The following is a 72,089-nucleotide window of genomic DNA, read 5'->3' on the forward strand; positions in this document are numbered from 1 at the left end:
GACACATTCAGATACCTGGGTATCCAGGTTTTTCACTCACTAGCAGATCTGAGGGAAGGTAATTTAGACAAAGCACTTAGATCGATTAGGGCTAGTGTGATGTTTTGGAGTACACTGCGGCTTCCCATAATGGCTAGAGTCTCCTTAACTACTACCCCGCCTGTTGTATTACTTTGCCAACTTACCAGTATTAATGGCTACAAGATGGTTCCGGAACCTGTACTCCCTGATGAGGGACTTAATTTGGGGTGATTGGAGACGTAGAGTGTCGCTCCAAACTCCGAGATGCCCCATTGCAGAGGGAGGCCTGGTGGTGCCAGATTTTGAGCTCTACCAGCTGGCTGCCCAGCTACAATGGTTGGCCCAATGGTTAGAGAGAGTGAACGCAGAGGGGACTTTCCTGATGGAACCCAACCACAGTCCTCAACTTCTGTTGGCAAAACTTTTAGACCATACAACCCTGGTTCCCTACAATTCTACACGGCAGACTACAGCACTACAGTGCTAAAGACGCTGCATAAAAAAAATTCCCGATATCCCGAAATACTCTCCGGTATTGCCCTTAGTGGGACTGCCACACAGAGAACCGCAGTCAAACATTACTGGGGAGCAAATGATACCCTGGGCAGAGGCGGGACTCGAGACTGTGGGGGACTGCTACCAGGAGAAAACTCTACTTTCCTTTGCTAAACTGGTGTAAGAGTGTGGTTTACCACCGGGCCAGTTCCTTTCATATAAGATATTGATGCAGGTTTTTGGGCAGTTGTGGGGCCTGAGCAGAGAAGAACAGGAAATGCATGGGGTGTTGCACTCATTGATCACCCTGGGAACAGCTGGGCATCAAGTAAAATGGTTTTATGCATACCTACGCGAGGCCTCCTTGGCCCCGCTACTGAAGCTGCAGGGGAAATGGGAGAGGATCCTGGACAGGGAACTGACTGACAAGGAATGGAGTAGAGTGCTGGAGTCTCCTAAAAAAGGATTGCGGAATACGCAGCTGAAATATGTTCAATTTAATTATATACATATGACCTACCTGACACCGCATCATGTTTTTGCTACCTACGGGGGGAGCCGAGGAAATGCCCGAGATGTAACCAGGAAGATGCAGACTTCATACACATGACCTTGCACTGAGAAACTCTATGCACTTTTTGGCACAAAGTGTTCTCTAAAATTAATAATACCCTGGGGCGTACACTTGGCTCCACCGCGGAGGTCTGCTTACTGGGCGGCTTCCCACACTCACCCAAGCGCAAGGTGGGAATCAGGTTTATGGACCTGGCGCTTGCGCTTGCCAACAGGTGAATAGCGATAACGTGGAAATCACCCATAGGACCGCAGCTAAACATTTGGAGCCAGGAGGTGACCAGCTGGGCTGGGGCTGAGGAGAGAGCGCTGCGTAGAGAAGCGTTGAGGGGGCTACGACAACACCCAATAGCAGAGCAATGTAAGGATACATTACATGCCTGGAATTCCCGAGCCCCCCCACTAGCACGATCGAAGATGGTGAGTCTTCCACAGGTTAGAACAGGAAGACAGTGGGATTCCATCTGACTGAGTTTGACTGAATTTGTTAGATCTGCTGAGTGGAGGCGGCTCCCTCTGCCTCCCCCGCCATGTACTAGAGGAATGTTGATACCAGATAGACTGGAGTGAACTGCATAGGGATCATGCTGGCTATGATGCGGGCTACTAGACAAATGACCCATCGCTACAAGCTTCTCCAACGCACATTTGCTATTCGTCCTGCACTAGTTAAGCCAAGTAGTTTAGTTGGTTTATTATTATTTTCCTTATTTGAATTTCTATTATATATGATTCTTAGATGGCAACACCACTTCCTGTCCGAACGTAGTTACCCCGACATAATAGGGAAACGCATTACATTGCTGGAGGGACTGATATAAGAAATGATACCTGAATTCTAGAACATCGCAATTGGTGGAATGGGCAAACTGACCGACCAGCAACATGTATGTCACATCCTCATCACAAACGCTATCCAATGATTAATGATGTTATTTAATATCCCCAACTCCTGTAATACTTACTTTAACAGAGATGCAATGACAAATGTTAGATAAGTATTATGTAATGCAGAATGTATAAATAAATGCCAATAAAGATATGTTTACAAAAAAAATGCTTGATATTCAAATGAGTAAGAAAGTCTTTAAATTCCTGATCATTGAATGGTGGGCCATTGTCAAATTTTAGAATGGACGGAACACCCCAGGTTGAAAATATGCCTTCTAATCTTTCAAGTATTAGATCATGAGTGATTGACGAAAGGTCTTCCACCAGAGGAAATTGATCTATAATTACCATGAGGTAATGGTCATTATCAAAAGGTCCAAAGAAGTCAACTACAATTTTCTCCCAGATGTGTCTTGAAATATCAAACATGTTCAAAGGATGCTGTGTTGTTTTGGGTGATAAACAGTTACACAAATAACAAGCCAGGAGCTCATCAAGATGAGGGAACCAAACATAGTCTCGGAGGACTCACTTTGTGGAAACATTTCTACGATGTCCTTCATGTGCCACTTGAATTAATTTTTGGCATAGACTCTCAGTAATGACAATTCTCGACCCTCGCAAGATAATGCCTTCTTGTGTAATGGACAGTTCATCACCCAAATTCATGATTTTTTTATTTTCACTGTTGTTATCAAGAGGTCAAGCATATGCCTCACAGTTGGCACCCTGCTTGCAACCACTATATGAGGAGGATCTAGAAACCTCCTGCGTCACAGTGTTTCTTCAAGAGGCAGTCCTTGTCTCCTTCCCAAAGACCCCGAGGTCCTAGGTTTGTACAGGCCATTAGCATTGCTAAATACAGACTATAAAATACTGTCAAAAATCCTGGAGAATTGCCTGGCACCGTTGGTTCCAAGGTTAGTACACCCAGATCAAAACGGGTTTGTTTCGGCCCGTGCAACCTCGCTTAACCTGCAGTGATTTTTTCATATTCTGAACTGAACCCACTTACATGTCCTCATGCAGGCTGCTTGTTTGTCGATTTGGAAAGGGCCTTTGACTCTTTGGAATGGCCCTTACTGTTCGCAGTGCTACCTGATTATGGATTCAGACACAGATTCCTGAGGTTTGTCCACTTACTGTACACGCAGCCATCGGCCAGAGTCAAGACAGGCTCCCTTATCTCCGATCCCATCCATCTAAGAAGAGGCATGCGCCAAGGATGCCAACTCTCCCCATTACTCTTTTTCTCTGGTAGTGGAACCTCTGTAAGCTCAACTGTGAGAGTGGGGTAATGAATGGAGCATACCTCCCAGTGGTGGGGACCACTTTGTCTCCCTTTATGCGGATGACTTACTTATCTACCTGAGGGATGTTACTTTTATTCCCGTTGGGATCCCCTATCCACTCAGAAAATTTGCTGATCTTTCTGGCCTGAAAGTCAGTTGGGCTAAATCCTGCCTCTTCCCATTATCACCGACCACACCTAACCCGGACATCAACCTATTTGGAATCCCCCTTACCTGGCAGCCAAATACGTTTAGATACCTGAGAATCCAAATCTATCATTCACCTACAGATTTGATTGACGGAAACATGACATGTGCCGTCACTTCGCTGTGTGCTCAGATGATCTTCTGGAAGACATCACCCCTGTCAGTGGTGGGCAGATTGGCTCTGCTCAAGATGGTTGTGCTCCATCACCTCCTGTACTATTTTGTTAATCTGCCCCTATTTATCCGTGCCTCTTTTTCCCATTCATTTGAAGGTGTGATCAGGAACTTCATATGGCACACCTCCAGATGGAGGGTTGCACTTACCAAGCTTTATCAACCAACGGACCATGAGGGACTAGCAGTGCCCAAATTGGAGCAATATTATTTGGCGTTCCAACTTCAGTGGGTTGGCTTGCCACTTTGCACTTAACTGACAGTGCCACATTATTGCTGGTCTGGAATCTAACCAGTATCTGCCAACTATTCCACCCTTGTGCCCGGCCACTGCCGCCAAAGCCCACACTTTTGCTGGTTGTACATCACTGCTTTAGGCGCAGCCTCTATCTCACGAGACAGACCGTCCCTTATGAGCCGGCTCTAGCACTGTTGGGAATGCCACGTGGGCAACACTTTACCACCATGGTAGAACTATTTGCCTGGACCGCTGCTGGAATTAAATTGGTGGGCGATCTCTACAGACACGGCGCGCTCCTATCTTATGAGTTGCTTCTGGAAAAAGATGGCTTTCCCCTTGGACAATTTCTCCTACACGTATCCCTAGCAGGGGCACTGACACATAGATCTTGTAGATAAAATGCAATTCAACTATGTCATTGAGCAACAGGACGAATGTCATCATTATTGTGGAGCTGTGCTTTCATTGTCTTAAGCTTTCCTAATCCATGAAACATTGAGGGAAACTGATTCACTTTGTTGTGATGAGCACTGATTTAATTAATTGAAATGAGTCCCATGTCAGCAGCAGAAATGAAGCTGAGTAAACATGCACTCAACAAAGTGCCCTGAAGGACATGGATTGTGGCTTGTACCTTTGTCTTTTTATGTTTCATAGTCGCCATAAATGAACCTTGACTTTGCAATGGTGTCGAGGCTGTCCATGTGTAGACTTTGGTTTATGATGGTGTGGGACAGGACACCGGAGACAGTTTATGGTACTTTTTGGCTGGCATGATATTTATTGACACACCGCTGTCTATGATAAACGGTATATAGCAGCCATTGATCTTCAATTTTATTTTGGGAATAAGTCCAAATGAATGTCTTGATTTCACATGTCGATTCTTTTCCGACTTGGATTCTTTCTTGCAAGAAATCAGACCTACATCCACACATCTTTCAATTGTCTCATCTTCTTCACTGTCTCTTGACAGTGATGTCCAAGAATCTTTCAACGATGAATTAGATGACACTCAGCTTCTTTCAGTTTCTACTTGCCTCAACTGATGTTGCTGTTTACTTCGGTAGAGGTGACTGGAATGCTTCTGGAACTTTTTGACAGCCATTTTGTTTTCATGGCGTGATGCACTGGCAGCTTTTTTGTCTTCACAATGTGACATGTTCACTTTTTCTATTGCTATGCAAACTATTACAAAATGGTTTCCTTTAACGCAGCCTTTACATATTTGCCCAATGGCAGGACATTTAACTTCATGTGGAAATGAAAATTCACATCGAAAATGCAACTTCTTCTTCAGAGACATCACTTTGCGGCCTTCGACCTTGTGTTTTTTCTTGCTTTTCATACTCAACACTGATTCACTCTGGGCTCCTCCGGCCTCCACGTCAGTGGCTTGTCAGCAAGTTCTTCAGCTCTGGTAGCCAGGAGCACACGCTTCAGACTGAGCGTTTCTTTCAGCATTCAGTGTTTGAAGGAATCGGACAGGCAACCATCTATGACTCTGAGATGAATGGCTTCGTTGTCATTTAAGTTGTTGAACTTACACTGTTTGATGAGCATTTCAAGTCTTTCAACAAATCCATCCATCATTTCACCATCCATCTGGCTCTCCTGATTGAAGATGTACCTTTCATAGTCAACTTTCAGTGTCTGATTGCACTTGAGGTTCACTGCCATCTTGACATCCTGGTAAGATACTCTGTCCACCTGTGGTATTTTCTTTATCACTTCTTGTACTCCTGCTCCTGCTATGTTCTTAAGATACTTGATGATATTTGTCATTGGTTATTTCTAGCACATTAATAAAATCATCAAAGGTTTGGATCCATATAGTCCATAGTCCATTGAGCACTAAGGCTCTTCTTTTTGGCTCTATCAAATGAAGACGGTGATTTTAAGAAACTGGCAGCATCATACTTTGTGCTGTTTTCTGCAGCGGCTGACAAGATTATATGCTGTTCAGGCAGCACTTGACCTACAGCCTTTCTGGCCTGGTGTCACCGCTGCAAGCATTAGCCCGCTGACTAGTGCTAAGTCTGTTGTTTCCAACCAGAGGTGGTGAGGCACCATCTTCTTCTTTGACGGAGAGTAGGGGTTTTGTCTTTTGCTCTTATTCTTCACCACTTTCGACCTTCTGCATTTTACCTGGTTTTCTCGACCTTTAGCCTTCCTCTGAGTTTATGTGCTTCTCCTCACAGCGTTTTCTTGCATCTGGCTATCGCCACTTGTTGCGCTTTATGTACCTGGTGGCCACTGCCTTTAGTGTTACCGTACTGTATGAATGATGTTGTGGTGTTGCACTTCTTATCTCTGTCTGATTAGCAATTAGCGATGATAAATTAAATTTTCCGTGAGGCCTTCACTTTCTTTGTAGGTCTTGTACTGGCTGGAGTTGGTATTTGACTTCACATATGCCAATCGTTGATTCTTCACTTTGACTAAGGCGTGCATAGCACGCACAAGCAATTTGCTGGATCTCTGCAAACTCTCTGGAAGAGAACTCTTGACTCTTCGGTTGGGGGGGTTTACATATCCCATATCTTACCGCCAGTAGTAGCGTCCTGCCCAGCCCTGTAACATGTAACTGAATTACGCCACTCACGGAGTTCGGTATTACACGTTTTTATTCTCTAGAATGTAACCGTTAACTGACATGCACTACATCATTGATTTTATCAACCACACCCAAACACTTACGTCACTAGCCAACGGAGTCCGTTCTGCAACATAAGGGTCCCGCATTCTATAATACACAAGACACTACACTGAAGTAGCACTCTGCTCAGCGTAAATCACTTTAATGCCTCTTTAGAGGTTGTAAGCGATATATATACCTATCTATAAATTGAGTTATACATATATTCTAATAAAATAAGCTTAACTAATGTTACCATATACCTCTAATACTGCACCATCAAAAACGTTTGGAAGTTAATAATAGCTTGCAGCATCCAAAATACGTTACAGCAATAATGTAATCTGTTTATATATGGAACTGTAAAATATTTGATCAAGAAGACAAACTATGATAAACAGGAAACAAACTTCTATGAGCATGTCCTTCTCGTCCCCTCTTCTGACACGGATCACTTTACATTGAGAGGTATTTAGCACAGCCTTCTTCTATTTCCATGACTCAGAGTTATGTTGTCAAGCCACTTCGCCTCGAGTCCTGGTGTGACGCACTGCAAGAAAGACGTATTAGTCACACCTTCTGCAGAGCATTATTCGGCCCAAAAAGGTGGAAACAGATCTTGATTGGGAAATCTCACTAATTCTCTCTCAGAATTGGAATGTATTGAAGAAAAAGCACTGAGAGACAACTCCGTGTTTTTTCTCTTAAAACTAAACGTTATGTTGCAGAAACCTATAAAAGTACATATTAAATTACTTGAAAGTTGTTTAGTTCGAAAAATCCTATAAACAATTTACGAGTTTTTTATAAAATGTTAAGGACTTGTTAAAAAAAACTGTAGGTTATTGTACGTTTCTCGTACTTATCGAAGGGCTCCTTTCCATTTCAATATGGCAGCTGTGGTCACACTAGACTTGCTTTTCATTTCCATGACCATCTTTTTTTCTAGCGTGCCCTTTACGGAGCAGGAGGTATTTTGTCCCTCAGTGGCACTCGTCCTTCACGTCTGCTGCTGAGCGAACTTCCTTTTTGGTCTCATTGAGGAAGGGCACGGATCCTTGAGGTGAGTGAGTATTCCACCGAAGCGGAGATCCACCTGCCCCGTAAGATTTGTGTGATTGGGTGGGCAAGAGAAGGTGTGTTGCGGGGCCACTGTGGTGCTTGTGTGTTTCAGACGCATAATGACCTTAGTGTTGTTATTCTGTTGAGCGGCCCGATTCCACAGACCAGCCTTATTCCGCCACCTCGAACTAGTGTGTGCGGGAGAGGACGCCGGTTCAACCATGCGATTATGCTTTCTCTTTCAGTATCTCGGTATTTAGAATTGGAAATATCAATCAGTGGTCCTTTTAAATACGTTGTGAAATCCAGTGCTAAAATATGCTAAGCACATTTAATCTGTATAACAACCCGAATCCCGGTTGCTTCTTGGTAAGATACATTTATTATACTGAAATTTCAGCTGCTGTGTGCTGTATCTGTATGAGAGCGATAGTCAATTTTCCAGCTCAGCAAGTGTACCATGACACTCGCGTAATAGGGGTTGATGTGTATTTTTTTCTTCTTTAATGTTTCCAACTAAACCAGTTTCAGTTAGTGGCACCGTAGATGTGTGCTTCAGCAATATGGTAATCTTAAAGTGAAGAGCACCAGAGGCTACCATTTTTCAGCACTACAGTAATCAGGGCTTTAAGTGGGATGAAAAAACTATGGGGGGGGGGGGGCTCATAGGGACGTGGCCAATGTAATTAAGGGCGTGACTTAAAAACACGCAAGATAAAAATCTTTGCTTAGGATAGTGTGCTGCCCGACTTGTATTTTGCTGTTTGTCATTGCATCCATATATACGATGCATCATAACTACAAGAAGTCAGGACTATAGGTTTTGTCAATGGTTGTTAGTTGCATAGGATAAATAAGCAGCAACTACGGCTTGTATATAATATTGAAAAAGCTAACACTTAAAGCCCTGGTGACACCACGACAATGTTGCTGCTCCTGAGTTTCGGAAAGAGAAGGGAAATCCTGAGAGTAAATGACTCTCTTTAAAGGCTTTCCTTTCCCCTACAATGCTTACCTGGCATGAAGTAATGCTGTAACTTCACTAGTGAGCAGTATGAGCACACGCACATCGATGTTCCTGCTGTCACTGCAGTCCAGAAAAAAAGAGACCGCTTGTGCCAGGGCACAAAACGGAGCCCGATAGAGACCCTTTTTGAGGCCCCCCCTTTAAACAAAACTGCCGGCGCTCAGTACCTGTCTGACCCGGCCCACTTAAAGCCCTGACAGTAATATATACAGCACTTCAAGAAGCTACTTTCAAAGTTAGAAAATTCCTAGTGAAACCATAAACTATTAGTACAGGAACTTCTTATCTTTATATTGCTGCCAGCAGTCTTTATAACAGTGGAAATTGACCTCGCCCTTTTACCTGTGAACCAGCTCAAAACGTAGTCTGTGAGTGAGAGGAGACCCATATTCCAGGAAAGAGCGGCAACTGAGCTAACGTTTACTAATGAACACTGTCTGCCCTGCCATTCTCAGAGTGGATTGGGAGCAAAGTGGGCTCTACCCCCGCCATTTTACTTTCTGTAACCTTTTTACTTCTGCTTCAGTGTGCAGACCTAGATCATCATCTGCCTGGACTTGAGCTCACACGATCTGTGTTCACTAATCATATTCCCTATGATAGCACAGACTGGGCCTTAGTTATTGATTTGTAACTCATCACACGTTTACCATCATATACAAGGTTAAGCCAGTTACCGCTCTGAATTCTTCTTTCTTCCTGTGATTGATATTTGAATGATGTAATGGGAGTCAAGGAACAGACTCGATAGTTCAAATTTAAATCGCATCCGTTTTAGGTTGTCAGTGATGAAATTTGGGACAAGTTTTCAAAATCTTTATTCTCGTTAAGAGATTAGTACGTTCTTTTCTCTTTTGTTGTTTTCATTTTGATTAGTCCATGAATCCAAATAAGTTTAGACATCTTATCAAACAGAATGGTTAGAATAAAGCATCAAATATATTGCATTAGCGCGTTCCATTAAGGAAATGATTCCCTATTCTAAAAATTAGAATTGAGTTTTAGATCTATAGAATTCATGAACAGCTCTAAATTAATAAAGAAAAGAGGGAGAATAGTGGAGCGTAAAGCTTCAAAATCAAAGCATTTGAACGTCCCATAAAGAGTAGTTTGTGAAACTCAGACGAGTCTCAATAAATTCAAGTAAATCCGCATACAGTTGCAGTAACAATCTGTCAAATGGCAAAGTAAAATAAAGGGGTAACAGTAGCCACAACCGTCAAGAGTCTAGCAAGTAAAATGGAAAAACCTATATCCCACAAACGTTCCCTCTACCTAGGAACAAGCACTAATCTAAAACATTTTATCAGGCTTCTTCAGCCATGGACCAATAGGATGGCTTTTTTCTTCAGTAAGCAGGTTCAGCTCCTTTGTTCCCAGGAAAATACAACATTAGACTTGGTTACCATTAGCATTTGTGTCCTCTTCGACCTTTCAAATCTCAATTTGTTTCACTGCAAGACCATTGAATCACTCGCCAAAAGGTAAAATCACCGTTGGGTAATTCCTTTTAATATGAACAAGAATAATTTAATAATGCACAAGTTATTCTATTCAAACATTACTTGAAACACAAGAAAATTGGAAGTCCATGACATTCAAGAATAAAAATGTTGCTTATAAAGTAATGCCATTTGTTAAACGGAACATTCTGCAGTTATGATAAACATTTTCTAAGCATGTTCATTTAAGATCGAGCTTCTAATTTACTTTGTGGACATTTCAGCATTATTAGGTTTGGTTCTACTTAAAGAAAACTTGCTTCATAGCTTCTCTATGCATATGCGGATAACTATTACCTGTTGCAAATCAGCACACTTCAAATGTGTATCACTTTAGAAATACGTTTTACCTTTATCATTGTACGTTAAACTCCTAAATGAGTTTATTTTCATGTTAATTTGCTTTATCACCTGCATGTCCAAGCCAGACTTTGATATTATCCCCACTCCACTGACACAATTCTTTCCATGCAACATAGTGTGGTAAACATTCCCTGAAAGGTCTGTGAAATGTTCTATAGTGTACTCTCTATAAATGCAACTTTTGTGGCAGTATAAGTGGTATCAGGATGCCACATAGCCACTTAGATGTTAAGTAATCTGTTTACAAAAATAGATTGTTTTTAAGGACTATGAAATGCTCATGATGGAGTCAGTCCACAATTGTCCTATACCTGTAGCATATCTTGTGATTGAACGTGTTAATATCACATCTTTTAGTTAAGTAAACCCAATGCTTTTAGCACTACTGTTCCTCTAATTTTCAAGAACACTAGTAGTATCGTCTTCAGATGATAGGAGCAACACAGAACTGATAAAGAATTTTTATTTTTGCTATCACATGTAGTGTTAGGAAATGTTGTAACTTAGTAGCAATTGCTTCTTAAGAACTCGCCTAGAGTGCATTAGAAACCATGATTTCTTTCCACCCATGTTGAAATAGCAAACCATACTTGCACCTCCTGTGGAAAATGAATTTTCTACCACACTTGTCCCTCCTTCTTGAAGTTAGATTTTCAAAACTGTTACTTCCATTGATGACCCCTGTCCATTTTTGGGATACATTTGTTTGACTTCAGCCTTCACTTTACATAACTAATTTCATCCTAGACTCTTCACAGTAAAGCAAACTAACTAGTCTTCTGATAGTGGAACAGATGAGTTTCTGTTAAATATTTCAGGAATGGTTCTAATCACTTAAATTAATGTATCCCAAGTAATGTACCTTTCATCATTGGAACTTGTGGAGTATTTTATTGTTTAAGATATACTGTGGTATGATTTCATAAGTTCCTTGTTCTGTCAGCATTAATTTAAAACGATGTGTTAATTTTAATTAATCCTTCCTGTTCAAGCTAGTTCTGTTTTGGTTTTCATGAACAGCTGGGCATGTTTTTCATCTTTTTAATGTTTTTGTGTTTTACTTAGATCTAAAATACCTCACCATGTCTGCCGGCCTTCTAGCCAAACCACAGATGAGGGGCCTTCTGGCCAAACGTCTCCGAATCCACATCATTGGCGCATTTGCGGTTTCTCTTGGTGTAGTTGCGCTGTACAAGGTACTACTTATTATTTAATTTATTTGAAAAATTAGTTGTCTTGTTAATTTTATGTAGTTTATCAATTTTGTTGTCTGAGATTTTCCAGAATTTTTAATTCCGCAGTTACTTATATATTTTCAAAACTTACAGCATGATAAACTGTCATTTTGGAACTGCAGTGCAATTTGACCACAAAGCTGTATTTGGTTTTCAGAAAATGTAACTCTCCATAAAGAAGTATCAAGAAAAAGGGCGAGGATAGAAACAAGGCACATTAGATAAATGGCATTTAATGAAATTGAGAATGTATACTTTGTGACTAGTAAACAAGCTATGCAACAATTTATATTAACTTTTATGGGACCTACACAAATCGAACATTACCCTGCACTAAGTATAACAGCGCTTTGCATCATTGTGTCACAGTGCTAAAATCCATCACTGTTTTATTGATAATGATAAAATGTATGCTTTTTAATGCCAAAAAATGACCAGTTGCCTGTTTTAAAACTAGTTGTGAAGAAATAAACAGCTGCACCGAAAGGTTTCGGAAGAAAATGTACTTAAATTCATGCTGAAGACCAAGCCATCCAGTTCCAATGCTGACAGACATGAATTCTGAAAGTAGTGTGTTTATTCTAATCTTCTACTGAGACATTCATTAAATGCCTCCCATGTCATGTTTGGTATGCTGCCACAGTAAGTGAATAAAGCACGTCCTGAAAACACCTTTAGGTGACCAATGAAAGCTGCCCAATTACTGACTAGAGGAAAAGCTTCCTTTGTGCTTGCTGCATAAAAGGTAGGTGGTTTATCAGGAAATAGAAGAAGGCCCCGGTGACTGGTTTGAATCTTTCAACCCATCAAGATTTCCTACAGAGTTTGCCTGTGGGTGGATAGTCTGTTTGGCGAAGTGGTGATTTAAAGGCATTAGAATTGGACAGCACAAAGCTTCGCAACAATGCAAGAACTATCCTGGAGCACTCCTAGGGACCCACAAACATTGAGTATTACATTTACCCCTCAAGCTACCCCTCTTGTAAAGGTTCTGATAAGTGTCCCACCGCTATGGAAAGAATTGAAAGAGGACCATGATAACTCTGGAACAAAGTAGTGGACTAGGTAAACTAGTTTTTAGGTGGCCCAAGGCTCTTACATGAACAAATCAATCCTGTCCGAAGAGTTACCTGGGTAGGCACCACCCCAAAAAGGGATGACTGTTATCCGCTTCATATGCAAGCTGGTGGCAAAACACATCCTAATGGCGCTAAATCAACCAGGCCACACTCAAACAGAAGTAGAATTCCTTCCCATGGGCCCGGAAGTCTGCCACCACCTTTCCAAACCCTCTTTGTCCTCCTTGTACAGTGCCCATAGCAAATCGATTTGATCCCTTCTCAGAACTGGATCAAACGGATTGACTACCTACTGTGGCATTTTACTCCAGTCTTCCCCTCTTTTCACATGTAGAACAAAAGGACGAAGGGCCTAGTGCTGCTCCAATTAAAGCGGGATGCAACTTTATATCCTAGAACACGGCTGGGGTACTTCCAAAGATCAACAACACGGACTGGATTGACTTTGTATACCATACAGATGTTGTCTGTTTTTAGGAAACGTGGATGATGGAGTACCTCAACCTAAATGGATATCGCACCTTTTTGGAGCCAGCCCGTGCCTACCCTGCCGGAAGGGCTACTTTCATAGCTGTTCAAATCTCCTCAACGAAATGTCTAAGATTTGGTCTTCGCCTTTCTGCCTGGTTATCTTATTAACCTGTGTGAAGGAATACGACGTTATGCTGGTTAACATTTAATATAATAATTCTCTGCACATGGCAGCCGAGGTCCTTGACCCTTTTGGTGTTTTTGTGATTTTCCTTCCCCTCGAAAGTTAAACGTAAGACCGTGTTCCTCTTGGCAAACAATCTCAATATTACACTTTGTGGGTACAGCGGGGAATGGGTGTGGTTTCATGGATCCAAACAAAAAAACCTTACCCATTTTATACAGTCAACATATGGGGAAGCTCTGAATAGCCTTATCTTGAAACTTGACCTAGTCCTAGCTAATGATTGATGGGGAGAAAAGCAAACTCCAGACTTTTACCGGCAGTATTAAGGGGAGTTTATTTTATGAGCGCTGAACTTGCACTCTTCATTCTTGATTTTTAGCTTGTTACTAAATGTATGAGTGATCATAAACCCCTTCTTCTAGCTTTCAACCACCAGCTAATGAATCCCAAAACAGATGAGTGCAGCAAATGTGTTCACCCAAACAAAAAGAGAATCAAATCAAATGGGGGGGAAAAGGTAAACAGAACATTTTATCAAGCAGACGATCTCCCAGTATTCAGCCTTAGTTGGCCATCTGTCTTTCAGTCAATACACATGCCCGGTGCATACTAGAAGATTGAGAGAGATTATGTAAAGCACTTTCAGATAATCTAACCTCAAATATATCCCAGAGTGAAAAGCCCCTCCGTACGTGGTTCAACTTTGAAAGCTCCTCAGCTCACAGGTACCTAAGGAAAAGAACAAATGATGGATGGAATTCAAACATTCATGCCCAGTCACAGATCTGGGTTTAATCCATTTTGCTCGCAATGCCGCACCAGTTTGGACCCAGCCATATGCATATCCGTCTTAACACTGCTCCCCATGGGAACAGTCTAGCCCAAACTGCCAGGCCAGGTCCTTCCGGGAGCGGAAACCAGCATCCTGGGACTGGTTTCAGGATATCACCCCTTATGACCCAGGGTAGCTTGAATCCAGTGGCACAGTGAGCAAGGGACACACGTCTGGGCATACCCTTCCCACTTAGAACAACAAAAGCAAAAAAACAAACCAATGATGGAGGGAATGCTGAACAAGTAGAAAATAAAAATCCCTTGACTGGACCAACAATGATATTGAATTGCCTTATATCAACATACATACATTTATTTTAAACATACAGAAGTTCAATTATACACTTCCACGTTAGGATCAGACAAAACTAAATTTATTACATTAAAAAGCATACATTGTACAAGATTAAAAACAGATCACATTACAGTCCCTCATATGAACCACTTAATAAAAAATAAACAAAAAGATAAAAGGGAGATATATTGTCGCACAAATTATAACACCTGTTATGAACCAGCATAACAGAGGAAACAACATAAAAGACAATACACTTTGTCATATATTACACATCTAATCAGACCGTAAACTTCATAACATAGCTTGTGGTACATCCAACACACTTGTATCTTCAAGTCTATGTCGATCCTCTAGATTGTGCTCTCAACTGCGTCGGCGCGTTTCAATGGACTATCTATATATTACCATCTTTATCCAGACAACTGATAGTGGTTTTCTCAAACATGATATCTGATTTCTCTATCCTGTTTAAAATAAATATATATAATCAAAAAATCTCAAACTGGAATGACATAATTACCAAATCCATTGCAATGGAGTATCTCAGCTAATTGTTGTGGCAGACATAATAACACATCAACAATCATTGTGATAAATTTCCCAATCATGTATCGTATTTTGATTTTTATGCTTCAATGAAACAATTTCTTTCTATGTATACTCTGATCCAACACTTTTTATGGAAATCCATACATTGTCTCTACAGGTATCATAGTTCCTCCCTATTAAATCATTGTACTTAATTACTTCATCTACTTGATTTTATCACACTATATACTATTGAGGTTCATGGTTACCATTCTACATCTCCACCCGCTATTGTCTACAGTAATCTGAGCATTCATAATCTTTCAACTCTTTGTTCTTATCCTCTTTTCCGTTGACCTGGAGTCTATGCGCTACCCGCATCCCACTCAATCCTACGGACATTGATGTTAACTGTTGGTTTATCATATTGCCTGTTACTGTAACCGCGCCTATGCACATCTTATTGTTGCTATACTTGTTCTCACCTTCAATGTGTGATATACACTATCTTGGTTTCACATAGCTTCCGTTGTTTCCGGCAAGCTTTTCTATGAGGTCTACGTTTTAGAAGGTATTTTAAATCTCTGCACGCCTCTCCAGTCTACAACCAATAAACACGATGTTACCGCCTGACACACAAATCAATATCATCTCTGTTGTTCCCATTCAAATTGAATACTCAAGGGTGCCTACCTTATTGTTGTATTCGGGCGACCCCCGTTTAATGTGGTTTGATCTATTTTTGAGCTACGGAGGATTAGGAGGTCCGTAATAATCTTGAGGATCGACATAGACTTGTAGATACAAGTGTGTTGGATGTACCACAAGCTATGTTATGAAGTTTACGGCCTGTATAGATGTGTAATATATGACAAAGTGTATTGTCTTTTATGTTGTTTTCTCTGTTATGCTGGTTCATAACGGGTGTTCTAATTTGTGCGACAATATATCTCCCTTTTTATCTTTTTGTTTATTTTTTTTTGTTTTTTATTAAGTGGTTCATATGTGGGACTGTAATGTGATATGTTTTTAATCTTGTACAATGTACGCTTTTTAATGTAATAAATTTCGTTTTGTCTGATCCTAACGTGGAAGTGTATAATTGAACTTCTGTATGTTTAAAATGTATGTATGTTGATATAAGGCAATTCAATATCATTGTTGGTCCAGTCAAGGGATTTTTATTTTCTACTTGTGAAGAGTACCCTAACTCCCTTGAGCAACTCAAGGGGTCTCTGTCGGTTTTACACATGGGAATGCTGAACAAACAAAAACATTCACCCCCAGTCACAGAACTGGGTTTAATCCATCGTTTTTTTGCTCATGCCACCCCAGTTTGGACCTAGCCATATGCAAATCAGTCTTGACACCGCTCTCTAAAGGCTATTTAAAAAAAAAAAAAAAAATCCTTGTTCTGCAGCAAAAGACAAAACCGCAAGAAACCAGTATAATAGCGTAGTAGAGGGAAAGAGAAAACCAGACTCTAGCATGGGAAGACCTTCAAAAGCAGCCACAGTAAGAGATTAACTTTTCTGGGATATAATTAATCGCCCGCTTTTTACAGATAATGACATGTCAAAACCTGAAGTTGTGATACCTGTAGATTTATAGGTTGACCATTTCACACTTCTTTTACTACCATTTCCCTTCAGATCCAAATCCGTCTGGCATTAGTATACAGGATTCTTCAGTAAATATAGAAGTACGTGACTTCGTAAATGCAATTAAAGGTCCTTTAGGGAAAGCGCCAGGTCCTTATGCGGTACCAGCAGACATTTTAAAATCCAATTCAAAACTATGAGGACCTGTTTTAACAAATGTATTCAAGAGCACAGTTCCTAATTCCTGGAAGACCGCTATAATTATACTCGTAGTCAAAAGTGGGGACTGGCAATCGCCATCTTGTTAAAGACCCATATCATTGATTGATTCCAGCAAGAAGATTCTCTGAAGGGTGCTTTTGGCATGCCTGGAATCTTGGGCTACTGAACACAAACTCCTGTCAAATGTTCAGTTTGGTTTTAGACCTGGGGTGGGCACAGACCAGTGCCTAAACTTTTATTTAATATCAGGGAAGTATGTACAAGCAAAAAAGGCTTACCTTCACTTACTGTTTATAGAGCTATCGAGCAACTTCGATTTAGTAAACCGCGCTAAATTCTGGACACTGATGGAAACCATGTGGATAGGAGGTGAACCCATGTCGGTAGAAGGTGAACTATTACTAATCAAACGTCTATACCATGATTTGATGGTGAATGTTTGCTATGGTCTGCAGGGAGAAATTAGCCCCCAAATATAATCATAACAGTGGATGAGACAGGGTTGCATCCTTGCTCCCTTCCTATTCATGCTATACATTGATGGAATTTCTAAACATCTGTCTGAGGTAGGGAAGGACCTGCCCCAATTGGGTGGTCAATTAATTTCCATACTTTATGTGGATGATGCTGTGCTAATTGTCTGCATGGCAAATGGGCTCCAAATCCTATTGGATGCATTTTCCTCTTACATGGGAGACTTGGATCTTAGGATCAACCACACCAAATCCTTCATTATGACCAGCAGGCCTCGTAGCATTAAATCAAAAACTTTTACTATGAGGAACTGCGTTTTGGAGAATGAAAATAATTGTAACTATTTATGGATTCTTTTTAGCTAATCTATGAACTGGAAGTAACTTCTAATCGCCAGAGCACGTTATTTTAAGAGAATTGTTGAGGCAATTTTTAGATTATCTCTCTCAGGTTATGCCAGAAACCAATCCAAGAGATGATCCATTTATACAAAACCAAATGTATTACTTCAGGATCATGTGGAGCGGGTTTATCTGGGTATGCACATTCGAAAATCATCCAGCGGGCTGAAAATGGAAATGGGTTTTTTATGGATACTATTAATAGAGGCCCCCCCCCCCCCCCCCCCCCCGCCGCGGAAATGCTACTTTGATTTGCCACAAAGTACTAGGCCCTACCTGTTTGGAAGACGCCCTGGGTCTTGCACCACTGTTATTGTGGAGCAAGTCCTGGATAAACCCAGAAGCAGTGCTAGTACGGTCCTGTATCTCTCACTGTCTTTGCTTTAATGTGGTGGCATGAGCCCATTGGTTCAAATTTATGGCTCCAGAAAGCAGTCTATGGTAGCAATTTCAAGATATGTAATTATTTCTATGGCAGATAATGTGGAACCATACCTTGTTTGGATCACAAACCCTGTCTTTTACTGCCATCTCTCCCTTTCTAGATTTTTAAAATTTTATTATTCATTCTAAGGTAGTCTTCCCCGTTCAATGCGTCAATTCTCACAATTCGCCATCTTGCCGGTGTGACCAAACCATGAAACAAAGCACTAGTCACTTAATTTTGTTCTGCTCATTATATGCTTATCCCAGACATGAGTTCTGAAGGCCTGTATTACAGTAAACCAATCTGAGAACTTACAAGGAGGGTTTGACTTCTTTTTTTACAGAATCTTTCCATTATAGATACCTGCTTTGCTGTACTGAGTTTAGTAAGAGCAGTAGCCATCAGAAAGGAATGAGATGATCTCTCTTTGATAAAGGAATTGGATTCTGTGTTGCTCCTGCTGTTTCTATACTACTTCAAATGCCTTTTAGCTTTTTAATTTTCAAAGTGCCATTGAGATTGAAGCATGTCCCTCCGTGTAATGCGCCCTTCCGAGATTGTGAGGAAATGCATTTTTGTATTGAGTATCTATAGCTTACTCTATGCTTTTATGAACAATGAAATGAAAAAACATTTATAGAGCGCATGGCTACCCGGAAGCATCCCAGCGCTAGGACTGACAGGGGGGAGGCAGAAAAAACTAAGGAAACAGAAAGGTCTTCTGTTGTTTATGAAAAATAAGATGATATGGAACCGTGCGAAGATGTAGTGGCAGGGAGTTCCAAAGTTTGGTGGCGTTCTAGGAGACAATGTTGATTTTAATAACTGTTTTAATTTGTATGAAAAGTACTTGTACTGTATAATTCATCTCTGACTTTTATGGCTTGGGCCGAATAAAGATATCGATTGGTTGACAGCAAGAAGCTTTCTGACCAATTTTGTTCTTTGTCATGTTTTTTTTGGCAGCCCTGCAGTTAACGGCCTCACTTGAACAGGTTTAGAGTAAATTTTTAGCTGAAAAATTGACAAGCAGCAATGCTCTCTAACATCTAGTGTCTCGCACCTGTTTTGCCGTGGAGTAGCACTGTAAACGGCTTAGTTGCATATATATATATATATATATATATATATATATATATATATATTATTCAGTTTCTAGACTTTAACTGGATGAAGTGCTGAAACAGAACTGATGGGATTCCGACCTTTAACCAGTAATCTAAAATTAAGACATCCACCAAAAGACTCTTCAAGACACTCCGCATTTCTACTAGACAAATACTGTGGAAAGCAGAATACATTTATCTTCATATACTGGCCATTCCACCAAATATGAGGAGGGTTAATGCCCCATGATATATTTGATTATCTACATGCAGAAGGCAAACCACGCAAGGCTATTTAATCGTTACTTTCTGACAATAGCAACTTCGGGCTTTGGCATGCCCATTAACCTATGGAAATAAGGTTTAAAAAGACATGTACATTAATAGCCGCTGAGTTAAAGAGAGTGCTTCCCCCTTCTTCCCAGGTCTTCAATCTTTTTGAGCTCCGAGATGAATGACACACAGTGTCCATTGACTTGCACTTGGGTGCTTGCAGATTAGCGCTACTTAGAAACTAAAACCACAGCAATGGGTGCGGTTGATTGACAATGTCCTGAGAAGGTACTTTCAGTGTATGCCTTCCACAAGGCAAAGAAACAATATTCGGTTGAAAATTAAAACTTTAAACTATCTGGTTGTACGTTGGCTTTCTTGTATTTACCGTAATACGCCTACATGTATAGAAGTTTTTCTATTTCTTTAGAAACATTTGTATTGCAAAATGAAGTTCACCAACCGTTATTGATTTGTGAAGTGTTATATTTTCGTTTTTAGTTTGGGGTTGCAGAGCCCAGGAAAAAAGCGTATGCGGACTACTACAAGAATTTTGATGCAATGAAGGAATTCGAGCTCATGAGGGAAGCTGGCGTGTTTCAAAGTGCACGACCAAAGGGAGAATAGATTAACAGGTAACACACTATGTATATGTATGTGAGTGGTGATTGTATGTCCTTTAGGGCCGCATGTATTGCCTGACTTCAATAATAAAATTAGTTTTATAGCCAACTCAAAACTCATGTCCATAATAGAGCAACCCTTTGCATAGCGTATGAGTTAGCACAGCCCTAATTGAGAACCATTTCACATTTCAATCTATAGTGAATTGTAGCACTTGTATAGTATGTGATACCCCTGACAAAACTCTTAATTGTTAATAGGTGGCCAATTAAAATGCTCCTTTTTGTAGTGGTTGTTAGAATGTAGGTGTATAGAGTGGCCCACATGGGAAGAGTTTGTCTTTGCAAGTGAGGTCCAGATTGAAAAACAAGCTTTAAACTGCACAGCTACGATGGAGGATTCTTGCTCCCCAAAGTGGAATAAGCATTGTGCTAGCAAATAGGTCTCTCCTTAAGGACCGTTTTAGTATTTACCCATACAGCACATTATCCTGGGTGCTACATCTACTGTTCTTTAATGTGCAAGCTTTGGCACTAATAGATGCATTATAGCACTGCATTGATGAGTGCTTATTTTAAGTGTTATTTATGTACAACTAGTCTGAGCTCCTTTATCTGGAAAGTGTTTTCATATGCAATAATGAAGAAAAATGTTTCAGTGAAATAATGTGCTTGTGCTTGATAACACAATTTAAGCGAGGTTTTCTGATTGCACTTTGTACAAAATATATATCACAAAGGAGGGAGAGGAGTTTGACGGTCCAGTATTCACTCTCCCCAACGAACCAAAATCAAATCACAGTATAGTATTCTGAAAAGATTCAGCTCCAAAGATATTATCCCTAACTGAATGCAGGTGCCCTAAATGAAGAAGCAAGTCCCCTTCGGGTGAGTGAGGGCAACTATTCTCAAAGGCACATGCTCCTCGGGGTACCTGCGTTCAGTTGTGATTTGGTTACACTTTGTACAAATCAGCCCAAAAATGGGTATCGATGTGTCTTTACTGCATTAGTGTAGACGACTAAAACTGCCGGGGGCTCTGAAAGGCTCCATTATAATCAAAGTAGACCGCTTCAGAAAACAGCAGTTCAAAAACACCAAACCGCCAGTGTTTTCTGTGAATTGTCGGATCTCCAGAGTTAACTTGATCGTACAAATAGAAAGGCACCTTGCTCTGAGCTCAGTGCCTGAAGCGCAGGAGCCCATCGCTCAAAGTGGCACCTCGTCAGTGGTAGTAAGCGCGATATAAATGCAATTACAATGCTGGGGTTCGGATTCACATTTTCTTTTCTCTTTGCTCAACAGAAAAAGCTTAAACACTGGTGTTTGAGGCATTAAAAAATGTTTCTTTTTCTCAAACAAGCGATTTTACCTTTGCACTAATTCTTTTATTGCATTTGATCTGAATCGCTACTTTATTTTTTTTTTCCAAATAAAGAGCTAAATCCACAAACCAAGAAATATAACTAGCCACTGATTTTGAGAAGACAATATTTTTCTCATTTTTATGGTACTAACCCCAGGCATGTTTTGGTTTGTGCGACGTGAAGTTGTTGCACGGAAATGCTGTTCAACTGTTCTGAAATACCTCTGCAGTTTCTTTTTGGTTTGGGGCAGGCTGCACCCTGGCCATAAATGAGATTGTTCACCTCTGCCTTTGTTTCTGGTTACAGTCAGATGGATCAGCTGATTGATTCACACTCCCTGCACCCCCATCGTTAGAGAGGAAGGCTGCCTGCAGTTTTATGACAGGCTGCCCTTCTGGCCAAAACTGGGTGTAAAGGCCATAAAAGCAGGCAGGAGTCTGATTTGATCTCCTCCTGTAATGTCAGGAAGCACTTGTCTTTGAACACATTTTTGGAATTTACAATATTTGAGCAATCACAATGGCTGTGAATTTCCAAAGGGCACCTCAATAAGACAAGAAAAATATATTACTGTAGGAGGCTGGCTTAGTATATGGTACACACTTATTTAAGTGAAGCACCTTGCACTAATCCAGACAACCCTTATGGTGATTTTAGTGGTCTTAGACAACCATAGAAAGCTCTCTTAGTGGTAGCTGTGGAGAGCAGCCTTCGGGCTTAGTCCAGAAGGAGTGTGAAGCAGCTTCTTTTACCAGATCTAATAATGAAGTGTAGGTTGAATGAAAACGAGCCACACTGCGTAGTTATAAAATTGTTTATTTATTGCACAACACTCACTAACACATTGGTATATCTCCTACCCGGAGATATCAACACAGATGCACAATAATAGTTAAATTGTAAGAGGTAAGCAAGCACAATACACAGTGGTCTGCGGAGGAGCCAAAACCATATACTAAAAGTGGGATGTGAACTACGAACGATGTTGGGACTTTGACCAGGAGACTCAGAAGTGCTAGGGACACAAGGAACCATCCAAGCAAAGTACCCTGGAACCCCACGGAGGCTGTGTGCAGAGTGGAAACGCAGCCATGTACATAATAGAAGTCAAAGAGATCCTAAAACAAAAACCCAGTGGAAGACAGAACGTTCAAGAGTCACCCCACCCCTGGATACCCCATGAATTAGGATACCTATACCAGGGAAGCTGGGTGCATAGGTGCAGAGTGACGTCAGAAACCGCTGTAGACCACAATTGGGGACTTCAGTAAAGATGCTGCTGGCAAAGACTGCAAGAGTCTGGTGGAATCCAAGGTTGGATTCCTTAAGATGAACCTGCAAGCAGAGGGCACAGTCTATGCAGCTCGGAGGTGAACAGGATAGAAAGCATGGAAGAGCAATGCCCACCGATGATGGAATATGCAGGAGTGATGACGGTGACCTTGTTTCTGCAGCTGTGAGGAGCTGTGCACTAGCTGTCCCACGTCAGAAGTCAAGAACCAGGAGGTCTGTGTCCGGCTGGATCACCAACAAGCCCTGGCAGCAGCAACAGACGTGATAAACAAAAGAGCAACGTTGGGACCAGCAAGGTCCAAGGGACTCACCAAGTGCAGGTGAGTGAGAGCAGTCCCTGAGCAAACCGGGAAGCCCACTGAAACAAGAGCAGACCCTTGAGGACCCACAGGCCAAAGGCACAGGAGTCGCAAGAGGAACTTGTGCAGCTCACCAAAGATAAGGCCCACGGTTCAGAGGATGCGGTGAGGACGAAGATCTTGGCAGGAAGAGATGCTGGAGCTTCTAGTAGACCGAAGATCTCCTGGAGTGCAGAGCCAACAAGCCTTGGCAACAGCAAGCCAACGCTGTGCACAGGGGTTTGGTTCCAACGAGGGATATCTGCCTCAAACTTGCTGAGAGGACAGATCTCAAGGGAGTTGCAGAACCACCACATGTGCTGCTGAGCCTTTCGAAGTCCATGGGATGCCAGGAGCTGCAGACCGGTCAGCTTCTTTACGGTGCCTGCAGGTGCGTGACTCCTTTAATCCAAGGGAGATTACTTCCGGTGTCCTTGATGCCCACAGGTCTGTTGACGATCCTGGAAGAAGCACAGACGACGAAGAAGACTTGCAGAACAGCAAGAGCAGGAGTCTTCCTTGATGCAGTCTCTGTTCCAGGTGAAGTCAAAGTGTCCATACAGTCAGTGATGTGGTTTCAGGCTTGAGTCTTATCCCACAACGAATCCGAGGACCCACCCACCGGTAATTCCCTCTTTACCCTAAGAGGGTTTAGGACGACTCTTTGGGGGGAGGGAGATTGGGGGGAGGTCTCTACCAGAGGAGGGGCTGGACAGAGGGGAGGATACACCTGCATCCTTTGTCCAGTTCTGTGACCGAGAGGGAACCAACGGCTCCCTGAACTGGTTCCAACTGGAGTATGCAAGGAGGGCACCAAATGTGCCCTTCAAAGCAGTCTGATGGCGCTGGCAAGCGCCCCCAGCCCAATACAATAAGTCCTGTCTGGGTGTGGTCACACTTCTCTGTGAGAGGAAACCTTTTCTACCTTCCCCTGCTCGAGCTCCGCAGCAGGAGGGCAGAATCGAACCTGTGGTCAGTGTATCAAAATGGCTGACCGCACTTAAAAAGCTTGGAGAATCATCTCCCGGGTTTGTAGAGGGGCCTGCTTATACTGGGGCACTCTCACACTTATAACCCAACACCCTGCCTTCAGGATTGAAAGGCCTGCCGTAGAGGTGACATATAGGTTTTAAGTTTAGTGACCTCTGATTTATAAGGAAACCTTTCTTTCGTAAGTGGTGCTAGCACCAGCTTACACAGGCTGCAATGACAGTCCTCTAGTCACAGTTTGAGTGGTCTCTCATGGGTAGCATAATGCATGCTGCAGCCCATGGGAGACCCCTGGTGTACCTATGTCCTGGATACCTTAATACCATATACTAGGGACTTGAAGGGGTACACCAGTAGCCAATTGTGGAGGTGCAGAAGTCCAGTCGCAACTCTGTGCGCACATTGAAAATTTCCATCTCCTGGACCAACATCAGTCTGGCTTTCGTAGTGGGCACAGCACTGAATCGGCTCTCACGTGATGGATGACATTTTAAAAATGCTTGACCAAAATTAATCTTGCCTCCTTATCCTCTTTGACCTTTCCCCTTCATTTGACACTGTCAATCACGACCATCTCCTAGCCATTCTAGAGCACAGGATGGGAATTTCTGGTCGGGTGCTGCAATGGTTCTCGTCCTTCCTACAGCACAGATCCCAAAGAGTGAAGGCGAACCACTCTCTCTCCCAGCCATCACCAATACCTATGGGGGTTCCCCAAGGGTCCACCCTATCTCCCATACTCTTCAACCTGTTCCTGGAACCATTAGCTAATGATCTAAATTCCATGGACATTCTCTTCCATATGTATGCAGATGACACCCAACTCTATCTGAAAATTTCCTCCCCGGATAACATCACTTCACTCCCCTCCACCCTATTGACTACTCAAAACTGGTTAACTGAGAACCACCTCCTGCTAAACACCTCCAAAAAACGAATTCCTCCTCATTTCTCCCCCGAAACACACACCTAAATTTGACCTCTGGATGAACCACCTCACCGCCTTCAACTGGTCCCCCCCCCCCCCCCCCCCCTCATTATTAACTCCGCTAAATCTCTCGGAATCACCCTGGACAAGCACTTGAACATGAAGCCTCATATCAGCAATGTGTGCAAGGGAGCTAACTACCTGATGAGGATACTCCGGAATCTCAAACCTTTCCTACCACGAGCTGACTTCATGCAAGTGGTCTAAGCGATTGTTTTGCCGAGGCTTGACTATGGCAGTGCTATGCTCTGTGGCCTCCCCAAATATACCTTGGCCCCACTAAGGGCATCATTGAATGCGGCGGCAGGATTAGTTACGGGTACACCTCTCCCCAGTCTATAAAATCCCTAAACTGGCTGCCCTATGAAGCCAGAATACAGCTAAAGATTGCCTGCCTATCTCACAAAGCCCTCCACTTGAAAACCCCCAACTATCTAGCGCAAAAGCTGGAACTATCCGGAGGGGGTAGACAGTCCAGAAGTGCTAACTCTCTCCTCCTGAAACCTCTGATCTTTCGCAAAAAGAGAACATGCCAACGAGCTTTCTCCGGCTCTGCACCGAAAATCTGGAAAACACTTCCACTGGAAATTTGTAGAATCTCCTCCAAGGTTGGTTTCAAATTCGGAAGTAAAAAGATTCCTCATGAACAAGTTCTTACCTTAATAGGGTGCGCGATCGTCTGCTCTAATGCATTGGACTTACTCCTTTAAGACCAGAGCTGGATGCTAATCATGTGTTATTTTTTTTTCTTCTCTTGTTGAATCATTTGCTCCCCTCCTATGTTGCTATGTGTCAGTTACTAGCCCATTCTTTGCTGACCCCTAGGATTTGTAACTGGCCTTGTCATGTGAGCCCTATTTGATTCACTGTCTGTTTTATATTCCAATTTGACTCATGTACCAAACTGTTACCCTCCTTTCCCTCAAATTGTAAAGCGCTCTGATATCCCTCGGGATCAAGTTCGTGCTATATAAAACTTTATAAATAAATACTTACCATGAGAAATTTAGGGAGAAAGCACAGGAATAGGCCACGTTACAACGCAGTGTTTCGAATGCATGCCATCACAACGTGGTCATTACAATGACCGCTGCGTTGTTACATGGCAGACCATTACAACGCAAGTCATTGCAACGACTTGCTGTGGGAGGGGTGAATAGTACAATTTACTATTCCAACTCCAGTCTGTGCAACAGTAGGGAAGGTGTTGGATTTAAGATCCAACACCTTCTGCCCCCTACAGCAAGTCGTTGTAACTGCTTGCGTTGTAATTGCATGCAATGTAACAATGCGGTCGTTGTAATGACCGCGTTGTAATGGCATGCAATGTGTAAACCTCGTTGAAAACTGTTTACCAAAGCAGTGATTGGGGTCCTGGTTAGCAAGAACTAAGTCGGACTAGTCAAAAAAACATACTGACCTCAGCAAAAAGTGTGGGTAACCATGAAAGCAGATCATACTTTCCTACAATTTTTAATTTTGATATTCCAGCACCTAACCCCATATTGAGGATCAGTCTGTCCATTGCCCAGCCATAAATCCTCAGTGGCACGTTGAAGCGTTCCATGAAAGGACCAATTTGAAAGAAAATGTAATTGCAAAAGGCGTATTTGTACTTACAATTCCTTCAATGTCCAAAGGTTTTTGAGAGTACGACAGTGAATAGTTATGAAACATTACTGGAACATTGAGAAATAATCGGTTATGCATCTCGGAAAGCCAGCCTTGCCTATTCACACAGTGCTACCCTTTTCCTTAAAAGATGTAGACGGATGCTCCTTGCTCTGACACATTTAAGACCGAGCAACATGATCCTTTTCTGTTGACAAGTGAGGTGCTTTGCATCGGTTCTTAGAGTGGAAAGCTGTGCTGCTTAAGATTTTGCTGTTGCTGCAGCACTAAGTGCTGTTCTGCTAGTTACGAAAAACAAAATAAAAATGTAACGGCACTGGAACGGAGAGCATTTCCATCCCGAACAACTGGGCACGTCATCACTAATCTAGCCTCCTGTTCAAAAAGCTCTTATACTGATGCCAAATATTTAGCAAATGTGATGAATGGCTGTTGGCGAATTTAAATAAGCGTTATAAATTATTGTGAAGGGCGCATGTGAACGTTTTAAAAACGTATTTACTCAAAAGGTAGAAGCGCGCTGCATATGCTTAAAATGCATCGTGCTACTACCGTTTTTCAAAGCGCACACATGCTCCCTTAACAATAAATAACAACGTTTGTTTACCTTTACCTACAGGACTCACTTCCTAACGGTAATTAAAAATACAATTATAGAAAACAAGAATCACAATGCCTTTAAGGGACCATTAAACCAAAAGCAAAGGAATACTCAGTTACTTTAATTTGCTGAAAGCGCGCTGCATTAGATTAAAATGTTTCCTGCTTCTCTCTTTCAAACCAATAACCAAACACGCTTTCCAGAGCGCAAACACGATCCCTTAATGCTAGATAAAGATTTTTAACATTTGCCAACATGTGCTCGGTTAAAATGTCAACAAAAAAAGCATAACACCTAAAACGAAAGAGGCTCCCGAAGCGCGGTGTGCGTGAAGCAGGTGCCACGCTAATCAAACCCCCCTCCCCCCCCCCCCCCCCCAAAACACTTGAGAGAGGTGCTCAGATCAAACGAAGCCCGATGGCCATGAGCCGAGTGCCGCGCGGAGTGTAACAGATAAAGTTCCCGAGTCAGGGCGTAAGATGGAACATGTGGAGGAATACAGGTACTAGGTTGCTGCTCCAGGGGAGTGGACAACCTATGAAAAGGTTGGCTAAAAGTACAGATTAACTACTTGGAAGCACGGCATTTTAAACGACACAGAAATAAGCAAATTAAATGCAATGGGCGGCCTTTAAGCATAGGAAATAAATACATGTCTCGAACACGGCGCATACACGCTGCCTAGGCTCGACCTAAAAATTAACCTCCCCTGATTTGCGTTTTCACATTTGAGCTTCTTGGAGTCTTTAAAGTGACGGTGTCAAAATTTTAAACTAGTTTTCTCGTAGCCCAATAGCTTTTAGTGTGCACTTTTGATTCTAATCAAAATGAAATGCTGCCTTTTAGATGAAGATAGTCCTTATATAAAAATTAATTTGGAGCATTGTACATTTGTTTATTTGTAAATGTTTCTGGATGACTTACCTGGAGATATCCTAATGTTGATAAATATCAAAGAACATGATGACATGTTTCTAAATATTCTACAAAAGAGGATCCAGGAGCTAGTCAGATCCAGCACACATGCTCCATGGAACAGTAGTCTTCGAGGTAAGAGGGGTGTGCAGTTCCTCAAGGTAATAAACAAGAATGGGATTACAGTTCCAGCAACGTGCTCCAATTGGAGCAAGTCCCCTCATGCTCAATCTTTGGGCTAGCTCCTCGTCGGGCCGGCTCTGCAATGCCCGACAGTCACCCACTAGGAGGCTCTTTGCCGGAGATGTTCTTCCTAGCTGTTTGAAGTGAGGGTGTGCTCTGGTTCAATTCTTCAAACCCCCTGAAAAATAGATAAGGCACAATGTAGATATTACTAATATCACTTAGTTGTATAGCTGATTAGCATTTAAGTGCACACTTTGTAACACATAATTTAAAGGGTGTTTTTTTCACAGTTTACCAGCATGTCTACAAAAGCATTGCATGCAGTATAACTATCATCTATCTCTGTTTGGTCCCACTAGGCATGACTGGAGACAGGAGGCTTGCATGGGTGTGTGAAATTCACACTTGCACTTCATACTTATTCATTTAACTGTGACAGAAAAGCCACACCCTTTAATCAAGTCCCTACCCTACTATTTAACAATCCTGCCTAAAATGTAATTCACAGCACACAATGGGGTTAAGGTGCTGCATTACCAGATGAGTGAAGACCTTGCTTAAATATTCTTATTTTAGAGGGCATATAAACACATTCATATAATGCGGCACTTCCCTTGTGTTAACTTCAATACATAGTGGGTAGTCCTTTCGGTAGAAACAATTTGTGAGATATTCACTATTAATGGAAAAATAATGAGGTACACTTTGTGTAAAAGAAAATTAATAGAAACTGCTATACCCAAACTATTACATTCAACGTAGCCTTCTCCTAGACTTGTTATACACAGCCAATTCTGGCAATCAAATTGATTAGGACTCTGCCCAGAGTAGATTTAGGAGGAACAGATTTTTCGAATAACCAAGGACTATGTAAATTCCATAATTATTCTTGTATGTACATTTATCTTATGTGAGTAGCCTTAAAAACCTGGCTTGGGCATTATTGGACATACTTTGATGGACCCTGACATAAAGCAGTTCTTTCACCCTAACTTGAATATACAATGAGACCTTCATTCAGTAGCTGGCTACCCCTCCATCAACACCAGCGTCCTAAATGTGCACAAGAAACAAAGAATATGTAGATTAGGGTATTCTCATTTGGCTACTAGTGGATCATCAAACCTACCAATGACCGCCACAAAAGCGATTTTATCATCCAATTTTTCTCTAGTCTACAATAAATGGGAGTGGAATATTAGAATCCTTTGGGTCCCGATTAGAAGCCCCCTCCTATATTGACATAATGAAATAAAAAATGGTTGCATGATGGTGAACCTAATTTAACATAATGAGCAAGAAGTGATTGTGCTCGAAGCAAATATTACACATAGCTGATTCACTGCTTGTTTGCAGTTACAAATAACCTGTACAACAAATGCCTGCTGTAACCGCAATACTGAACAGAGTTTCCTTCCAATTGTGCTGCCAGGTGGTAAGAATAGAAGTGAGATTTCTGGAGCTACTCGGCTGCATTTTGAGAGACTTGAGTAGAAGGTCAAACTCTGCTGTCAACAAGGGACACATTGCATGGATTTAAATCTACATGTAATATATAATTTTTTTTTTTTACACCAAGCAAAAATTTGAAGTCTGGTGTATCCCTGACTAGAGAGAATGTCCCATGTGCTTGCAGACCTACAATGCCACAAATTTGATTGCACTTAGTAAGGCAAAATATTTGGGTAGACTTTAGAAAAAGCTATTTAATGTGGCGCTAGTAATTTCAGTGTTTGGCAAGCGACTCTCTCAATAGCCTCATCTTGGATACACTTGCTACCCTCTGCATTTGTTCAGATGTTAAGATTTTCTGCATAAATCTATGAAATACAAACCACATTAAATCTGGAAAAATCGAAAACGTTCCCAAGTCAATAAAATTAGTAGAGTAACATTAAATGTGTCTGAACGAGCAATATAGAACGAAGAACCAGGTATAGCTGGTTTATATGATCCAAGAGGAAACGGGTAACGGAAATAAAAAAATAAAGTTCCATACCATCAACACATTACAAAGTTTAGTATTGTAGCCTGCAGTTTAGTGATGTTGACAAAGTATTTTGTAAAACTGAGAGATGGGGGTATCTGTTTAGTAACTTGGGTAGTTAAGTGTATTTTCTATGGGTAGCTCGCACCCCCTATTTTCCTACTTTATTGGGTAATACCTGGTGAAAATCAATTGAAAGTTCTTATGTCGGTGTTGGGGTAGAGGAAGCAAAAGTGCAATGTATTTAATATAGCACATACCTATTTAATACATGGCTATCTTAGTGTTACACAATAGTAAAATACAATTTTCATTAATTAAATGTTTTAAATCCTATTTCCTAACTGATACACACATCCCGTGGGGAAACGTAAGAAAAAGATCATCCTAGCAAATGCCTAATTCAGCAACACCCAATAATCAGTAAATGTAAGGGCTTACAAAGAAGAAAATATAAACCAGGCCAGGCTAATTCAGAAAATCACCCCACGAACCGTTGCCAGTTACAAGAGCATCAGGGAAGAGGTAAACTATATCCAAATTTAGAAGAGCATTTCAGACTTGTGAGGCTGACTGAGGATATACATAACACAAAGCCAAGAGTGACATAATTTTAAGAAACAAATTAGTTCATAATGTGAAATCAAACTAAAAAATGACTCTAAACACTCCCTGCCATGAATTAAACTAAACACACGTTTATGAAGGAGAATAAATCAACTAACTGTTTTCAGGTAGTGGTGCTCAGCGCTCCAGTAATCACAATGTGATATGAGGCTGCCATGAAATTGCGAATTGCGTGCTCATCACTCCTTATACCAAGGAACACAAGGTCTATAAAAGAGTAAAATTGCCCAGAAGACAACTGAGCAGAGGACCTTTGAGAAGTAGGAAGGTGGTGGGAGCACGCTGACTTCACGTCTCCGCGTCATTACCTCTAAGCATCTTGGTCAGTGTAGTTCTTTCTTCTTAGCACAGGACAAAGTTCAAAATTTCACTTGGCTCAATTCCATAATTTACTTAGCGTATCCCTAGACACGTGTTTCTGGATTTCTCCGTCATCAGTAGGGAAAGAGTTCATAGGTTGCTTGACGTGCTGCCGCTTAATTTTCTCAGGCATAATTCCACTCTGGGCATGCAGGCGCTCCCGAGCTCGTCAGCTCAAGGCGGCTCGAGGGAGCCTTTTAACTTGTGGGAAGGTGGTGGGAGCACGCTGACTTCACGTCTCCGCGTCATTACCTCTAAGCATCTTGGTCAGTGTAGTTCTTTCTTCTTAGCACAGGACAAAGTTCAAAATTTCACTTGGCTCAATTCCATAATTTACTTAGCGTATCCCTAGACACGTGTTTCTGGATTTCTCCGTCATCAGTAGGGAAAGAGTTCATAGGTTGCTTGACGTGCTGCCGCTTAATTTTCTCAGCCATAATTCCACTCTGGGCATGCAGACGCTCCCGAGCTCGTCCGCTCAAGGCGGCTCGAGGGAGCCTTTTAACTTGTGGGAAGGTGGTGGGAGCACGCTGACTTCACGTCTCCGCGTCATTACCTCTAAGCATCTTGGTCAGTGTAGTTCTTTCTTCTTAGCACAGGACAAAGTTCAAAATTTCACTTGGCTCAATTCCATAATTTACTTAGCGTATCCCTAGACACGTGTTTCTGGATTTCTCCGTCATCAGTAGGGAAAGAGTTCATAGGTTGCTTGACGTGCTGCCGCTTAATTTTCTCAGGCATAATTCCACTCTGGGCATGCAGGCGCTCCCGAGCTCGTCAGCTCAAGGCGGCTCGAGGGAGCCTTTTAACTTGTGGGAAGGTGGTAAGGCCTTGAGGTAATGACGCGGAGATGTGAAGCAGCGTGCTCCCACCACCCTCTCGACCTTTGAGAAGTAGGCTACTTAAACCACTCTCACCCAGGTAGTTCTGAGAATACATTAGAGGTGTTGAGTGTATTAGAATCTAGTTTGAGGCTGAACGAAAAATAGCTGCTCTGAAGGCCTTAAGTGATTTCAACACATGGCGCACAGTGACTTGTTCCAAAAAGCGAATCTGGGGATCACCAGGACCATCAGTGGGAACTCTAAAGATTGTGAGGCCAGAAGTGGCCTGGAAAAACCCAGATAAAGGTTGATAAACCTTCAGTGACCATTAACAGAACAAAGTCATTCAGATGTTGATGCACTTTGGGGTGCTGTTGAGCTTTGGAAAGGAATGATCAGAGGGTTGGCACCTCATATGCGTAGTAATCACATCTGGGTATACCGTTACCACTTACGCCAACAAAAGCAAAACAGATGATGGATGGAATGCTGAACAAAGCCCTAAGTGGGACAGGTATGCCCAGACACTGGTCCCGTGCTTGCCATGCCACTGGAGTCAAGCCGTCATGGCTGGTGAGGGGTGGTGCTCCAAAAACAGGTACAAGGATGCTTATTTCTGGTCTGCAGAGGTCCTGGCCTGGCAGTTCGGGCTGGACTGTTCCCATGGGGAGCAGGGTCAAGACTGATTTCAATATGGCCGGGTTCAAACTTTAATGGTGTGGTGAGCAAAAAAGCTATGTTTTAAGGCCTAGATCTCTGTACTGGGGGGGGGGGGGGGGGGGTGAATGTTTGTTCAGCGTTCCGTCCATTAATTGTTCTTTTTGCATAAGGGTGATGGTGGCAACACCTGGGATTTTTTTTTTCTTTCCAGGTGATTAGAACATCCCTTTTGGATTTTCCTAATGGGCACTTCAACCTTAGGGTTTTTTCTTTCATGTTACTGTTGTCCGTTGAGGGGTACCACATATACAGTGGCCAGGGAGGAAGCTGCTGTCCTTGACAATCATTAGCTGTGCAAATAGTTCTAGAACAAATTCTTGCTTTGCCCCCTGCACTTATTAGCAACTGATATATACGAAATGATGTTAAAGATCATTAGTTTTAACGATGAAGGTGTAAGTGTACTGGTCAAATGGTTGCCAGAGCTAAATATGCCTAAGGAGACTTGGTGAGACATATGCCTGACATGGGAAATACATCTTTAAAAATATTGCAATTGGCTTGTATCAAAGTGGTTCCAGAGACAGTCTATGCTTCTGTAGTGACTAAGGGGGAGTAGCAATTCTTCTTACACAAAGCTTCAGGGATGAGAGAATACAGGTCGTGATGAACAGCCAATCACTAACTCAAGTAATAGCAATACAGTGTAAAAGTTTGCAACCTGTATGCCCCACAGCTCTGGTCAGGGTAACCTCCTGAAGGAAACAATCATGGATAGTGAATATAGTAGAGGGAGGAACATGGAGACCTCTAGTCTTTGGGTGTTAACCATAACTAAGTGATCCTCCGAGGGTTGAACAAGCTGAGTCTGTCAGTGAACCAACTTGGCGAGCAATGGAGCTTTAGGGCAGGAGCCAAGAGATACGTTTCGGAATCTTTTACTATGAGACCGGCTTTTAGTGGATGTTGAGTACTAACCTGGTGAGATGCAGTGTTCTCCAGGAATGGTCATCTGTTTTGAATTGCAGAGAAGTTGGGACTGATGGACATTTACAAAGATTGAGCAGGTTTGGCTTTCGAATTTTCTCTTGCCGTTTTCTGTTACCATCCTGGTGACATCGTGGCTTCCAGTTTGATGCGGCCTGCCTGCCTGCCTGTATGATTGCTTATTTATACAGATTCAAAACCAAATAGGTCATTACGTTGGTCCCAAGTGCAACCAGACCATTGGGTGTTAACCTGTGCATTTTCTTTGTCAACATACCTGAAAGACCGGTTGCTCAAACCAAAGGTTAACTCAGACTGTCTGGTCAAATAATGGCAGTAGGAACATCTAATGTACCAAATTGTGCAATGAGGGCCATCAAGCGCACCTGTCTGCCTCTTTGGCTCCCCAAACCCAAGTAAGTGAAGAGGATTTTGGGGGCCACTGCATGCCCTTAATTGCAGCTGCAGTGCTCTTTGTGGTGGTTAAAAGCATAAATATACTTACTGGCGCCACAAACAGCCTGTTGTTGTCCCCTTGGCATTTTTTCATGCCTGACTTTATCATGTCCTAGAAGCACCTGCTGCTCTACAACCTTTGTAAGGGATGGAAATGTAACACGAGAAATTACTTTGCTGTTATAGCGTTCAGTTTCTAAGGGTAGGAATTGGTTCTCAGCAGCTAGCTTTATGTTTACAATTTAAAAACCAGCTGGAGAAAGGCTTCTGTTAATCATTGTTTCCTGTAAAGAGGGCGACATTGGGAGTATTTCTACCACCAGGAATAGGTTTTCTGGTTCAAAAATAGGATTGCGAGTGCAGGTTAAAGACTTGTCATCTGCCTCGTTCGGGCTTAGTCTCATTACTCTTACAAGTGGCCTACCAAAATGAGGGATTACAAAGCACACAAGACGATTACTCTCAGCCTTGCTTATAAGTAGGATGGACTATGGGAACGCTCTTTTTGTTGGCATGGCGGACTATCTTTTCTCCCGACTACAACTGGTCCAGAATGCGGCTGCCAAATTGGTATGCAAGTACAGCTCAGCATCGTAGTGTATGAGGACACTCCTTTGGCTCCCAGTCAGACAAAGGGCCAAATTTAAGCTGCTGAGTCTTACATCATCTTGAACCCAGAATTCTCCAAGACCGAGTTGAATTCTATGCACCCACTCGAAATCTGAGGTCACGCCATCCGGCGCAGGCAGTAACCAAACGTATTAGGAAATCCAGAGTGGGGGGGTCGTTCCTTCCATCTTGCGGCAACACTTAGGATCAAACTCCTCTTGATCTTCAACGTGCGGACAACTACACGGCGTTTTAGGAAGAACCTAAAAAGTGTATTTTTCCCAAAGACTCTTTACCTAGAAACCCCTTCATTTTGGATGTGCTCCCCTTAGCGCCGGGATATCCTTACAGGTGAATGTCGCGCATTAGAAATAAATAAAATACTGGACTGTACAGGGAGAGTCACTTATTATAAATGAGATGTTTATCCCGATTGTTTGCAACATGTAATGTTTAACAATCGGAATATTTAGATTGTAGTAAATGGTGACATTTTGATCTGCATTGATATGCATTTGCACTCGAAGACACTTTGCTAAAAGTACCATTGTATTTGTTGCAGCACAAGTTATTGTTCTCAAACTACATTTGAAATATGATACAGGTGAAGAGGCAAATTATTTTCGTTTCGTACAGTGCTATATAAACATGTTACAAGCTTTAAATGATTGCAAGTAAAATGTTTAAGAGAATATTTCTCAACGCTTGCTTTTTCTTTTTTAGGTTGCTTGTCTGAAGAGGACTGGAATCTGAATTGTAAACTATTTCTGTGCTAACCATAATATATGTCAAGTTAAATAAATTCTTGTTTCAAGATAAGTGTTGTCTTTTTTTATTGAAATTATAGTTTTCGCGTTATAGACCATATTGAGCTCCAGTTCGAATGAAAACGTACTCTTGCCTTGGCGCATTAGTTAACCAGTGTTTTGGAACTTAATTTGGTTGGTGATCAACTCGTTTTAAAAAGGCTGTGGGTTTGAGACGGGAGGCCTCCCCTTTGGCATGTGAAGAGTGTGTCCCTGACCCCTAGGTTGGGTAGCAATTGACAGTACTGTATTTTATTTATTTTTAAAACTTGTATAGTGCAGACATATCCCCATCACTACCAGAGCACTTGATAGAGATCAGGGTGTATATAATATCCCTACTTCCACGGATAGAGTAATCTCAGTTACACGCACATACATTCTTCATACACTAGGGCCCATTTCACTAACATACACTCAAATACTCTACCAGCAATTACCTGTGGAAGGGAAAACTCCTAAACACCCTGCATCTATATCGGGGTCGATAAGATCTGGTTATTGAGACTGCCCTTAAACATAATCTAAACAATCTGTACAATAATTATCAAAATAGGATACTCAATAATTGACAAGAAATAAGAACCAACACCATATTCAAATTATATTGCTTTATCTAAAATTAGTCAAAGAAAATCAATCAGAATAAATCATTTTTTCTCATAGTTACCTATTCTAGCTAAATGTCAAAATGGGTCAGGACAAGTCTCTCGGTAAAGTCTCTCAAGACGAAGTCCTCTCAGCAACGATCCTCACCAACGCAGATTCGGAACGCGGCAAAAGGCAAATGGCAAGTGGCAAAGCCCTCTCTAGGCTAACAATTCTTATAGCAAATCGAACAAAGAAAAACATAATTTGTAATAACTTCTTCCGTCAAACCTCTGAGCAAAGCGAGAAGGAAAGGATGTAGCATCGCTACATTTAAAAATCTCCGCTCAGGAAAAATCACAAAATAAACATAACGGAACAGGAACCAAAAAAATACATTTGTATCGTGTAATTCCATGTCTCCTCGGCAATGAGATCATAGTTCAGAGTCTTTCTTTAAAGCTCCTTTGTTTCCCAAAGCTGCCAAGGACGCTTCATTTCACTTGGAGATCGCCCAAAACTGCTGCTGTCCTCACGGAAAATTTTCAATCAAGCAAAGCAAGGACTGTGGTCAGCTGACTTCAGGACCATATTCAGCAAGGCTCTCTCTCGTCACGAATTCTACTCGAGGCCGGGTTTTGCAAATCGGCCATCTTTGACTAGGCCACAATAGGCCACAATAGACCATCTTAATTAAAATGGACAAAAACAACGTTACCACAGCATAGTGATTGAACAGTGTTAACCCCACTAATACCCTTATGTGTATGCAATTATCTAGCTCTTGCAACATAGAAAAGCATTAATTCGAAAAGCGTTTCGTGCTTAAAAATAAACAGCACTCAGCAACGTTTAAACATGAAAACATGCACATTATTGTTAAATAGCACATTTATGCATCCCCACGTGTAATTCTCTCTTGTTAAAACAAACGAGTTGATTAGTAAGTATAAACACTTACACAAGAAAAATAATTAATAATTAGTAAATTAATATAACAAATAGACATGCCAGAGCTTCAAAACCCAATTATTTTCAAACTGAAAACTCTGCTCTAGCAATCCCCCCTTTGGTGATTTTATCACCAAATAAACCCAAAAAAAAAAAATTAGTGAAAATTTAGTCCCATTTTAGGAGAAATCGGAAATGTCTTTCTCATTACACAACACTACACACCAGTCACTCTTTCATCATCCCTCTTTGTTTCCAAATAAACACTCTCCCTCAATTCTTCTAATTCAATTTCTTGTGGTTCTCTTTTCAACCTTTTGTTTTTCTTCTCTTTATTCAGTTTCTTCTTCCCTCCCCTGTTTTTACAACACACACACACTAATCTCAGTATCAGTAAAGCAATAATTATGCAAGTTAAAGGAAACCATATTCTACCTATAATAGTACTACCTATTTTTGCAATAAAATCTTTAACAGCTATCACTTTATTAGCTATTTTAGTCCATAAACTCTCAGCTTCAAGTGGTACTAATTCTTCATGCAAATCAGTAATATTTTTGATATAGACCTTCAGGTCTTTGCTTTCATCTGGAATGTAAGTGCAACAATGTTGAACTTTCAGCATTCCGCAAACTCCACCCTCCTTGGCCAATAAAATATCAAGGGCAAGTCGATTTTGCATTGACATGGCACGTACGGCACTTAATTCCGTATTCACTAATAGAAACCCCCCAGCGGTATTTGTCGATAAGCGATCCACCACTGTTGACAGTTTCCGAATTCCATAAGCATTTAAAGAAATTCCCACTGCTGGAATTAAAACCCCAAAAATATCACCCACAATTTCAGACCAGGTTTCTCTCTTGAAACGCATTAGTAAATTAATATGTTCTACATCTGTTATTTTATCTATATGAAATCTTTGGAAAAACCAAACCCACATAACACGTGCCATACCATGGTCCGGCAACTTGTAATAAGCCTTGTTCCCACAAACATAATACACTCCTGGGAAAACTGTATCTTCTCCACCTCTGAAACCCCAACCTGTTGCAATGAAGTATGTATCATGGCACTCACTAGTCCCAACAAAATATGTATCCTATTGGGATTTCCTTCTTGTAATGCATAGTTTACCCTTTTGTGGTACATCTAGAGCTAAAGTTGGACTAGCCCCATTTCTCAATTCTTTTCCCATCTCAATATCCCAAATTGTTTCACTCACTTCATATTTCCCTGCTTTCTCATGCATGTTCAATCTCCTTTCCTCTACCATATCCAGGAAAGCTTTCTCCTCTTCTTTCAGACTGCAAGTTAAATTATTCTTAAAAATGTAATCTAATGTTAATCCTTTTTCTTCAATAAAAATTTCACCAAAAGTGTTCGCTTCTTTAGCTGGATTCAGCTCTTTGTTCATTGGCAAATGCCCCAAAATACTATCTCTGTTAGACATCTTATAATCTACTTTCCCTAACAAATAAAAAACACTACTTAATATACTACATGAAATACCATATGTAGCTGGCAAATGATAAGTAACACCCTCTGAAACGGATGCAGGTAATTGCATACAAACGTAGCAATCCCTTACTTCCATTGTTTTCACATATTCATACAATAACTTCGAAAAAACAGTACTAGAAAAATTATTAATTGACCTATCTTTGTGTATGTAAGTATTACTAATTCTATTCAAAACTACTTTTTGCGAATTCTTCTCTATATCTGTCATATTTTCTGTATGCATCTCAAATGTAACTTTAAAAGTAACTAATAAAACTAAAACTCCCCATAGTAGCATTAATAATCCAGTACAGCAGCAGCACATTCTACACCATCTTTTAAAGAAGGCACATCTATTTTGATTATCCTCTATGTTAGCCATTTTATTACTTTGACCTTGTCTTTTGACTTCGCCTCTACTACTCCACTACTGTTATGCTTTGGATTACTTCAGACAACTGAATTTCAGACTTTCTCTTTTCACTTTTCCTCCAAGTGATTTTTCAGTTCACTCAATTTGGATATTCATCAGTTTTCACTCCTTCTTCTTCAGCAACATCAAATTGTATCAGATCATCAACAACATCTGACTCTTCTCCAATGTCAGTCAGAATAACTTTTAAGATTCCTTCTTTTTCCTCAACCACTTTTCTCAAGATCCCCTCCGGATTATCTCGAGTCACTGTTTCTTCTTCAGACAGTGCCACATAAGACCATTCCGGTGATCTGTACTTTTGGTTGGGTCTTCTTATTCTTTTTATTTCCTCAGGTTCTCCTGATTCCTCTTGCTCCTTTCTTTTTACTTCATTTTGACTCGATACTTCATTCACTTGTTCAGCATTTGCTGAATTTTTTCTTATTACTCTATCTCAATCTCTTTACTCTGTTGTTAGGCCAACGATCTCCTTTTATCACCTTCTTCGGCCTAATTTCTTTATTGTTTCTTTCTCCAATCCAAGTTCTCTTTCTCAGAACTCGACCCTCTGTTTGTTCATTCTCATTCTCATCCAATTCTGTTTTAAGTGCCTTCTTTCGTTTTCTAGCAGTTTTCTTTTCCTCCACAGTTTCTTTCACCACTATTTGAGACTTCCCTACTCCTGTCCCTCCTCGGGTCTCCACGCAATCTTCTTGCTGTCTACTTGTCCCTTCACCTAGCTTATTAGAAGAGTTCCCTACACCTCCTCGGGGGTCTTCCGCAATCTGTCCCTCTCTATCTTCTTCTGACCCTGCTTCTTCAAGTATAATCTCAAGTGGTTCTTCAGTCTCCTCCTCTTCTGATTCAGGAGTAATCTCTGTGGAATTGCTCTTTTCTTTTCTTTTTTCTTCACTGCTTTTTGAAATTTCAGGCTCTTACAGAATCTGATCTCTTTTCTGAGACTCCCAATGATTCTCTCGGAGTTTTTTCTGCTTCTTTTCTCACTGGTTCTGGGTCCTCATCATCACTGGAATCTGATTCTTCAAAATACTCTTTACCAGTTCCTTCTTTTGGGTTTGGAACTCTCAGAGTATGACTCGCATGCACCCAGTTTTTCACACCAGCACACTTCACTGCAGTTGTCGTTGTTAGAATAACTTGTCTCGGTCTTCCCCACCTTGGAACTAAGCAATTTCTTCTTCTGTGCACCTTAATCCTCACCCAGTCTCCTGGACTCAGATCATGAGCTTGCTTCTTCTCAAGTGTGGTAGCTTCTTCTCCAACCTGGTGAAACACAGAATGAACTGCGTCAGCCAGGCCTTTACAGTAATCCAAAATCATGTCATCAGTTATTGTCATCAACTTATTGACAGGTACAAATGCATGGCGCATTGCACGTCCCATGATTATCTCGTGCGGACTTAAACCAGTAGTTCTATCTGGAGTAGATCTAATAGTCATTAACACTAGAGGCAAGACGTCCGGCCATTTCATGCCAGTGGCTAAGCACATTTTTCCAATCCTATTCTTGATTGTGCCGTTTATCTGCTCAACCACACCAGAAGCCTCTGGTCTGTATGCACAATGTAGCTTCTGCTGTATGCTTAATGCTTCACAAATCAAACTCATGAGTTCATTATAGAAGTGTCCACCTCTATCAGACTCAATCGTCACTGGAAACCCGTACCTAGGAATCAACTCCCTTAACAGTAATTTTGCCACTGTCACTCCATCCTTTCTCCTACTCGGATAAGCCTCAACCCATCTTGAAAACAAACAGACTACAACTAGTACATATCTCAGTCTGTTCACTTGGGGCATTTCAATGAAATCAATCTGCATTCTTGTAAAAGGACCTCCTTCTCTGCCTATTGTTCCCAGACTCACCACTGTCTTTTTCCCAGTCCTAAATTGCTGACAAATCAAACACATTTGACAGATGCTCTCCGCAATTGTCCTGAATTTTGCATTGTACCAGGTCTGTTTGAACGACCTTATCGCATCCCTCCCCAAATGTCCCTGGCCATGATACATCCTTGCCATTGACGACAAAATGGAGTTAGGCATTACTGGTCTGCCATCCCTGTAGACCCAAACATGGTCTTTTTCTCTTGGGGCACATCCTGCCTTAATCCAATCTTTTTTCTCTTCCTCTCCTGCCTCATCCTGCAACTGCTTCACTTCATCCCATGTCTCTAAGGCATTAGTAAACATCACAGAGCAAAAAGACATTTCCCCCTCTCTTTCCCTATTAATTGACTGATTCGATTTTGCACAGTATTGAGCAATGTCATTTGCATACCGGTTTCCAACCGTGATAAAATCCTCCCCTTGTCCATGGGCAGCACACTTTACAACTGCTAACTCCTTAGGCAGCTGTATCGCCTCAAGTAATTTCCCAATTGCTTCGGCATTCTTTATTGGAGTTCCACTCGATGTCAAGAAACCTCTTTGTAGCCAAAGCTGGCCAAAATCATGCACCACTCCAAATCCATACTGACTATCAGTCATCACAGTCGTCCTCAAATCTTTCCCAATTTCACAAGCTCTTGTCAATGCCACCAATTCAGCAACCTGTGCAGATTTCACTCCTTTCAATGGTGATGCTTCCATAACCTCTGAAACTTTGCACACCGCATATGCTGCACATAGCACACCATCATTTCTCAGACATGAACCATCCACAAACAACACATGATCACTTTCATGTAAGGGAAGATCCCTTATGTCTGGTCTCGGTTTTGTACAGTACTCAAGCACATCCAAACAATCATGATCATCTTCTGTTTTCACACCCACATTTTCAATATCCGGCAAAAGTGTCGCTGGATTCACATTTACACATCTCTCAAGAGTCACATTTGATGCTCCTAGAATCACTTTTTCATATTTAGTCAACCGACTATGTGACATATACTGAGTTCTGCTTCTTGTCAAAAGAATTGCCACATTGTGAGGTACGAATACCCTTACAGGATATCCCATTATGATTCCCTCACTTTGTTCCAGACTCCTGCATGTTGCAGCCACAGATTTTAGACAACCTGGTAAACCCACAGCTACAGGGTCAAGTGTCGATGAGAAGTACGCAATAGGCCTTCTCAGTAATCCATGCTTCTGAATTAACACTGAAAGTGCACATCCATTTCTCTCACTGCAGTACAATTCAAACTCCTTTTCGTAATCAGGCATACCCAAAGCTGGAGCTTCACACATTTTATTTTTAAGCTCTTCAAATGCTGCCATCTGTTCCCCATCTAGTTCCAATGGGTCTGTCATCTCACTTTTTGTCAGTTTAATCAGTGGCTTTGCTATCAGCGAAAAATTAATTATCCACTGACGACAATAACCCACCATCCCCAGAAACATCCTCACTTCTCTCTGGGTCTTTGGAGCTTTAATTTCCCTGATGATTCTGATTCTGTCATCAGTCACTTTTCTCAGACCTTTTTCAATATTATGTCCAAGATAATGCACCTCTTTCTTGCAAAATTGCAATTTGGCTGGAGATACCTTTAACCCTCCATCTGCCAGATGATTCAGTAAAGCTATGGTATCTACTTCACAAGCTTCTCGTGTTTTTGATGCCACAAGTAGGTCATCAATATATTGCACTAGTACTGAACTTTCAGGCATGATCAAACTCTCCAACGATTTTTTCAACAACTGATTGAATATCGAAGGACTCTCTGTATACCCCTGTGGGATTCGACACCATGCTAAAATACGCTGGCCAAACCTAAATGCAAAAATCGGCTGGCTATCATGATGCAATGGAATTGAAAAGAACGCATGACACAAATCAATCACTGTATACCACTCAGCATCATGTGGAATCTGATACAGGATCACTGATGGATTTGGCACAATAGGACAACATGCCACCACAATTTGATTAACTTTTCTCAGATCCTGTACGATCCTAAATTTCCCATTAGGCTTCTTTAGCCCCATTATTGGTGAATTACATGGACTACTCAGTAGTTCTCTCAGGACTCCCTGCTGAATCATTTTCTCAATTATAGGAGTTATTCCCTCAATTATTTCTGGTGTCATTTTGTACTGAGGAATGTTAGGATATGTAATTCCCTCTTTCACTGCAATTTTCACTGGATCTACATTATTCATCAATCCCACATCCTCTCCAGTAAAATCCCAAACTGTCCTTTTCACTGTGTCCCTCAGCTCTCGAGGCAAATCCTCTGGATCAAACACAGCAAATGCACCAATTAACTCACTTTCCCTGTTTTCTAGAGTCACTCGGTACAAAACATCCTCATCTGGTGTTTCAAAAGCTATTCCATCCAGTGTACAGAAAATTGTGCAATTCATCTTGCATAACAGATCCCTACCTAACAGGTTCACTGGACTCGTGTCACAGACAATAAATCTGTGCATGTCTGAAAATTTCCCTATCTGTACTCTTACTGGTTCCGTAAGACGTGTTCTGATTTGTGTATTGGCTACACCAACTACTTGGATTGCTTCATCCGAGAGAGGAAGATTTCTAATATCTGTTGACCTGACAGTTGATCTTGTCGCACCTGTGTCTACTAAAAAAGTAACACCTTCTTCATTTATTTTCCCATCCACAAATGGTCCTGCCTGGTCTATTTCTAGAGTTGCACCAAGTATGCACTCTTCCTCCTCTCTTCGGCACCGTCAATAATCACCCTCAGATTCACTCCCTTCATTCTTTAACAAGTACTGTTGTACCTGATTAGAACGCCTTGGTTTGTTTACCTGCTCATCATTGTAGAATCCCGAATCCTGATTATACTTTTGTGCTCCTCTATTCTGCGGCAAGGGCGGTTTTGGCTCTTGACTCTGCTGTCTCACAACTTTCTGCTGTTGCTGCTGTTGATTATTCCCTTCGTTCTGCACCTGTTGATTTAAGGTTTTACCCTCATTATTCACTAATGGTGGATTCGTACAATCATTCCTCCAATGTCCCAATTGGCCACAGTTGTGACAAGGAAACTTTTTTTTCGCTTCCTCAAGATTTCCCTTTCCTTTTCCTGCATATCTAGGTCTATTCCCTGCATTATTTCCTGGATTATTCGCCTGTTCCATCAACTGTGCTTCCTGTCTTTCTGCAACTTTCACTTGTGCCCACATTGCTTTCTCTTTCAGCTTTCTTTGTTTTGCTTCAATTTCATCACTGAAGTATTTAGCATGTCTCAGAATCTCATCTATTTTTTTACTCTGCCAATCCACTGTATGCTCACGAATTCTCTCCCCAATTTCAGGTCTAAGACCATATACAAATCTGTATACAAAATGACTCAAATCTTTGTCACCCAGGTGTTCATCTCCACTGAATTGTTTAAACGCCAGTATCAGCCTCTCGTAAAAAGCATGAACTGATTCTTTTGCTTCCTGTTGTGTTCTATCTATTTTTACCCAATCTGTCTCTTTTGCAGGTACTTTACTCTTCAGGTATACCATCACCTGATCATACTTTCTCATTACCTCTGGATCTGGTGCTCCTGTTCTTGGATCTCTTGGATATTCCTCAGTAGGCCAACTCACAACTATTTTACACTCAGTCCACAAATCTGCTGGAACAATTATATCAAACAGACTATTCAGGTCAATCCACAGCACTTTTGACAATTTCACAAACCTATCTACCTGCCTATACCACTCGACGGGCTTTTCTCTCAATCGAGGGAAATCATTCGTAAATGATAAAATATCCTGTCTGGTCCATGGAACATGTACATATCCTCCTCCAGGTATTTCTCTCATAGGATAATTATCCACTGATTTCTCTTTTTCTCTCACTGGAAAAGCTGAATAAGTTGTTCTATCTTCAGATTCCTCTCTTTTCTTATACCACCTATCCTTCCATTTTTCTACATCTCCCCATCTTCGCAATAATGCAACCATTTCTTTAATCTGTCCTGTTCTACCAGTTGCATTCAAATTTTCAATGTCCTTTTCTGAAAAATCCATCCTGTAGGTTTTTTGCAAAGCTTTAACCTTATCAATGTTAACTCCCTGCTCATTCGCTATTGCTCTTAACCTATCATGTGTATTTCTCGCTCTCCAGGTAATATTCTTGCACATGAACATTAGTTCACCATCATGATGACTTTTAAGAATTTCTGTTGGAACTGTCCCTGTAACAAGCTCTTCTAATTCTACACGTAACCTAGCCTCATCAATTGCTTGTGAATCTTTATCCTTTTTCTGAAGAACTTTCATCCAATCATTCAAATCTTCAGCTGTTATTGCAGTAGTTTTTCTCACTGGAACCACTCTTTTGCGGTTCTAAAATTGGCATCCCTGAACTAGCTTCACTAGCATCTAGTATTTCACTACATGTGTCATGTCTGGACTGTCTCAGATCATTACTTTCTGTCCTTTTCCCTGAATCTCCTGAAGGACCAACTGAACTTGTCAAATTATTCCCAACATATGGAATCACCAAACCATTTTCACCTATTCTCTGCTTGTCAAACACAGGCATAACCGGACCTATTGTTACAGGCACCGTAACAGCTTCTAGATTTTTCGTTAACTCCCTAATCTTTTCAGTCAGCTCTGTTGTAGTTCTAGCTAACTCTCTTGCATTTTCGTCACCACTTCGATTTACTTTCTCCCTGAAAGAATTACCATTTCTTGATTCAGGTGTCACATTTTCTGTCTCAATGATACAAACTGTATCTCTTATTGGAGAAACAACTGGTGTACTCTCTTCTGGTTCTGGTCTATATGGAGGTGGTCTTTTGTAAATCATGTCATTCAAGACTTCATCCTCATTCATTAACTCCATATCTTCTCATTTCTGACTCAGGAACCCTCTCTGCTCCTTCTTCAACTGTTCTCATTGGATATAATCCCTCTGACATACTAGCATCTCGCCACCTTTTCATTCGATCGTGATGAGTCTCACGATCATGTCTCCTCCCAAACATGTACCTGTACTGTCCTCCAGATCTGTTTTTCTCGCTCATGTACTTCCTCTTCCCATTCCACTAAAGCCTCGAACTGTGTAGGTCTTGGTCTCGGGTCAAGACATAACATCTTTTCCCGTAAATTTCTCAACACGGCCAAATTAAATGAACCATGTTCTGGAAATGCTAGAACACCATCCTCTTTAGTATACCTAACCCAATTCTCCAACCATATACAGGTATGATACCCATATCTTGCAGCCATGTAGGATGCAGGTGTTTTCGGTGGAGGTAACAATTCACCCTCTCTCGTCTTAACATCTTTATCCTTGTTAAACCACTTTTTAATTTTTCCAAAGAATGTTTTCTTCTTTTTCTCTTCTTGGTAATACATTTTAGTTTTTACCAAAGCTCTCTACTCCTTTCCGTATTATAAATATACAATACAGATTTTCAACCAATAATAGCGCGACTCACACTAACGCACCAATCCTGGAGAGTCTACGTCACTAGAATAGCTCTTCCAATCCTTGCGCGGCTCACACCAACGCACCAATCCCAGCGCGAACACTATTCTGATCTATTATCCAATCAGACCGCGGTCTTCCTGACGTCAGCAGTCGCTGCAGTCGCTTGTCTCCTGTCTCCTGTCACTCGTCTACCCCTCCTTTACAAAAATCTTTTCAGTAGACTTCGTGTCAAAATTTCTACAAAATCTATTAGTTACGACATATAAACATCTCCATTGTCTGCTTCGCTAACCAGAGAATAGTAAAAGAAATCTATTTCATAAGAACCTCTCGTTGACACAGTAGCACTTCCCTCTACTCTGCCCTTCTATCATACATTCATTAACTGTTTCCTCTAGGACTTATCCAAAGAGTCTTACAATCAACTAAATGTATATGCATTCACGCACATTCATGCAAGAAAATATAGTACATTCACACAGAATCCTGCTTCCCGAGAACAGCGAACAATCTGCTCCACTACAGAATTATAACACACATTAACCAAACAGTTTACCCTGTCCAGTTCCTCAAACAAGCTCAGAGAATACCTATTACTCCTCTCGCGATAAGCTTTAACGGCAAACCTTACGGATCCCTGGGACTTAAGACCAGAGTTTCACAGATAACCTTCACTACCATACACACTCCTTATATACCAGAAATATATTCTAATAGTAACATACAATAATGTCACTGATTCCGAACCCAGACAATGTGAATTTTCCTGCATACATACAGGACCAACAATCCCGTCTTTCCCGAGAGCAGCATATACTTCCCTCTGTGCTTCTACGGAACTGCTACCAGCTTCCAAATTCCAGAAGCACTACATATAACTCAACATGACAATTCCAACATATAGTATTAGTACATATATCAACATCAATAATCAATATGTAATCTAATCAGATCAAGACAATCATCAATAACCATCCTCTGCTACCAGGAAATTGATAGAGATCAGGGTGTATATAATATCCCTACTTCCACGGATAGAGTAATCTCAGTTACACGCACATACATTCTTCATACACTAGGGCCCATTTCACTAACATACACTCAAATACTCTACCAGCAATTACCTGTGGAAGGGAAAACTCCTAAACACCCTGCATCTATATCGGGGTCGATAAGATCTGGTTATTGAGACTGCCCTTAAACATAATCTAAACAATCTGTACAATAATTATCAAAATAGGATACTCAATAATTGACAAGAAATAAGAACCAACACCATATTCAAATTATATTGCTTTATCTAAAATTAGTCAAAGAAAATCAATCAGAATAAATCATTTTTTCTCATAGTTACCTATTCTAGCTAAATGTCAAAACGGGTCAGGACAAGTCTCTCGGTAAAGTCTCTCAAGACGAAGTCCTCTCAGCAACGATCCTCACCAACGCAGATTCGGAACGCGGCAAATGGCAAGTGGCAAAGCCCTCTCTAGGCTAACAATTCTTATAGCAAATCGAACAAAGAAAAACATAATTTGTAATAACTTCTTCCGTCAAACCTCTGAGCAAAGCGAGAAGGAAAGGATGTAGCATCGCTACATTTAAAAATCTCCGCTCAGGAAAAATCACAAAATAAACATAACGGAACAGGAACCAAAAAAATACATTTGTATCGTGTAATTCCATGTCTCCTCGGCAATGAGATCATAGTTCAGAGTCTTTCTTTAAAGCTCCTTTGTTTCCCAAAGCTGCCAAGGACGCTTCATTTCACTTGGAGATCGCCCAAAACTGCTGCTGTCCTCACGGAAAATTTTCAATCAAGCAAAGCAAGGACTGTGGTCAGCTGACTTCAGGACCATATTCAGCAAGGCTCTCTCTCGTCACGAATTCTACTCGAGGCCGGGTTTTGCAAATCGGCCATCTTTGACTAGGCCACAATAGACCATCTTAATTAAAAGAGACAAAAACAACGTTACCACAGCATAGTGATTGAACAGTGTTAACCCCACTAATACCCTTATGTGTATGCAATTATCTAGCTCTTGCAACATAGAAAAGCATTAATTCGAAAAGCGTTTCGTGCTTAAAAATAAACAGCACTCAGCAACGTTTAAACATGAAAACATGCACATTATTGTTAAATAGCACATTTATGCATCCCCACGTGTAATTCTCTCTTGTTAAAACAAACGAGTTGATTAGTAAGTATAAACACTTACACAAGAAAAATAATTAATAATTAATAATTAGTAAATTAATATAACAAATAGACATGCCAGAGCTTCAAAACCCAATTATTTTCAAACTGAAAACTCTGCTCTAGCACACTTAAGAACAATTGGGTTAAAAAAAACAACTGATCGATTGAATAGTAATCTTCTAAATGGGGCAGAGTTGAGTTGGAAACATTGATGCTGCCTTTATAAGGGGCTTCTAGATCTAAAGGTATGTTACGGGGTCTCTTCACTTGTGGCAAATGACCCTAATTTGAGCCAGGAGATTGATCTAGGGGCACACATGGGTACTAGACCTTGGAAAATTGATTACAATGAGCAGTTCTATACCCAGGCAATATCACTAAGTTCTGAAACAAGTGGGCAAGATATGGCAAAGAATGGCTTAAAAGATCATAAAGAGAGCTACCTTTGCTTATGATATGTCTTTACAGTGGAAGGAAACTGCCAGAATTAGAAATGTATAATATTTATGACTGGTGTACAAGATGCGGGCTGTTTTTTTGGAGGGCATTTTGATAACTCCCAGAGAAGTCGCAGACTAAGCTTCCAGCTCTAAGAGGTGGCACCTCCCTTGGAATTCTGTCAGGAAATGTTAACAGTCTAGGTAAGGAACTGAAAAGGGACAGATGCACAATACTCCCCGGACGTTGGACTGCTGTAAGAGGCACACCTAGCTTATAATAACTGTGGGTTTCTGAGCAGAAGTCTTAACAAGACCCTGGTCCATGAAGGCTATTCAACATTGTCTAGAGGGATGGGGATCCTAGTTATCAGGTCCCTGCTGTTCCTAGTGATCAAAATATAGGTGGACCCCAGTCCCACCCACCACTGTGGTTGGCGGCAGCGGAGGGTACATAGAACGGGGAATAATTGATCATAGCATCTTGGTACCTGCCTCCGGCCCTCCAGGGGGAGGGGGCCATGTGGAAGATGGGGGACTGGCTGGTTCCGGATGTCATGGTGGTGGGAGTGAATCTCAACCCCTCCCTCTAGGGGGATCTGGACCGGATACTTCACTCGGGAAGGGCACCCAGAGACATCACACACCTGTCTAGGATCATGATAACCCTGGCAATGCTGGACCACCCACCAGAGCATTAAGCAGTACTCCCACTCTTCTAACACTGCCCGATCTTGGACAGGACTAGACTACCACTTAGTACCAGTACCGCATCAGTGCAGATTCTGAACCTCTACCTATATCCTGGGGGGAGGGGAGTGTATTTCGGGCCACTTCCCGTTGTATACTGAACTTTGGCACCCAGGCATGCTGACTGGCACCTGGAGAGCTGACAGACTGGGTCACCCGGAGATACGTACAAGACGCAACGGCTGATAACTTTCAGTTAAATGGGATCAGGTGCCACAGAGATGGTAACCGGGGAAGCCTATAAGACTGTGCTAAGGAACTCTTGTTATCTTCCATGGTACGGAGAAGAGACCCGATAGGCTGGCGAAAGTACTAGAATTAGAAGAGGAGATAGAGGAGAGCTGCAACATAGGTGAGGACACCTTATCCAGTCCTGGCAGATTCCCTGTCCCAACTTAGAGCTACAGACAGATGCTGCAAGTGGAAGCCAGAACGCTCTACAGGGTAAAACTGAGTAGGATTCACAAGCAGGGGTACATGGTAGGAAAATTACTAGCTTGGTTGGCCAAAAGGTGGAGGGTCACAGATGGAGCTCTAAGATCCATACACCTTACGGCACATTGAAGGACCTGATGACGGTATAGCACACCTTTGTACAATTTTCCTGGACCTATACGCACTGCTCCTCTCCCCGAAGGCCAAGGAGGACCTGCCTATATTTGTGACAGACATACCGGTCCCACATCGAAGGAGGTCTGATAGACAATCCCTAGAGAATATTATAGAAGGGCAGATCGAGGCCTGTCTCAACTGAAAAGTAGGAAATCACTGGGACCAAACTATTTTTCCCTCTGAATTCTATAAATGTGTTAAAAGTAACTGAGACCTCTGACAGGAAAACCTGGTCCTCATTCATAAACCAGGCAAGGCGCTGGATCATTTGGGTTCCTATCAGCCAATATCCCTTTTAAACCTGGAAACCCAAATACTGGCTAAAGTTCTTGCAAACCACCTAATGCAGATCATCAGTTATACAGTGGCCCCTGACCAGTCCAGCTTTATTCCCTATAGGTCCACAAGGTACAATCTGACGCCAATTTGGCTGCCTGACCCGCAGATAGAGTGAGGGAACCTACAGTGATCACTGTGCTCGACGCCAAGAAAGCTTCGATTAGAATGGCCATACCTCATGAACCTCCTGGAGAAGGGGGGTTTTGGACCCTCCTACCTGGAATTATATTTTCTCACACCCTGGCAGCCACTGATTGAGCGGTCAGGTCTACTGATATGACAGGGTTTACTTACCTGGGTATCTACGTGACCACCGACCAGAATTCATTCCCCGAGAGAAACCTGGGCTGAATCCTGACATGTTTCCATCGGGACGTAAACATTGGCATTGCCTCCCCGTCTCACTGTTGGGCAGAGCAGCACCATTTAAAATGATCTACCTCCCTAAATTCCTCTGTCTTAAAAAAAGAGCCATTTGAGGTCCCTAGCCACTTCTTCTGGTTGATAGATGCAGAGATGAGAAACCTGCTCTAGAGTGGGGGCATCCCACATATAGCACACTCCACCTTGACCTGGAAAAGGGTGCTATGCAGGATGGGTTGGGCAGGCAAGTTGACCCTGGAGACACCATTGTGGGAGTTTGATGCCCTTGAGGCATTGTGGGGTGGCAGAACACTGACAGTGGAACATACTGGGCATTTCAAAGCTCTAGATTCCCTAAAGATGAGCGGGATGGCTGACTTGAGGAATTAGAGGCAATATGACCTATATAGGGGCCAATTCCTATGCAATATGCAGGTAAGGGCGATCCTTCTCTGCCACATCAACAACGCCCAGGAATTAGAGGAGGCAAACACATTGGAATACAGGGTACTGAGCATGCCCTCTGCACTCATGGTACAATGCAACCCTCCCTGCAGACGTTGAGAGGGAAATGGACCTGGGCAGAATAGAAGACGACTAATGAGGAACTGCATGTCAGTACCCCAGGAAAGTAGCTATTCGAGCTGGCTTCTGGCTGTTCCAGCTGAAGCTTCTATACAGGGCCTAATGCATGCAAACACTATTGTATGCAATGAGAGCAACTGATACAGATAATTTCCAAATGGGGTGTGGACAACTGGGCACCCTCTTGCACACTATCTGGGAATGTCCGAGACTGCACAGATTCTGGTCAGGCATACAGAGACGACTCCCCAAAGTGGTGGGCGACACCCTAACTCCCCAATTGATATCCTTGGACAGAGGTGACCCTCGACAGGATATACACCGGCCCTCTGCAACACAGCCCTAGTGGTAGCAAGGCGAGACATTATGCAACCCTGTGGGAGGGAAGACCATCTGATAGTACAGTAATGGAACTCCAATATGGAGTAGTTTAGCAACCCATCTACCGGACGAGGAGATGCCCTCAAAAGCAAGTAAAAAGATGGGTCCAATTGTAGCAATGTACGAAAGAGTGAAGTGGGATGTTTGAGACCTCAATGTATGTCTTCACTTTGCAGACCAAAGCCCATGGTTGAATGACAGTCTCTAGATGCTGGATGTGAAACCAGCCTCAGTGCACCGATGGGAGGGACACGATTTCTCTGATACTATGTAAACGGACATCTGATACCCAAGACTGGTATTCTGTACTCCCAACAGCCGGGGTGGGGGGAGTGTTGTATATGTTTGTCATGCTTGTTCTAAAAAGATTGTATTAAGAAAAGAAATTTTAAAGTATTTGAGAAAACTCAGCCAGTCTTTGGTATTAGAGTTCATGTTTACAGAACGCAAATCTGCCCAAACCTTCACAGAGAAGGTTGGGATTCCCAGATGCATCTAAGAAGTTGGAAACAGTTCGTTTTACTAACTACTTGCGGAAAGATGATTTGCGGTAAGGTAATATGTTCAGGGCTTTCCCCTTCCCATTGACTTGTTACTGAGCATGTCCCACCCTATCTCAGGTCAGTAATGGGCTAAGGCCTGTCAACAAATAAAATCTCTCGCAATGCAAGGTTTAATCAAACTCAGTTCAGTTACCTCTACAGAACATGCCTGACACTGATGAAACTAAGATCTACCCTGACCATCGCCTCCCCTAAGCTGTCCTAAGAGCGGGGCAGTAATGCTGCATTTTTACTCATGATGTGGCCATGGTGTCTAATACATAAATTGTAGATAGCCACTTTACGTGATTTCACAGGGGAAACGCTGGCAGCGGGGCACAGTTAAATGTAGTGCTCCTAGCCATAGTCTCAAAAGCTTCAAGTGGGAAAATGCGGTGTAGATTTACTGTGCACATTGTAGTACTTGTGAAACATCGCTCTGCAATGCCGGAGTTTGACCAAGAATGCCATAATTCCATAGCTGGACAAGGAACATGTTGGAATGAGCAGTTGTGGTGGAAGAAGAAACTAAACTCTATTAAGATAAGGCTGACTAGACACCTGTGATCTAGAGGCTATCTGACCCACTAAATGGGACGCCACATTAAGGACCCTGGGATTATGGAACATTTTGGGGGACATTGGAACTGAAAGCAGAAGGAGAGATCGGGACCAAATGTAGAAGCTAGAGTAGAACTGAAATAGATGTTGGGTAGGTGGAAAGGAAGATGAGGTACAGGTATGAGGGAAGATGGAGGACCTGGGAGTTTATGCAACCGAGATTGAGGATAGAGAGTAAAACCTGGAAGAAGGTAAAGACACTAACAGCATGTGGTGATGTTTCTAGTGATATTACAAATTTGTATCCCTTTGATAGACCAACACAAAAGAGGTGCTATTCAGGGCTCTCGGTGTTGGATGACTTCTAATGTGTTACTAAAATGTTTTTACGCTTGTTAAGTCAAACTATGACACTAGTTGTGTATTAGATATAACCTCATTTGGCTTTCATCTGGGCCTCTTAACAATCCTACAACAATTGCTTTGTTTATTTAAACTCTTCCAATATTTGTGGGTATACTTCTTGTAACTGTCACACAATCCTTCAAGCATGTCATACATACTGACCTACTGTTTTCATTCCTAATAGGGTATCTGTTGGTACGAGAGAGACCTGATTAGCAGAACGAGCAGCTGTGATTTCCTATGGTCTGTCACACCATGATCACTGCTCACCAAACCGGACTATTCAGTGTTTAAATGTTGTGCAGCTTCATTTGATTGAACCTTAAAATAAACGCAGTGAATTCATTCACCAGTAAAACGTACTTGCACACAGCATACATTGTTTATCCTCAGAATGTAATGGTATTCTTACTTAGATCTGCGTTTTCTCATGCTTCATGGGTGTAAGTAGGCGGGCGGACCTTATTGTCATCCACTGAAGGGTGGAGCGATTGAGATTAGCATTTAAAAGTTCAAACCTTCTGGTTTCCATTGGTAAATGTTGTTCCTTCCCATCCCACTTACTTTGTCAAAGGTCAATGTCTATTTGGAAACATTTTGCTCCTCCTGCCCCTGAAAGTTATTTTTCAACATTGTTCCGACACTACTCGGAGACGGGGATGCACAGATGGTTAGAACAGTCACTGCAGTCTTTTGTGCCATTGGGTTCTATTGCTGTACCTCATCCTTTCCTTTCCTTTTTTATTACTTTATTGGTTTTGCCAATATTCTTTGCATGCTATGTAAGATAATTGTGTAGGAAAATTTACATCGATAGTAATCATTACGTTAGTGGTCCTAAGATTGTCATGGTTTGTGTGTTTAACAAACGGGCAAAGTCTCTGCAGCAGATGGGCGAAATCTCTGCAGCACTTATCTCCATGGAATTTCTAAATTAACCAGGACTTTTGTTTTATTTTTAAATGACACGCCAAACCTATTACAATCGCTAACCTTTAATTGCTAACTGGTAATTTTAACATGTACTCACAATTTTTATGTAGAAACCTACCAGCCTCTTGTTACTCTATTCAATCTTCAAAACCCTCTCAAATGCAGAGAATCTGTAGAAAAACCGAGCGTGTGGAACTGAGTTTAATCGGTTGCAAAGTTGCACTGGATCAGTGAAATGTGCAAGTGACTGGCATTTTAATAAAGACGCTGTGAAATTTTTAACACATCAACCAAGTTTTGACGAAACTGCACAAGTAAAAACAAATGGTAAATGAGCTGAATGATCGCTCTAGATACCAGGGACTCTACATAAAATTTGTGAGTACATGTTAAAATTGTGTAGGGTAAGGAAATATCTTTTAGGAAGTCTGCATCGTTCATGGTCGTTGTAGGAGTATACAGGCCCTCATAGTAAGATGCAAAGGTATCCGCTATGTCTGCATTGGTAGTTTGGATAACCCCCGTCTTGTCTGCAAACTCAAGAACCCAGGAGCATTCTTTATCTCTCCTGTCCAACCAAGCCAGTAGTTTAGTGGCTTTATCATCTATGTCAAACAATCTACGCTGGGTCATCAGTGCATGGCTCCGCGCCTTTCTTCCAGCCAAAGTGTTGGAGATGTAGTCTGTGGTGGAGTTCTGCCGTGTTTTTGGTCAGTGCACTCGTCTCTAGGGTTGCAATATCCCTTTCTATGGTCTCGCATTCAATCCTGGTTTCCTTCTTTTTCCACCTGCAATCAGGACCTAGGCCTGACTCCTCTCAATGGTTTTAATTGCTTCCCAAAGTACCACTGCTGAGGATGGGTCACTGCCCTGAAACAGTCAACATGGGTTGATGCAGCGTTCTCCATAGGGATGGTCATTATGGAAGTGCTGGGTAAATATGTAGTCCAAGAGGGAGAATCTGTGTGTAGGAGAAAAATGTGTAGTGCCTATGCTGTGCATTATGTTCCCTCCAAAGGTTAGCTAAGCCTATCGCAGACACAAAGGGCTGGGGGCCCAACTTCTCCCTGTGTGACAGCAGTAGATGCCCTGTCTACATATGCCACCATCACTGCATTCATGTCTCTTCCCAAGATAAGGACCCCTTCTAGCATGATAATATCCTGGCTATTATAGTGTCGGGGGGGGTGGGGGCGGCGGCAACGCCCTATGGGCCCTTTCCATTGAGAAGAAGTTCGACAGCCTCTTGGGGCACAGTGTGTTTAGGATAAGAATTTCGAGGCAGAGGTCAAGACTGTGGCCCTTGGCCCCTTCTGGGATCCTCACCACTCTGATATTGTTCTGTCTGGCTCATTCTTCCTGGTCCTCAAGTTGTGCGGTGAGGTCTATGGTTTGTTTCGCTAAGGTTTGCACTTATCCTCCAGGCGCTTCGTTGTGGAATGCAGTCCATTGATTTGTGTCTGTGCCACTGAGACCTACTCTGAGATTTTCTGGAAATCAGCCAGTAGTAGGTTGACATCTACCGTAACAGTAATTAGATTCGGCTCAATAGTTGTTTTGAGCTCCTGGATTGTAGCCATTATCGCACTCCGCAAAGGGTCTCCCATTGGCCGTGGCCTGCATTCAGAATGTTTTTCCTCCACTTCTGGAGACGGCACACCTCTCCGTTGACATTTTTAACGCATATCTGTCAAGTTTAAATTGTGTAGTTTTAGCGCACCCGGACCATGTCCCCCCCCGCCATATAACTCAATTCACCGACCTGTGGCTGGTGAAGATGCAGCATCAGTTCCTGCGCAATGGGCATAGTGGGCTGGCCGAACCCTGTAATGTGGGTCTACCAGACTCCGTCCCAGGGCAGTCTGATATCCCAAGTGAAGGTATCACAGGCATGATTGGCAATGTAGCACCAAAGCCACGCAGCCACCCCGGGGAGAGTAAAAGAAATGGACCCCAGGGCCTCCTCATCCAAATCCATTAAATTTCCCCCTCTGGTCCGAGCTAGCTCTGCTCTGTCCACAACGTCACGGGGGAGGCCAAGGATCACTGGATTAGAAGAGCATACAACCGTAGATGATGGGAGAGGTGGGGAAAAAAGGGAGGCAGGTGTGAGTTCTCTGAACCCACTGTCTCTTACCGCTGCAGAATTGGCAGCTGTATGGGCCTCCTCGAGGTTCACCTGTCTGCCAGGATCAAAAGGCCACCTGACGCCAGCAGGCTTGCACAGACACTATCTGATCAGCAAATGCAGCGAGGGGAGGGCCCTTACAACCACGCACCCCTGCAGGGGCTGTCGCCAAGTTGGTGAGGTGCAACACCAGTAACTCGCCTGTGCTGCCACCTCGATTCGCTGTCACACTGCAGGCCACCATGCACTCCACGGATGATGTGGATGCCCCGGTCCGGCACACCGTGTCACCCTGCCATCTTCTGAGCCAAGTAGGTGAAATGGAGGTGGTGCCACGCACCAGGTCTGCCCACCCATGGCCAGTCCCAGAATTCCATCTGCGCTGGCGCCATCTCACCCTGTGTCTTGTGGGGAAGACCGTCCTATTGAGTCTTCTTCCTGCAGCCTCTCAGTCATCTCCATGCTTTGGGCCTGAAGCGCTGGCAAGGGGAGGATGAAATGGCAGCCAAGTCAAGCGGACCCAAGTGCCATCAATGCTGATTGCACAGCTCCGAAACATTAACCAGCCTCCCAAGTCCAACAGCACCTTTCAGAGCCAAGAACTTCTCAGGAGTGAGCCAGGGGGCATCGGGACACACATCCCAAGATGGGGTAGTCACTGCTCGGATTTTAGTTTGATGGTGGGGGATCTTTTTCTGGGGGCCGTGTAGCACTTCTAGTGTGTGGGTATCTTCTTTGGCAGTTAGCCATGCCTCCTTGAACAATTCATCAACTTGAATGCCTGCACATTCCTTGTGAATAATACTATGCCCAAGTACTTCGTCGTGTGACACCACAGAAGTGTATCTACTTCCTTATCAATTACGTGGAACGCTGCGTGAATCTCCTAGTCATTCGACCGAACACACACCTTCATGAGTCCTTTGAGCGGCAGCGGCGCTTTCCCACCGTACGTGTAGATCTTGGTGTTTGACTGGAACAGGACTGGTCTTGGATGGAGGCATCAATACCGTTGGATGCCCATCACATTACAAGAGGCTCCTGTGTTGAGGAGAGCCTTGATGGATGACCTCGGTACTTCAACCACACAGGTGGATAGCGGCCTCCTGTTCCATTTGAGGTTCTCTGAGAACGAGATGAGGAAAACATCCTCCTCTTCCTTCAAGGGTGACTCGTATGGCACTTGGCAGCTCTCTGGAGTTGTGGGTAATCCAGCAAGGGCTGACAAATGGCTTTTGTCTGGGTCCATTGCCCACGTGCCCCTCAGCGCCTTGGTCCTCCCCAGCACATTATGGCAAAGTGGTTGGGCTCCCCACAGCAAGATCATGTTTGCCCTTGATCTGGGCAATTTTCCAAGGGTTGTTCTTTATGGCCACAGTTCCTACATTGTGCACCCAACTCTGCTGATGTGGTAATCCTGGACCGCGTAGTCTTCACACTTGTGAATATATCATCTGCAGTGTCCATCTTCACACTGTGCCGCTTACTGGGTGCTTGCAAAAAGAACAATTGATAGTCAGAATTCACCTCAGTAGAGAGATCTGGGCCTGAATCAATCGTTTTATGCTCCACATGCCATTCCAGTTCAAACCCAGCCATATGCAAATGAGGCATGACCCTGTTCCCCCTGGGAACAGTCTAGCCCGAACTGCCAAGCCAGGTTCTCCCTGGACTGGAAACAAGCATCCTAGGACCGGTTTCGGGGTTTCACCCCTCATCAGCCAAGCTAGCTTGACTCCAGTGGCATGGAAAGCACAGGACCCAAGTCTGGGCATACCCGTCCGACTCGGGGTGACAAGTGCAACAAGCATCTGCAATGCAATAGGTCTCGCATTTACGGGAGTTTGAGCTATTGGCATTGTAAACCTAAATGAAAGGCATTGTCATTTACAATGCCAATAGTTTAAACTCTTGCAAATGCGAGACCTATTGCATTCCAAATGCTTGAAGGTATCTTCCAGTTTAAACCCAGCTATATGCAAATCAGCCTTGACCCTGTTCCTCATGGGAATAGTGCAGCGCGAACTGCCAGGCTAGCTTGACTCCAGTGGCATCGAAAGCACAGGACCCACGTCTGGGTATACCTATCCCACTCATAGCCATGTCCATTTCCATAGCTTTTGCGGCTACTAAGTCATGTGACCTAGCCATGATGAGGATTTTGTCGCAATATATTAGGCACAGGAGGGTCTTGTTCTGTCACCCATGGATAATATGCACCCAGATTTCCTTGGGCTGATCATCCACTGTACATGTGCTGAGCAGCTTGCGAAGGCGGGCATAGAAAGTGTCAATCGACTCCTTCACGCTGACAGCAGGCCTGGTGTAGCTTAACATTCAAAATATTCTGCTGTGGGTTAAAATGAGTGTTGAGGGCCTGCACTGGCACGTTGTAGTCATCCACTGCTCCAGTGTTCAAGAAAAGTTCATACAGTTTGTAGATCTCCCCCACATAGCGGAGAAGCAGGGAGCGCTTGACTACACCATCTTTTTCATGGGTGGCAATAAAGTAATTGGTCAGCCCTCCAACCCACGTCGTCCACCTGGGTGCAGTCGTGGCCGGATTAATCAGTTCACTGAATATTTGGAGAGCTCATAGAAGGGTGTGCTGCTGTGGAGAAGGCCACAGAGGCGGGCCCTAGGCACGCGCATCGTTGGCATCATCAGCCATGGCACTGGAAGGGTCGATTTAATACAGCAAAGGGGAAACCAGGTACTGCCCCCAGGCAGTGCGATTGCTGATGCGGTATGCAAAACACCTCATGGTCCACTTCCACCACTATTCGTGGACACCAGCAGGCCTCGTGTGGGGTGCTCAGTTGCTCTGAGCAGGCATCTCCAACCAGGCAAATCAGCATGCACACCAGCCTAAGCATTTGGAAACAGGCTCAGGGACAGGCCGGAAGCAGAAGCAGCCTCGGCCCACTTCAGACACAGCGAGCAGCAATTGGGGGTGCCGCTGGGGCTGCGATGTGCGCATTTCACAGCTGTCCAGGCCTTGGAAGGCATTGTCTGCGCATCTCAGCAGGCACAGCGCACTGGGTCGAGGTGCGGCTCGGCCATGATGAGCACTTCTTTTATGGTGTCACGCATGCCAGCATTCCCCCGCACAGGAGTGGAGTTTTAGGGCAGAGCAGCTGAGCACAGCGGCCAACGCACAGCACCAAGGCAGCTCCCTGACATGGGTGAGTCCTCGTAGCCAAATGTACCAGGCCAATATAGATAGCCACGTGGCTTATGCCAGGGCCCAATAATGACCAGTCAAGCGCTCTCACACACACACACACACACACACACACACACACACACACCCTCCCAATAGTGGTATGGGCAGAAGACCCCATGCTGTATTTGGCCCCTTTATTTATATCCTCTGGCCAGAGGGTGCGGTGCATTACATCCGGGGTCCAGGTGAGGCCAGTTGTGGATGGGTGGCTCATAACACTACCTAATTGACTTCCCTACTAACCGGAAGTATAAACAATACCTGCTGTATCCCCCGCATCAGACGCTCCAACCTGCACTGGCAGAGTTGGGATAGCGCTCATGGCTATCTGCGGTCTATCCACGAGATGGTCCCATCCCCGGAAAAGCAAATGAGTGGGGAGTGCTGTGGCGGCTGCCGCAAGTTTCAGGTTTCCACTTGCGCCGTGCAAAATTAGTACATTTTAGAGCTATGCGGGAGCATAAATATACACAAACATAAGAAAAAAATGTTGCATGGCTTGCCTTTGTCGGGCCAGAGAAGCACAGGATTTGTGGCAGGGGAAGGGACATTTTTATTGGTAACATCATAAAAATATAGGGCCTCATTAATGAGATTGTTGAATGCAGAACACAGAATGCAGCACACATAGAAAGAGGAAAAACGAGAAGAAATTAAAATAATTCTCCTTGTTGTGCCTCTCTTATGCCTCCCCTGGGGAGGCATATGTTTTTGGCGCTGCCTCCTCAGACTTACGATTTCTCGTAAGGGGCAGTGTCAAAAAGCCATGGATGATGATGGGAACGCCCCAGCAACACCCACTGAATGCCCCTTTCAACCAGTTTTCTGCGTGAAAGGGCACATATTTATAAGGCCATGAAAAGCTATGTAACGTGGCCTTAAAAATATGCTTCAGGCACATCGTGCCACCGGAACGTCAAAAAAGTGATGTTCTGGCATCACAATCGTGCTGGTAAGGCTTCATAAATGAGGCCCCCAAGACATACTTAAATGTCTAGGATCACAGATCCTACAGTGTGGCAAAGACTCTGTCTGTGGGGCAGGGTTGCTTCCACTAGTACGGACTGCGTTGAGAAGGACTGGGTAATGTGTAATGAAGCGGCAGAACTTACCATGGGGAATTTTACAGCTAATTATGTCCATTTCCCCTTTACTCAAACTTTCAAAATAAAAATGTGTATTTGTTTACTTTAAGCTAATCTAGATTACAAAATATGCATTAAAACTTGAGAATTAAAGGATTAACAAAGGTGAATGTCAAGGTGAACACAGCCTAACCAAATGTATGTCTCGTTATTTGCTGACTAATAGTGGAGCCTCCCGGCATGCACTTTTTTTTAGGGTCATCCCTGCGTGAACCATGCGCTCTTGCTTGTGAGACACTATGGTTTACAAAAAGGGCTTGGAGCCTGCCCATTGCTTACAGATTCATTTGTTGGTTTTCGTGTCACTTCTTTGCTGCATCCTAATTGGGTATGCCCAGACTTGGGTCCTGTGCTCTCCATGCCACTGGAGTCAAGCTATCCTGGCTGATGAGGGCTGAAAGCCTGAAACCGGTCCTAGGATGCTTGTTTCCAGTCCAGGGAGGACCTGGCCTGGCAGTTCGGCTGGACTGTTCCCATTGGGCGCAGGGTCAAGACTGATTTGCATATGGCTGGGTCCAAAATGGAATGGCATGGTGAGCAAAAAAACGATGGATTTAGGCCCAGATCTCTGTACTGGGGTGAATGTATGACATTGTTCAGCATTCTGTCCATCAATTGTTCTTTTTGAATCCTAATTGGACAGCACAGGTAAGGCATTACCTCCTATTTCTTCTCTGACGCATGGATTAAGTAAGCACAGATTGATTCTTCTTAATTAGTGCCTCGCCACTGCTTGCGATGTGACTCTGGTATTTTACTCTTAACTTGTTTTTAATCCTGTTGCAAAGCAGCGTGGGATGCTGGGCAACATGGCTTAAGAAAAAAAAAAAAGCACCATGACTCAGTCAACCCTTGCCATGTTGTAGCTCTTTGTATCGCTTCCAAAATCTATTATTTTTAATATATTAAAAGGAACTTACATCCCGCCTCCTCTCTTTCCAAGCTTCTCATTGGTTCTTGTGCTGCCACCTACCTTTCTTCCGTTTCTATTGGTTGTAGCTTATTTTCCTGCATTTACCAATGCTTGTCCCTCGGCTGCTTCTCATCAGTTTCCTGCCTAGTTGAAATACTGTTAACATCCGCTTTTGTGAAACTAAATTTTCATAAAGTTTTGCCTCTTATTCTTCCAGCATATTTATATAACAAATCATCACCCGGCGAGATTTGCATAGAATCACAGGATGTTGGGCACCGCTGCCGAGATCCCCAGTTTGCGAGTCAGCAGCTCTGGCCACTGCTGTGTTATCCATCAGGGAGCTCTTTCTTCTGGACAATGATTGATGAAAACAGCTCTTTATTCATTACATAGGTGAAATCTATGCATTACCAATTGTTGTTTTCTTGATGTCACGGTCTCCTTTCCAGCTTCAAACTCTAATCTGTGTTATTGTAGCGATTACAAAGGATAACGCTCCTGTGTTTGTCAATAACATTTTTTTTTTTTTTTTTTTGAAAGACCTTTATTTAGCAAAGTAATGATTACACTGCGTCACGCCAACAACCCGGAGGCAGGCCGCGATATCGTCAAGTGTGTCCAATTAAGGCGCTCCATGGCAGAAGTCATAAGTAATGTCAACATCGTAACATACAGGGAGATACACACCAATGCCATTGATGAGCGGTACAATGGCGTAGTCAGTGAAAAGTGGAAGGTCTTACATTTGTGGGCTTCGTGGACTAAAAACAAATCCTAGGCACCCGGTCCCGTCCAATCGCTCCAGCAAGTACTGGGACCGCAGCTCATGTAAAAGGCAATGTATAGATAGATCACCCACAGCCACCTTTTCTCCCAACCCCCCCGCAACAATCGGAGGGAAACAGAAAACTTTCGGTGCAGAACTAGTGCAATAAACCAACAGACATCACAGCTTGCTCACGCAGGGGCTCACGTACTAGGACCCGTCCGTCCTGGAGGGACGACCACAAGTATCATCGGTGGCTGTAGGAGGAGCACAGGGTAGCAGCCATAGGGCAGGGGGGGGGGGGGGGGGGAGGGAACGCAGCAGGACAAGGCAGTAGATCTCCCGGATGGGGAGGGGAGGCAACACGACAAATCCAACAGGCATGCGGCAGGCACGGGATCCGGCAAAAGCAACACACTCCGCTACACCCAGGCGCACCCACCAAGCAGGCATCCGTCCACTCATCACGGTGTGGGTAGGGCTCAAAGGCCTACCCCATGTCATCCGAAACGCCCGTCCCGGGGGAGTCCACAGATGCAGCCGAACCCGCCCGCTCTCTTGTCCACTGCAGGAAGGGTTCCCAGATGTCATTGGGCCTAGATGCGGTGGGCATCGACTCCCAGTAGGTCGTGAGCTGCGTCTGACCATACGCAACGTCACGAACCCATGCGGCGAACGTAGGCAGGGCTCCACGGCCCCAGTGTATCGCCACCTGACGTTTAGCGTAAAGTAGCAGCATCGCGTGCAGTTTCCTGTCAGCGGGTACGGTGTCTTTAACGTATCCCAGGAGCCCCAAAAGCGGAGAGGGCTCATCAGTCCTGTTTAAAATGCGGTTGATGGCCTCAAAGATGCTCGACCAGTACTCAACTAGCTTAGGGCAGCTCCACGCCACATGAATGAAGGACGCGTCAGCTCCGCCACACTTCCAACAGGAAGCGTCAGTGCGGATCCCCATGCGATGCAGCAGCACTGGTGTGCGGTAGTACCGGTGCAGGAATTTAAAATGGACCAGTCGGAGTCTATAGTTCGGTGACAGCTCTGTTAGTTGCTTACAGCAATATTCCCACATGTCATCTGACAGGGCGTCGTCCAGATCAGTGGCCCAAGCCTGTTTGGCCCTAGGCACGGTGAGCGGTGCCTGCTCCTGCATGCAGTTGTACAGCCTGGACACCAGCTTCGCGGGGGAGGGTCGTGACAGCAAGTTTTGAAGGGCATCCAGTTGCGGGGGTTCCTCGGGGAATTGAGGCCACATCTTTTTGCAGGACTCCCGGAGAGAGTGATACAGGAGTTCGTCCGAGAACGAGGTAGGCTGGCCGTCCGAGCGGACACCCAACTCACCAAACGTCCCATCAGGGTAAAGGTCAGCGAAAGTGGCCACCCGTCTCCCCTGGAGCGTAAGAGTATCTCCCCTAGCGCTAAGGCAAGGCAGCATCGGATTGCTTCGCAGCGGTATGGCCGGCGCATAGAGCAAGGGAAGGCCCGCCCTCCGGCGTAGCTCCTTCCATGACCAGCGGATCATCTCAACGGTGTCCACCTCCTTCGAGGGGCGGGAAACCCTGCCATACAACGCCACCCGGAGCGGCAGCGGGGCAACCGCAGCCAATTCCACCGCCACGTGCGGCTGGTAGGGGGTGGGGAACGCCCAGAAGTGTAGAAATTGAGCCTGAGCGCACAGCGAGTAAAGCTTAAGGTCAGGCGCTCCAAGGCCCCCCTGCCGCAGCGGGAGCGTGAGCAAAGCCCAAGAGGTCCGCGCCTGCCGCCCAGCCCACACCAGAGACACAAGTAGGGAGCGGACTCGTGCGTGGAAGCATGCAGTCATGGGCAACGGGAGATTAACGAACAGATAAAGGAATTTCGGGAGAACCACCATCTTCGCCAGCGCCACCCTCGCCACCAGGGACAGGGGAAGTTTGTTCCAAACCTCCACCCTCCGCTCCAGCCAGTCGACCGTTCTGCCGAAGTTTAGAGACCATAGTTCCTGCGTGTCCCGACTAATCCAAATACCCAAGTATTTGACCGCATCAGTCTCCCAACGGAGGGGGTAGTCCGAAGGAGGTGGAGCTGTCTCGTCAGTGAGAGGGAATGCAACGGACTTGGACCAGTTTATAGACACGCCCGCCAGTCCCTCGAAACGTACAAATTCTCGGAGCAGGGGATTCAAATTCTCTGCGGGGTTGGAGACATACAGAGTAACGTCGTCTGCATAAAGCGAGATCAGCAGGCTGCGAGAGCTGAAGCCTATACCCCTCGCCGTGTGGTGTTGGCGTATTCTGGCCGCCAGTGGTTCCATCGCAATAGCGAAGAGGAGGGGCGACAGAGGGCACCCCTGTCTAGTCCCCCTGGAGATGGGAAAGGGTTCGGACACCAGGCCATTCACTCGCACCCGCGCACGGGGTCTGTCATAGAGCAATTGGATGAGATTAATAAAGTTACGACTGAATCCCATCCTGCTCAAGATACGAAAGAGGTACGACCATTCTAACGAATCAAAGGCCTTAGTCGCGTCTAAGAACACGACCGCGGCCTGGACGGAGGGGTGAAGATAATGTAGGATGGAGAATAACGTTCTGAGGTTGTGCGAGGTGGCACGGCCAGGGATAAACCCCGACTGGTCTGGGAGAGCAATGATCGGCAGCAGCGGCTGTAGTTTGTCCGCTATGACCTTGGCAAAGATTTTGGCGTCTACATTTATGAGAGAGAGGGGACGATAGGAGTCCAGATATAGTTCGTCTTTGTCAGGCTTTAAGAGAGTGACAATGAGTGCCTCGCGCATGGAGTCTGGGAGGGCATTCAGCTCTAGCGCCTCCACGAATATAGAGTGCAATTTCGGAGCTAGTTCTTCAGCGTATGTCTTGTAAAACATTGTGGTAAGGCCATCTGGGCCGGGAGCCTTATTAGCCGGCATGCTTTTAATGACCTGAGCTATGTCCTGAGCCGAGACAGGCAGGTCCATGTATTGCCTATGGTTGTCATTGAACCAGACCAGGGCTATAGAGTCAAGGAAATCGTCCAGAGAAGTCGGGGCAGCCGAGTGTTTGGACGTGTATAGAGAGGCATAAAAGTCAGCAAAGGCCTTCAGCACCGCCTCCTGACCCGTGACCTGCGTCCCCTCGCTGGACATGATGGTGTGTATATAGTGCGCCTGAGTCTGGGGAGCAATCAGCCTAGCCAGTGTTCTGCTCGGTCTATCACCCTCCCCGTATCTACGAGCTTCCGCCTGTTTCCCCAAGAACTTCACCTCTCTCTGCGCCTCTTCATTGTATTCCAATAGTTTTGTTTTGAGACTACCTGCATTAGCCAACGTCGGGTCCCGGCAGAAGGCCGAGTCCAGCTCTTTGAGTTCTTGCTCTAACTTAGCCAGTGTCCGGCGTATGGAGTGTAGCACCCCCGCCCGCCGAGCTATGCACTGGCCCCGTATTACCGCCTTAAAGGCGTCCCACACCACGGCCTCAGAGGAGGCTGAACCCTCATTGTCCTCGAAGTACTTAACAATGTCCTCCCTAATTTCTTCCGTGAACACCTGATCCGTAAGAGCGTGGGGCGGCAGTCGCCACGAAAACGCCCTAGGGGCCACGTTGGGTATACGCAGTTCTAGCATGCAGGGGGCGTGGTCCGAAAGCGACCTAGCCTGAATCTCCACCTCCCCCACCCAGGTAGCCACCTCAGGGGACAGCAGCCAAAAGTCTAGACGGGACCAAGCGTCGTGGTGGCACGTGATACAGGTCCCCATTCTCTCTCCGGGGTGTCGGAGTCTCCACACATCAGTCAGTCTCCCCTCCTCAAGCACATCTAGCAACGCCTGTCTCGCCTTCGTATGTGTAGGCCTACTAGTGCCCCTTCTGTCCAATTCATCATCCAACACCACATTGAAATCACCCCCCACCACTATCAGGTCACAATCAAGCAACACAATTTGCGCCCAGACAGTTCGGAAAAATTCAGGGTCATCCACATTGGGGCCATATACAGCGGCTAAAACCAGTGGCTTACCCTGCAATGAGCCATGAACCAGTACATAACGACCCTCCTTATCCAGTACACATTGATGCTCTCTCCAGTCCAGCCCCCTCCGTACGAGGACAGCCACCCCCCGGGCATAGTTAGAGTATATAGCGGAATATACATGCGACCACCTGTGGTGTTTTAGCCTGGGCGATGGGGCAGAGTTAATGTGAGTTTCCTGTAACAAGCAAATGTCTACATTGTGTCTAGTCAACATAGTATGCATCAACCTGGCTTTTTTATAGTCCCCAAGGCCACGAATGTTCCAAGTCCACAGTTTAACTCCCCCCATGTTGACGGCACAGCCAAGGCGACCAGGCCGCCTCCCCGCCCCCCCACACCACCCCAACAGGCCCAGACCACCGCTCGCCCCCGCGCAGCATGGACATGTAATGATAAATTGCAATGCATTGCACCAGCACCGGTAAACAAACAAACAAAAGTCCCTCCCAACCCCCACCCACGCCAACCCCCCAAATAGGTTGCGCTAGAATCCCATATGTGCTCTGAAACGCACTTGAGTCAATCGAGAACAAAAACAACAGGAGATTCCCCATGGGGCGAGGTGCTCCTAGCTGACACCCCTGAATGCACAGGGTGGCCGCACACTGAAGATCCCACGCGACACCCGAGGGGCGCCCAGCGGTACGGAACACACAGCACCGGAGTAGTATGCCGTCCAGTGCGCCCCAGACCTGCGACACAATCAGCAACCAAGACCCACCCGACACGAGCGGGCCAGCTCCAACAGGACCAGTAGCGGCCCCAGTGCACATCTAGAGGGGACCAAACAGTCCAGCAAATGTCAACTGTAGTGGAAGGGACAAACCCAGATGACTGCACCCCCTGTACCTCAATCGTTGTCGCTTATGCGGGCCACGTCCTCCTCCAACCTCGGCGATTTGCGTCTGGCACCAGGGCCTCCGATGTGGTTAGCGAACTTTAGGGCCTCCTTGGCGTCAGTGAAGAAGTGAGCAGTTCGTTCATGAAAGATTTTCAGTTTTGCTGGGTATAGCAAGGAGTATTGGACTCCGGCCTGCATCAGGAGCTTCTTCGCAGGTATGAACTCCTTTCTGGCTGCCTGGACGAGGGGGGTGAAATCAGGGTAAAACGAGATGTGATTCCCCTTATGGATGATCTTGCCTTTTTCCCGGGCCAACTGCAGGATGCGGTCCCTATCCTGGAAGTTGAGTAGCTTGACCAATATAGGGCGTGGGGTGGCGCCTGGTGGCGGTCTCTTGCCCAGTGTCCTGTGCGCCCTCTCCACCGTGAATACCTGGGACAGGTCCGGATCAAACAGCTCGTGTAACAAATCAGACACAAAGACCTCCATCTTTCCGGTGTTGTCCGTCTCTGGAATGCCCGTAATGCAGACATTGGACCTCCGGGATCGCGCTTCCAGATCGTCCGCCTTAGCTCGCATGGCCTCCAGTTCGCGCTCAATATTTGTGATGTGGTTTTTCGCCTGCTGCTGAAACTCGGCACATTCGGTATGTTTGCTTTCTAGGCAGTCTAGCCGCGTTTCGTGCACTTCCACTTTGGATTTTACCGCCTCCAGTTGTACAGCCATGGCATCCAGTTTTGCGTCTATGCTCTTTAGGCTTGATCTGACCTCCATCATCAAAGCGCCAAAATCGACTTCGGCTGCGGGGCTCTTTGGGGGTGACGACGTGGCCCCCGTGTCCACCGCCTGCTGCTTGGCCCTCTGTTTGTGGTCGAAAGCCAATTTGGTCTGTTTTGCGTCCTTTGTGCCCCCCATCTTCGACCCGTGCTGGGCGCGAAGCGCAGTCCGCGGCAGGAAGCGCTCACCGGCGCGTTGCGTAGGCCCCTAGGACTGGCCGGCACAGCCCGAGGCGTTGCAAGAGGGAGCAAGAGGACAGAAGCCCCAAAACCAGTGGGCTGCCCAGTGTCCGACGGCGACCCCTCCAAGTGTGGTCTACGGTCTCCAAGGTGAGGAGCGTGGGAGGCTCCGGCGGGAGCAGGCCGAGGCCGTCAGCACGTCGTTCTATGCCCGGGAGTGGAGCCCTGGCGTCAGGGTGCGATCAACACCCGTACATCCATCGGCGAACAGCCGGGGCCTCAGGGTGCAGCAATCAAGGGGCATGTACAGCGTGGGCTATGCAGCGCAGCGGGAGCACAGTTTCTGCTCAGTCGCCCCAGTCACAGTCCAAAATGGCGGCGTCGCTCCTCGGCTGCAGCCCCGACCCTCCCCCGATCTGCTATCTCCGGTGGATGGCCGCTCCGCTCCCACACTCCGCGCACAGGCAGCACCACACAGTGTTCGCCGGTGGCCCCCAGCTCCGCAGCAAGGGCGCCAGGGCGACCCCCTCACCTCCGATCTCCGCGGGCCTGGGAATCCCCGGGGTCAGGTCAGGTTTCACAGCCGCCTCGGGCTCCGCAGTGCCAGGCGGGCTCCAGCCGGCGGGCCGGCTTCAATCGCGGTCGCCAGGTCACCGCGCGCAGCCGTTCGCGAGCGGCCAGGATTTACTCGGTCGTGCCTCCGGGTTGCCGCATCAGTTTCCAACGGAATCCGGGCCCCTCAGCAGCGTCGCGCAGGATTGTGAAGGATTAATTTGTGTGCAGCCGGCGGAGCTCGCTCAGAGAGCGGCCATCACGCTGCTCGGTTAGCCACGCCCCCTGTCAATAACATTTTAAAGTGAGGTGTCTCACCTTAACACCGAGAGATAGTTAATTCACAAACTTTCTCTTCCGTGTCGAGATCTCTGCTTTGAGTTTTTCGTTTTCGTTTTGTCTTTGAACTTAAAATCGGTTGAGAGGAGCTGAGGAATCTGCAACAGCTGAACAAAAAGCCATTTAATTTCTAGGCGCTGTGCATTTAAGCTACCCTACAAACTGCATTGCTTTAATTATCTTGCACTTAATTGATTTTATTTGAAATTGAGACAAAGGTTTTCCAGAGGCAGTTAATTTTTCGGGTTATAAACAGTTACTTTATACCTGCGACAAGATGTTAGCTTTATAAACTCATTCTTTTAAATCAGTATATTGTGTAGCCCCATTGGACGAGCAAACTGGGCACATCTTTTCACCCACCCCATCCCTTCAGCACTCCACCCACTTTATTAATATTTCTAATCCAGACCTCTTCTTGCCCAGGTGGCAGGTGAACGTCCATTCTTCACAATGGTAGGGGGAGCGAATTTGTCCTCACACCCCCTTTTAATCATGATGACATCACAGGTTTGCACTGTAGTCCCATCCTTAGCCCTTGTATCGTTTCCTTTTTGTTGCTGGGGTTTTGGAGTAAGGTGGAAGATTAGTTCAGTTTATAAAATGTAAACAGGGTCTCTACAGCACTGTTTAGTTTCTTTGCTTGACGCTGTCTTCATGGCCCATGAGGCCTGGGGTTGTGTTGGTAGTGCCAGGGGTAGCAAAGATCAGTCCTGGAGTAGCAACAGCTAGTCCTGACTACTGCTAATGACTGTCCATGAGATGGCGGCAGAGATTGCTTCGCACTCGGGGGATATATATATATATATATATCTATCCTAATTCTTTGCTCACTCTCACTGTAAATCCATTTGTTGGAAGCAGGCGCGGACCACAGGTTAGTGCAAAAAAGTGCCTTCTTTATTTGTCGGTCATAACACGTTTCGGTCCAGCTGGACCTTGATTTTATCTCTCTCTCTCTCTCTCTCTCTCTCTATATATATATATATATATATATATCACGATTTTTCCTCCGTAGCTTATCCAAACTAACGGCTCTCCTGAAGAGAAAGGCACGGACCCAACTTGTAGTGCAAAAAATCTTTATTCCTCTGTCGCCATTACGCGTTTCGGCTCACCTGAGCCTTGATCACATGACAGTGGTCTAAGAGAGATAACACCTTTTTAAAGTGACAGTGCCAGTATGATCGTGATCACATGATCCGCTTGCTGCGATACTCTCGTAGTAGACATAAACAACAAGAACAGCATATATTGGTGACGAGACAGGTAAAATTACATAAAATTTCATCCTGAGTTTATAATTGTTAATAATCTCATAAAAATATTAAGAAACTGTTTCACATGTTTTTTTACTTAGTGTACTGTCTTCAAACATGATTGAAGTTTTGTCTTCTGTTTTTGGCGTCACGATCAAGGTAAAATCAATAACAATAAATAACAATAATTGTTCATGAAAAAAGGTGCTAAAGTGTAAAGTGCCATATAAGTGCAAAGAAACCTGGAGTATGTGCTGCGCGATATCGCGATAATTCAGTGAGGTTGAATTATTTGTTACATTAGTTAGGTGATACTAGATGTTTATTGGATCATGGTTTTTAACCCCTTCGCTGCTGCGGACATTCCGCTGCAGCGCTGGGGGGGGCAGGGGGGCAGCGCGGTGGGCCTGTGCTCATGACGGAGCCGCTCCGTCATGAGCCACAGTTGAGCTGTGCTCATGACGGAACGGTTCCGTCATGACTCCGCCCATTTGCGTTGTCGCCCCGCACAGGCGGGGAAACAGCGCCGCGCAGGCGGAGCGGCCGCCGACAGGATTGTCATGACGGAACCGTTCCGTCATGAGCACACGCCAACCGTGGCTCATGACGGAACGGTTCCGTCATGAGCAGGGAAGGGGTTAATACCAAAAGCGCTCTTAACATAGGCAGAATGACAAGTGGAAAGGTCGAGAGAGTTATTGTAATATCACCTTAGGTTCGTGTATTATAGCCAATATATTTTAGAAGTTTGGTTGTTTTATGAAGAAAATATCCATGCCTTAATGCACCAATACTCCAATGAGGTCATTCGCCCTCTGCTTAGGAAATTAAATACTGCCTGACACTGATGTAGTCCTAGATCAAAGGGAAAGTGATATGTGCATCAATGCTGATACATGGTCTATGCAAATTCAACTAAGGTACGTCTACGACTAAACATATTGAACTAAATGTCATATGTAAAATGTATATAAATCAGTGTCGTAGCCTAGTGCAAATTGCTAATAAATAGATAAAAAGGTGTTAAAAAACCTTTAAAATTACTATCTATCCATTGACCTATCCCTGTAATGTAACACATGGATAGGTGCCCATTTAAGAACAAATTTACAATAAATATATTAAAAGACTAAACATTCAAAATCTTATAA

At 43.9% G+C, this 72,089-nt stretch overlaps 1 protein-coding gene across 1 annotated transcript; it reads left to right on the forward strand.

Moving 5' to 3' along the window:
• Window positions 1–7,463: 7,463 nt before the first annotated feature.
• COX6C (cytochrome c oxidase subunit 6C) lies at window positions 7,464–35,884 on the forward strand. Its single transcript, XM_085605185.1, has 4 exons — window positions 7,464–7,595; window positions 11,552–11,682; window positions 20,124–20,257; window positions 35,789–35,884. The coding sequence occupies exons 2-3, from the start codon at window positions 11,569–11,571 to the stop codon at window positions 20,247–20,249; spliced, it is 240 nt and encodes a 79-aa protein (XP_085461311.1). The 5' UTR covers window positions 7,464–7,595; window positions 11,552–11,568; the 3' UTR covers window positions 20,250–20,257; window positions 35,789–35,884.
• Window positions 35,885–72,089: the final 36,205 nt, after the last annotated feature.

Source organism: Triturus cristatus, chromosome 5_1 (genome assembly GCF_964204655.1).
Source record: "Triturus cristatus chromosome 5_1, aTriCri1.1, whole genome shotgun sequence".
NCBI lineage: Eukaryota > Metazoa > Chordata > Amphibia > Caudata > Salamandridae > Triturus > Triturus cristatus.

Bases quoted from the DNA above. Each gene is read 5' to 3' on its own strand.
- COX6C (XM_085605185.1), top strand. From the start codon at position 11,569: ATGTCTGCCGGCCTTCTAGCCAAACCACAGATGAGGGGCCTTCTGGCC. The intron at 11,683-20,123 runs GTACTACTTATT...TTTCGTTTTTAG, and splicing joins GTGTAGTTGCGCTGTACAAG to TTTGGGGTTGCAGAGCCCAG.